At 32.9% G+C, this 63,566-nt stretch overlaps 4 protein-coding genes across 4 annotated transcripts; 1 reads left to right on the top strand and 3 right to left on the bottom strand.

Annotated features, from left to right (window-relative positions):
• Positions 1-4,608: 4,608 nt before the first annotated feature.
• Positions 4,609-6,053, bottom strand: LOC110997568 (acyl-coenzyme A thioesterase 13). The gene is made up of 3 exons (XM_022265802.2): positions 5,848-6,053; positions 5,223-5,410; positions 4,609-5,045 (listed from the first exon to the last, which is right to left on the bottom strand). Exons 1-3 carry the CDS (start codon positions 5,929-5,931, stop codon positions 4,889-4,891), a joined length of 429 nt encoding a protein of 142 aa, XP_022121494.1. The 5' UTR covers positions 5,932-6,053; the 3' UTR covers positions 4,609-4,888.
• A 15,420-nt stretch (positions 6,054-21,473) lies between these two features.
• On the top strand, positions 21,474-29,124 carry LOC110997601. The gene is made up of 3 exons (XM_022265842.2): positions 21,474-21,528; positions 26,175-26,729; positions 27,945-29,124. Exons 1-3 carry the CDS (start codon positions 21,505-21,507, stop codon positions 28,536-28,538), a joined length of 1,173 nt encoding a protein of 390 aa, XP_022121534.1. The 5' UTR covers positions 21,474-21,504; the 3' UTR covers positions 28,539-29,124.
• Positions 29,125-30,736: 1,612 nt separating this feature from the next.
• On the bottom strand, positions 30,737-57,125 carry LOC110997600 (putative fatty acyl-CoA reductase CG5065). Its single transcript, XM_022265841.2, has 8 exons — positions 57,067-57,125; positions 36,580-36,779; positions 35,551-35,859; positions 34,963-35,158; positions 34,076-34,274; positions 33,392-33,631; positions 32,085-32,342; positions 30,737-31,093 (listed from the first exon to the last, which is right to left on the bottom strand). The coding sequence occupies exons 2-8, from the start codon at positions 36,775-36,777 to the stop codon at positions 30,937-30,939; spliced, it is 1,557 nt and encodes a 518-aa protein (XP_022121533.2). The 5' UTR covers positions 36,778-36,779; positions 57,067-57,125; the 3' UTR covers positions 30,737-30,936.
• Positions 57,126-58,363: 1,238 nt separating this feature from the next.
• On the bottom strand, positions 58,364-62,095 carry LOC110997582. Its single transcript, XM_022265818.2, has 6 exons — positions 62,063-62,095; positions 60,840-61,040; positions 59,574-59,639; positions 59,337-59,471; positions 59,068-59,141; positions 58,364-58,519 (listed from the first exon to the last, which is right to left on the bottom strand). Exons 1-6 carry the CDS (start codon positions 62,087-62,089, stop codon positions 58,426-58,428), a joined length of 597 nt encoding a protein of 198 aa, XP_022121510.2. The 5' UTR covers positions 62,090-62,095; the 3' UTR covers positions 58,364-58,425.
• Between the last annotated feature and the right edge of the window lie 1,471 nt (positions 62,096-63,566).

Here is a 63,566-nt window from a genome sequence, read left to right as displayed (position 1 = left end):
GTTGATTGTTAATTTAAATTTAATTCCACTTTTTTCCACTCTCAAACTCGAAACGAAACTGTTCAAACTGTCATTATTGTCGGCAAACCACAACTTTGATGATGTTGTCCAAAGCTTCCAGAAAATCTTTGCTAGCCAACCAGTTTATTAAACAACAAAACGCTAGGGCTGATTATCTTTCAGGCCACTAGTTAAACGGCGTCATTTAGTTAAAAGGCTAGGCTGTTAATTGAACGGGTAAGCCAGTTAGCTGCGACATTTGCATGATATTCTTTTTAAGACAGCATCTCATTGTCATTTCTGAAATTTACAAAATTAGTACATCAAAATGTTTCTATATTTTTTTAGATACAATATACACCACAACACATGTTTCTCATATATTTAATGTTCATATGTACCTTGTAAATTAGAAAAAACCAATGGCTTTCAACAGGTCTGAACATAAAAATGTTAATTAGTGTGCTTCAAAACAATAAGGTATTATTAATCAGTTACTAAAAACATAAAATAATTAAATCTCTTTACCTCTCAAAATGAAATTCAATACATATTTCATAACATCTATGATCTAGAATGATACCAAATATAACTTGTATGTCTAGCAATACGCGGTTCACGCAAGGCAGGAATGCCATGATTATTTCGCAAGGCGCGCTCGTTGTAAACTATGTATACTTTACAGTAGATTAAATGTAGGTTATTGTATTTCCCAACACAGTAAAATGTAATAGATGGTCTTAATTTCACATTCAACGTAAAAAATGTATTTATCACATATTAATGTTTATTTTATCTATCTACTGTTATTATAGTTACTAAAGTTTGCGATAAAAATTTAATGGCGAAGGCATTGTAAGAATACAATCTGCCAGAGAACGAAGTTCAGAGAGACAACTATGTAGCCATCTTTCATTGTGCAATACTCTTGTATTTATAGATTTAAATAAAATATTTTTGCTCTTTTTTAATAATTTAAAATAAACATAGTTATGTTATATCAAAAATGTACCATTTTAATGGATTGAATACAATATTCTTGAAACCTATCTAGAAGTTTTTAAGTCAATTAACAGAAACACAGATCTTTCTTTTTTTTATAATTTGCGTTTAGGTAACTCCACGTGAGTTGAAAAAATTGTATACTTAACAAGAACGAATGATCTCTGAACAACGGTATATCGTGGCCAGTTGAAGCTTTAAGAGTTAATGTAAAATAAATAGATGAGAAATAAAACATGGTATCGTAAATATCTATTGCGAAAATATGCAAAATATAATAAAAAAATATGCGAGGGCGGTCCGATAAGTACTTAGCTTTCTTCCCCCCTTAAAAAATTCTCGTAGACACCTACTGTAAAAATGTCAGCTGAATTGAACGCATACTTTTAAATTGACCGTGTGTGGAAGCGAGTGTGTCCGTTGATTCCAGAAAATAGAAAAAGAGTAATATCGGTCGGTGTTTCGATTCATGTTTTTGGAAGGGAAATCGCGCTGCAAAATCAAAGAGCGCTTGTACACTGCGTACGACGACACTTGTCTTTCGATGGTGAACGTGAAATATTTATAACGAGTTTCATCGCGGTCGTTTTTGATGAGCCACCCTCATGTGTAACTAAAAAAATTGTCACTTAAAAAAATAATAATTGTAGGACAAGTGCCCATCGGACCATCCTCATATGTGACATTTGCTTTCGGCCTAATTTTTCATCTTGGAATGTTCAAATGTACCTTCTAAATTAGAACAAAACAATGTCTATGAACAGGTCTCACCCTTAAAAATGTTAATTAGTATACTCTAATATAATTAGGTATTAATCTGGTATTAAAACAATAAGTAATTAAATCTCTTCACCTCTCCATATGAGATTCGTAACATATTTCAATGACATGTGTAATGATACCGAATACAGCTTATAGCACTGTTGTCTAGTTATACGCGGTTCATGCGAGTTGGGAAATGCCGCGATTATTTCTCAAGGCGCAAAGAAAGTATGATTTGTGAACATTGAGTACTTATATTAGACTAGGGGTCTGTTTCACAATGTATGTATAATGATAAAGTAATAAATAGCTATGCAACACATAAATTATTTGAAAGATAAAAGTTCCAAAGTTCGCGTTTCATGACGAATAGCGCTATCTGACAGCTGTGAAACGCAAAATACACTAGTTTATACTGCAAATAAGTAATAAATAGCTAATTTGGAACTTATCCGGATATTGTGAAACAGACCCTAAATATAGGTAATTGTATCTTTCTCGACACAGAATAATGTAATAGATAGTCTTAAATTCATATCCAACGTAAAAAACGTATTTATATTTATTTTATTATCTACTGTTATTATAGTTACTAAAGTTTGCTATAAAAATTAAATGGTAAAGGCATAGTTAGAATACGATCTACCAGAGAAGGAAGTTCAGAGGGACGACCATATAGCCAAGACTATTTTATTATTACGTACAACTTTATTTGTGTAGTAGATGTATTCAATACTCATTTATCCATATGCATTATTTACATTACACTTCTGGAATCTGTACAGAAGTTTTTTTATATTTATTAATAGAAACATATCTTTCCTCTTTATAATGTTAGTTTAGAGTACAAGGATTAAAAAAATATATAACGAGAACTAATTATCTTTTATTTTTTTTATTAGATTTAAGATTCTAAAATAAATTGGAGAGAGATAAGACAGTAAACATCTATATATGTGATGTCCATTATTGGCCTTATGATACGGCTGTGTGTAGGTATAACTTGCATATGGAACGACTGAGATTTTGAAAAGTTGGAAAATAATTGTGGAATAGGACGTAGAAAGTATTAGGAACAATTATTATTTTCACTATTTCGTAGTCAATGGGACGTTTTTTTTTCTATCTGATTGGTCTGCAATTTTTATAATTTTAATTTTTCTTTTCCCATAAGTTTAATACCGCTGATAATTATATAGGATTATTTTATTGACGAAGTGTATTTTATTCTCCTCCTCTGTTTCTATACAAAAATCTACTACCAATGATGTATTCGGTATCATATTTGATATTTCACATCAATTTGGTTAAGAAATTGTGTACCTACTTGATTTAATACTGCGAGTTGAGTTTATCTACTACTTTCATGTGAGATATATATTTAATATTTTAAATTAGCGGATAAAATTGTATTAATATAACAATGAATTGGCATTTGGTTTTAAGATCACTTAGAGCTTGTATAATATTTTGTGTGGAACAAACATAAGGTAAATTAAGTTAGTCGTTGGCCGAGTTTTCCATGTTCCATAGTTTTAAATTAATTTTCACATTCGAATGTATAAATTGTACTGCAGCTCTACCATGAGCTGGATATAAATTAAAGTAATTAAAATTAAGGTGTTGAAGTCAGGATGTCAGCTTAATTTACAGCGCCTAGTTGTAAGGCGTATTATATTCATGAGAATATTTTAGATTTGTTAAAATCTCGCGGTAGAGTCGCATTACTATTTCGCCACAGCTTCGCACTCTTCATATGCCGATTTCGTATTTGAGTTAGTTTTTTAAACGCCTTTGAAAATTGAACGAGCAATTCCTATAAAACCATTAAATTTCCTTCGCCTGCTGAAATATAGAAGCATTTCATTTAAAACAATATCAGATTAATAACCCTTTGTGAATTGCATTAGTGAGTTATCGCTATATTTCTCGAAAACGTTTTGGTGTAAATGAAAAAAAAATCGACATATTGATCTTCAGTGTCGAGTCTTATCCATTTAGTTTTTAATTTGTAGTTTACGATAAAATCTTTTTCTATTTTGAAGTTGGCCGTTAAAATTATTGAGCTACTGATAAGTTGTACTATTAGAATGATTTTACTATAAGCTGTTGGCGAAAGCTGTTATCAATTTTTAAAGTTTTGTTTGAATTATTAAAATGTTTTATAACCCTTTTGATGTGAAATACAACAATAAAAAAACAGTTGTTTTATTTAATCACCTTTACGTATATGCAAAATATTTCTCTTCCAACTTTTAACATATATCGATTATCCCGGGCGGCTAACTGTAATAGCCATTTTGTGGAGAGTTTATGACTATGTCAGAACTTTCAATCTCCCAATTAGTTAAATCCAGCATTATCTTCATAAATTAAAATAAATCGCAACATATGTTGCGATCCGAAACTCAGAGAGCAGGAAGGTTTTTATGGAGAGAAAAATACAGTTTTATTTAGTAGATCAGTTTTTCTTCTGGAAAATAGAACAGCTTCTTAGGAGTAGCAAAGCAAAATGTTCCATAATAAATAATATTACAATAGGCTGTCTAGGACTAGTATCTCCCCTAAAAATTGTACTCAACTAAACCTAATTATCCTACAGTACAATTATGGTAATATAAATAATTGGCTCTCCAACACACAAACAGGTAAATTATGAAGACCTTGTGAAATCTACCAATCAATACTCTATTTTTAACTATGACAATTTTTAAAAAATTTGTAGTATTTTAAGATTTCTTTAAAGCAACTATATTGTCTAATATTTACTAACAATTACTTATATTACAAATGATAGAGGATAACCACATCTACGAAAGCAGTAGGAAATAAAATCACAGTAAGTATCATACACAAAATATTTATTTATAAATATATCTTAGTCATTGTTTTGTGTATTACTGCACTGATTGAAGACTGAACATTGTAGGAACTGTCTAGATCTAAATAAAGCTAACAATAGATTGAACTCATAAAATATTACCTAGTTTTGATACATATAAGTGACATGAGAGAGACAAGGACAAAGCAGTTATAGCTATTTCAGATTGAAAATACACATGATGACTACACAACTTCACTTTATATGTTAACTATTCTACTATATCACATTAAGTTTATTGTTTTAAACCCCAATATATTTGGTATGACGCCCTGTGGCTAATAATTGATTTTTTGTTTTATTCCTAACTTCAACTTCAAGAAATGCTATCTTTTTCCCTAATTTTTTGGTGACAGCCTCCACTTCCACATGTTCACCCTCTCTTGCAGCATTTAAATAACTGAAATGAAAATAACATTTAAGAAATAAATTTACAGGAGGATACATACATTATACGAAATTTTTTTCATTATTGCATATTATTATGAAAAAGCTTACATATACGTAATTATTAGGAAATATTAAAAATTTTAACCATTTGTTACAGATGTTCATACAACATTTATAACTATATTACCTTATACTTAAATCAACAGACACTCCTCGTGTTTCAACTGTTTCATTTGCAGTTAAAGCATATGTAGATATGGCATCAACTAAATGTGCTATAAAACCTCCATGAAGAGTTCCTCTCTGATTTAGATGTTCAGGCCCTACTTGAAATTCAGTAACTAATTTTCCATTTGTACAACATACAACTTTGACCTGAGTAGATGAAAGATTTTACATTCAATTTTAAGTGACGTGAAAAAATTTAATTTATAAACCTTTCATACACAACTTTTTTCATCAATTTTCAGTTACAGAATACGGATAAAGAATCTAAGTAGTGAAGGGAAATGTAAATGTGGGAGGCATGCCGACTTCTTCATTGTATATATTATGTTGTATATTGTTCATCCAGCTGGAAATGGTATGGTATAGTTACATATAATATGATATGTAACTATACAAAATTTGGTCAATTGGACAAATATTTGGTTGCTATGACCAACAAATAGCTTGTGTGCTCGCGAAAAGCTGGCCATATTTCAATATATTTTACTGAATATAAGTAGAGGAAATAACAAAAAGAATAATTAAGCCAATATTTCTGATAAAAAATGTTTTAAGCGCAACAGAGATTTTTTTAGCATAATTACCTTACGTAAGTTTTGATCAAAACATCTTGTTGTTGCCATGGTTTTAGTAAATAATTCTGCCACTTTTGCCGCCTTATTACTCATTATTATAAAGGTAAATTAAAATCTTATGGATTTACGGATTAAAGGTAAGGATAAAGTAAATAATTAATACAAAACAGAAGAGTTTTTTAGACAAAAAGTTTTTGTTTACATGCCATGACTGTTTTCGGGACAATTAACATCTTTTCACGAAATATACTGTCATAAGTCATGACAGTGACAACAGCTGGCCGAACAAAAACTTTTTTTCCTGCATTTTATTAAACACTAATATGTGAATTGTTATTGATACTTAACTATTCTTATATCAAGCTTTTATAAATATATAATTATAACATATAAGTTAAACTTCAAAATGATACTACTAAAAGTACTACTACTGCAACACTCGTGACAATAACTGTCAACACGCGCCATCGGTAATAGGTACTTAACAGCAAATGAAATGCAGATTTTAATGACCATACATAATATGAATAATCGTTGTTGTTTATATGTTTTTGTTAATTATAATTCACACTAGTTTCCCAAAGGGATACGCAGATCACAATCCCCGTCTTTCTACTGTTCTGACATACCTACACCTCCCACCTCATTTTTATAATATTAACTAACCTTATCTATTCTAATTAAGTTGTAGATCACATAAACATTCTCACTCATATTTAGAATTAGGATAGGCTGCTTTTAGCATTTTTATGTAAGCTGTTACCTGAATGGATTAAAAATTTACATTATTCCGATATATACTTTCCTATTACGTAACACGCAATTAAAACTGTATACATTTGTTTCTTACAAAAGATTAAAAGTGCAAGAATATTTTTTAAATTTTAGATTCAGATCTACTTCCTAAACCATTTACATAATCATTAATATTGTAGGTTATTGACCTGACAGGTTAATCTCCGCTCTCGTACAGTCAGATTTTCCTTACGTAGTTCGTATGGAACATTTCGACTGTAAATAATTGAATAGCATTATCAGATTATTTTATAAAGTTTAAAATTTTAACATGAAAAAATACAATTAGACTAAACATGAGTTTTACAAGAAGGTTCTTGTTAAAAAAACAAAACCCTTTTTATTTTTGTTTATGAACATAAAAATAAAATTAATCAGTGGTATTACAACCTTTAAGGGCTAGGCTGTTTCATGATCATTTGTTAATCAAATTAGCAATAGTGCACAGCCGGGGATCAAAGTTACGATCTCAGGGATGAGCGCCGCCCACTGAATACCAATCATCACCCATGTTAAAATGAGGACAATCAAATACTTATAAAAAAAAGTTTAAGGACGTGTAGTCTACATGAGGACTTAAGAAGGTGTAGTGGTAACCATATCCATGCAACTTCCTCACAATTGAGTATCCCGCAATATCGCACACTCCAGAAAGAACTCTTTGTATTGTATAAGTAAAAAATTTGGTTTTGTTCCAGAATTTTCTTTTCTTTTAGGATTAGGGTAAAGTTCAAAGTGAAGGCTTAGCACGAATTATGTCAAATCGAATATTTTAAGATACGGCAAAACTTAACTTGACACAATGTCCATGATCCCTAGATGGAACAGAGTGCGACCACCGTACAGAGCTTCTCTCCCGACCTCGTTCCAAGTCTTTCTTCTATGTCTTTGCCTTATCTACGAGTGCGACACCACTCAAGCAGGTTCTACTCAAGCTCGGGGAAATAATTAGTATCTCTTACGTGAGATACTTAAATGTTTACGTGTTAAGTCCTATTTTTTCATAGAACACGGGGCAAATCGCAGGATGCTCATCTGCTGTTATGTGATACCGCCGCCTATGGACACTTCATATCAGAGGGCTCGCGAGTGCTTTGCCGGCCTTTAAATTCAGAGGAAGGCTGGCGCTGCCGTTTCTATAGAAAGGACGGGCGGAATAATCAATCATCAATCTAGAATCTCCAGAAATTGCGTGACATAATACTTGAACGCTCCCTTTATTTCAAATTTATCAACATTTAGGTCTGGAACAAGCTGTAACAAGTGTACACGTGTCTTTAAAAAATCATCCACATAATTATAAATTAAAACCATTCTGATTAATTGAACATAGACAAAAATTTCCTCAAAATCACTCGAGTTAACAAGGAAACAAGATTAATATATGATACGGATAACTCAGAATTAATCCTGGAATTCAAAAAAAAAATTACAGTGCATCAAAAGTATAATAGACTCTGTGGTATTAATAAGTAGTTCCATCTGCTGTAATTCGGCTGTGGCTACAATTATGATTTGCTCTATTAAACACTCTTAATTTCCAATCACTGACTGATATTATCGATTTCTCTGATGAACCGGTTCTGACCAAAATATCGCTTTACTTTTAGTTCTCATTGTACTCTTATGCAATGAACGCAACAGCTGTAAGTAGGTAGATTCTAATCTATAACAGGATATAGAAAAATGAAGTATAACTATTTTTTTAGAGAAATGCATTACGCAGGCCCTTCTTTCCGCGGTTAGACCTTGTAGGCGAGGGTTAGGTGGAACTCTATTGTGCATACCCAAAGAACCCCACGATACTAAAGTTGTGCATTATCTTGACATCAGCCACTAGGGCCTTCGCGACGGTCAGGTTACACTAGTTAAGACCCCTTAAATTAGGTACTCATCTCTCCCTCTTAGCCTGAAATGTTTTAAAGTAAAATTGAATAGTTATTTTAAAATTGGTTTCTTTTTAAGACAAATTAACAAACATTTCTTTCTGCCCATAACCCTCACGACAAACCCTTTCAGATCACTGAAAATATTCAAAACTTTTTGAAATGGGATCTTCTTATGGGAGGAACAAAGGTAGAAAATAAGAACATGAACAGAAGAACATACATGTCTAAAAGGATAATAAATGTATTTATGTAAATAAATAAAATATAAGATGACATTTGCATGATTATTTATATGTGGCGGATTTTTGTAATTTATGAAACTAATTGTAAGACTATTCTAGCAAATAAACGATTTGATTTGATTTGAGGGTAAACCACAACGTAACGTAAAGCGTTACAGCCCTAGTCTTTCTAACTTCCCTGTCTCTCACGCATGCGGCAGCGGTAGGCAGGCTCCTACTCTCTCACTCTATCCCGCAACTCTAGCCCGTAGCCGTATTTCGGACAGACGCTTTCCCCCCTCTCCACTAAGCGTCTAAGTGTGCGTTAGACTATTACTGTTGACAGTGAGCATATAACCTGAAAGTACCTGGATGGTCGAGCTTTGCTCGGTATTTTTATTTTTTTTAAATTGTGTTTTTTGGAAATTATATTTAAGTAAGAATTACATACTAATAAAATGATGAAATATGAACAATACAGAATATATCCTATGCTGGATATATTGTATATAGCTTTAGTGTTGTTGTCTCGTTAAAACAATTAAAAAAAATAGTATTATTATTCGTTTAATAAATTCAGTTTAAATTGGGACTACTCTAGTATTATTATTCGCCGATAGATGTCAGGAAGTAACATTTTTCAGTTTAAATTCGGACTACTCAAACACCACCTTTTTGTTATTTTCTATCATTTATTCCTAGCTAGATCGATTTATCGCCCCCGAAACCCCCCGTATACTAAATTTCATGAAAATCGTTGGGCCGATCCCGAGATTCCAATTATATATATTATATACATATATACAAGAATTGCTCGTTTAAAGATATAAGATTATCAGCTTTTTTAAAGTTATTATTAAAAAATAAAGCGGAAGATTATCCTCGGAACAATACAGAATTAAATAGTTCAACAAAAAATAGAATAATTTGTCCCATTGCCCTAGACGCACACATTTATTATTCTTTTGTTAGTAAACTGCATTATTTTCAAACGTCAATCACCATTAACATATTATTTTGCCCTTAATTCGATAATTTTTCTACTTGTGTGGCGGTGTCCGGAGAGTTTATTGCCAACATTTTATAAATAACTTAAAGTCGAAGCAACTTCAGACACTAGATGACCAAGTCCATGGCTTATAAACCTAAATTTAGCGATTAAAAAGAGTGGTGGAGAGTTTATTGCCAGTTCTTCTATTCCTTTCTACGCCCTTGATTTGAGAACTGGCAGTAAATGTAAAATTAGAATCTTTTTATATTTCTTTTCTTTTTTTTGACGTTCATAAGTGTACATTATGTTACCTATATGAATAAATTATCTGTGTCTTATAAAATCTAATCTGATTGTTGAAATATTTGCACTTACTTAAACATTTGTATTATTCGGTGAAGGTCGATGAAGGTGGCTGCTGCCCTGCCCGTCGCGTCGTAGGGATTATATCAAATTACACCGAATTTACATGACAATGCAACCGACATTCACGTATTGCTTTCATTTGTATGTTTGTGATGCATAGTAGAAGAATAGAGTTGATGAACTATTTCAATACGCCTAGTCCGTGCCTCAAATATAAATTTCTCTAATACATTTATTAACAACGAGATTAAACTATTACGCCGCCCAATATACGCGCGATTGAATCCTTCAGACATCATCAGTCAAATATAAAAATTAAAATAAAATCAGTGGCGCTACATCCTTTTAGGTTCTTTAGAATCAAGAACGGACAGAAAGATAAACGTACTCTATAATAACCTATGTTGCACAACACCTAAGGACCGTTTGAATCTATTCAAAATAGATTTCTCTATCTATTCAGCTCCAAGTGTAAATACTGACTAATCACCTACATGACTTAAAAAAAAAATTCTGAGTAATGCCATATTGTATTAGCATTAGTTTAAAGAAAATTTAAAACCATTTAGGGCAAGAACTATTTGGTCGCGCCAAATCTGCCTGCGGGGAAACATTGTGACTTTGTTTAGCTGTAAGTTTTTTTTTGTCCGAACGCAATGTCTATAGAACGTAATAATGTATAAATAGTTGTAGAATAGTACCAAATACATATAGTTAAGGTATTCGTTTCTTAACCGCAGTAATCTAGAGCCTCCAGGATAAATCTATTAAATAATGCAGTGAGTGGAATAAATGACCAACCGAAATATGCAGCGTATTAAACTAGAGTTCCCCAAGACTTGTCGATGACATAAGAGTTAGAACATCCGGACTTAGCGCTCATAATTTGCGTTCGTTTCTAAATGCAACAAGTAACTTAAACAATTTGTTATTAATCTTAGATACGAGGCATTTAAGGCACTGTTACATAACGTCCATAAAAGGAGCCGATTAAACGAAATACGGCGCAATAGAATCGAAAGTTGAGTGTCATCATATGACATCATACAGGACACGTACGCAAATTGTATAATACAATGACACACTTTCGTTGACTTAGGCCAAGAACAACGAAATTAGATCGTATAATAAGGCGCTAAGTAATTATACAATTTAATCTCGGGCTCGTTTATATTATAAAATTTTTTTTCTGCGGTAATTTGCAATCAGCCCTAAGGCCTAAAGGCTATGATGGTGCTATATGTGGAGTGACTTCCCATTGGAAGCATCTACTCATCTTGAGCTACTGCCGGTCTTCTAGCTCTAGAATATGGTGACGTTTTAGTTGTCTAATATATAAGGAATGTAAGCTATATTACTTATAAAAACGATTTAATTCTTCAAAGAAACTAATGTAGGTAGCTTGGAATCCAACGTTAAATTTGTCATCTATAATGTTATAATCACACGTTATGTCATACAATTTTTTTTCGATCTAGTGCAGATTCCTGTCTTACTCTCGCAAAGTTTACTACTTGTTTTTAATCACTCTACAAACTTAAACCGTGTGTTTATAAATATTCGACGCTTATGCAATTGCTGTTTGTGATCAACCAGATTTGGCGCAATTATCCCAATTTGTTTTTTATACAATTTACCTTAAAACCTTTTTGCTAAAATCTTGTCTCTGTCTGGCAAATTGTGTGAACGCTGTAATGAAACGATCGATACGTTACTTATAATGCCATTGGCGATTTAATATTTATGAACAAGGGTATAAATCGATATGCATCCTTGAAACTATAATACGCAATGCAGGTAAAAGGCTGAAACGGTGACAAGTATTTTCACTTGGATGTCCGGATACTAATTGACCCGCGCGAAATGTGCCGTAACACGTTATGCAAGGCTTGGACAGACAGCATTTACCACAGTAGAAATACATGCATTGTTACTAATTTCTTTTATAAACACGCTGAAATTTATCTGTGGTTGCACCATAGGATTTTCTATTGTGATCTCTCTCAAACTAGCGATGTTACAAGTGTTAAAAATTTATTAAATGTTTAGAGTCGCCGATATAATAATTTCTTTATTTACAATAAACACAAATGAAATATTTAAACATGAAATAAAGTAACAAACGTAAGCAATTACTTGGAAAAAATAAGCTAAGGAATTCCATAAATAAAAAATTCACTAATTACTATTAGAATTTTTCGTCAGTCCACTTAACGGACAATTAAAAAGTTCAGTTATACGTAATTCGTTAATTAATGTAATATAACGTTTTTTTTTTGTATTGAAATAACCACAATACACAAGTTTTAATATCACAAGCACTTATAGTCGACATGACACGCACACGAAGAGACACAAATATTAATCAAAATAATTAAATTAACGAAAACTAACAGGAAAAATAATAAACTGCACCAATTCTAATATTCCATGATTTATGAATTCGTCCCTGAGACAGTAGGTTCAAACCCCGTGCCAATAGATCTTACTGTTTATATGAGTATTTATCACTCGCTCGTACAGGAAATGTAGCAGAATCGATGGTCAAGCACAGAAGGCCTACCTACTTGGCTGTTATAATGAAAGGAATAATTGTCTAAAATTATGTTCTATTAAACTATTCCCTTTTCATTTTATATAATTTAAAACAGACTACCTTTTAACTTCTTACATTAACAAATTAATCAAACATGTTTGCTGTGGCTCGGAATGTGTACATACAATTTGGAAATTCATTTTTATTTTTATAATTACACAATTGCAATTGTATTAGACAGAGGTAGCTAAACAAAACCTATATAATTTTACCGGAAGTCGAACTCAGAATCTTATAATTTATTATTTACATTAACAATATGTCGCTATGTAAATTTCTTTATATGAATAGAATATAGAATCATTAACTACTAAATTCTTTAATTAATTGATAAAAAATTTAAATTTAACTTAGGTTCACCAAAAATCGCCATATAGAACAGGTTCAAACGGGCACCCTTCACCTAATTATAACACTTCCAATAGGTTCGCAAGTATTGCCGGCTGAAAAACCACACCTCACAATTTTTCTAAGAAGAAGCACTAATGAAGATTAAAGTTAGGATTTATATATATATGTTGTGTTTCTTTCTACTTTATTACGATGTATAAATTACAGTCAACGAAGAATAATCGTTTCCGCGATACAAACAAGTGTCTAACGCTTACAATTTTCATTGATACAGGTTCTAAACCTGCCTCAAAGTTCCTATTCTAGCTTCCTCGTCGCGTATATGGCCCTAACTATGTTATGTAAGTAGGTGCGGTGCCCCGCAACAATGTTATTGAGATTATAGAATTTTGATCTAATCATATTCCTAGAAGCCTTTCAACGTTAATAGAATATAATTTGGAATATAAATTTTATCATTTAGTTAAGTTTTGGTCTGTCCACCGTTGGACATAGCCCTCCTCCATCCGGTTCCACTCGCGTCTGTCGCGGGCCAGGCGCGGCCAGGTAACCATGGCGACGGCGATCATGTCATCTGCCCAGCGTCGGCGTCCCTGCGGCTGGCGAGCGTCGACCATACCGCGCGGGTACCAGTGCAGCACTTTCTCGCTCCATAATCCTAGGTCGTTAGCATACATGACCTCTGGATGTCTTAGGTTCATATGCTTATATGTTAAGTCAGTACAAAAAGTAATTACAAATGAATTTCAAATTATAGTAGGGGAGCCCAAGAGGGGATTTCGGTATTTACTACAGATTGGCAGATTAATATACTGTGGGATACCTTGTATGGTTAAGTACCTCTACCAAATATAGTCAAGGATTAAGGATCACATGAGTAAAAAAATTAATAATCATAATCAATCGTGTACTAGATCTAAATTGATGCCATTGCCCTCTAAACCTAGTTTAAAAAGGGATGATTTAACACTCTCCTGATTTTCTTCTCGGCCACAGATTCGCCTGATTATTAGGTGTCCTATGAAAAAAAATATACACCTTTTAGATTAAATCGTAATCGTCATCGTCTTTTCTTTTGCATAAAAGAAATCTACATGGTCCACAAGCAATTGTCAATGAAAAAGCATTTAAAAACATTCAAAATTAATACTGCCACGAAATGTTTTTATGTTAAATAAAATTAATATTAATATATTTTTTTTGATGCAAATTAAACCTCAATTAGCACCTGTTCACGAGGGATCGACCTAAGGAATACCTCTTAATATAATATGTGAGATCTCTAAAGAAGTACATACTTCTTAACCCTAAAGTAAGTAGCGACAGCTAAAAACTTTTAAACAATTATTTTACAAAACCTTTCTGTAATGCCATCATTCAAGCCTTCCTTGCTTAATATATATATGCTTTACCATATCCTATTTACTATCATCACGGCTTGCCCTTGCTCTGATATGAGTTTCACCTGTGGCGGCCTCCATGCGTCGAGTTGTCTCTCTCCCTAAAATATGGCGAGGGGGCCGATGGCTGGCCATGCGTCATACTCGTGAACGAGTGCTACTTGTGGTGACTGGTCGTGCTTGAATTCGTGTATGCGGTGATATTAATTGTTCATACTACGTATTTGCGTGTTGTACTCACGAGTATGTAAGTGCGTGCTCCTATTTTACCATGCCTCCTGCTGATAGAGGACAAATCTGTGTTTTTAATTTATTTTATTATTCTTTATTACTCAAGATGTCATATGGAATATGGTGTAATGGTTGCAGCTCCTTACAACCATTGTGTAAAAAATGCGATTAAAAAGAGTACTTAGCGGAGAGTTTATTGCCAGTTCTTCTCTTCCGTTCTACGCCCTTGATTTGAGAACTGGCAGTAAATGTAAAATTAGAATCATTTTATATTTCTTTTCTTTTTTTGACGTTCATAAGTGTACATTATGTTAACTTTATGAATAAATTATTTTTGACTTTGACTTTGACGTCCTACATTTGTGAGACAGTGGATCTAATAGAACGTAAAGAAACCAACCCCAAATTCTGTATATGTTAATTACTGAAATCCTTTGCCAACTCATTGCAGCTATTAGCCGTTGCCAGCTTGATGAAGTAATTGGAGCCGAAGTCTGGAAAGTCCGAAGGCTGTTTGAGCTACAATATGCAGTTGTAACTGGTAACCAGGATCACGTGAAGGATAATTGAGATTGCAGAATTAAATGTCATAATTGTGAGCGAGTTCAAAACCCAATATCTTAATTGGATATTGAAAATGATCCGAGCGCAACCTTTTTGTGCTGCGAAGTTCTGAACACTGAAATAAAACAGTTTTATCGCATTGTTGAAATGCACCAATATATTTTCAAGTTTTAAACAACGAAAATGAATTCACATTTGATACCATTATTGTATATCGAATTCACCTTTCCCGGTTGTTGAAATAATTTCATGTAGTAAAAATTATAATCGATAGGAACCGTAGATCTTATCATGTTTTTTTTATAGAACAAAACGGGCAGGAGGCTCACCTGATGTTAAGTGGACATGGACATGGACACTCTCGATTCTAGAGAGCTCGCGAGTGCGTTGCCGGCCTTTTAAGAATTCGTACGCTCTTTTCTTGAAGGACCCTAAGTCGAATTGGTTCGGAAATACTTCAGTGTAAATGTTACAAAGGTTGAACAGTATGTAAAGGAATATATTTTATTAATTTTTGGATGAAAAAAAGAACAAAGTTTCTATCTGTTGATATAACTCTACGTATGGGATGATTGGTTTTTATTGTTATATACATGTCTAAGAATATCTTCGATATAACTAGAATTCCGCTGTATGTGACAAAAAAAAAATAATACAAAAATTTCAAAGAAGCACACGAAGAATGTTGACAAACACATATTCTTTTACTCTTTTGTGTAACTTGAGTGAGTGGCTGTACTGGCAATTATAAAATATTTAAAAACATTTGAAACATTATTCAGCATTATATAGAATTACATTCTCTATTTGAATAATGATTGAATTTCAATGGGTTATCAACATTTTATCGACAACAATCACATTGTTATCATACCTACCACTTTATTCGCCAATATTGTAATACATTTTACAGTGCAGTCATAGACATCCGCCCCATACCGGAGCCCCAACAGTTGACTTTGCTTCCTCCAGAAGTTGTACATAGCTTACGGATTATACCTGAAACTTCCTTTCGTTCAAATATAATACGTTACAATAATATAAAACACAATGAAAAATTTGTCAAATATCAATCAAATCCATCAAATAAAAGATGTCAAAATCAATCTATCGTTCATATTCATAACCGCTTTCGCAATAGAATTCAGACTCTGCTTAAAAGCTTAGGTAAACTAACGTAGGCCAGGTTTTGACTTCTTTAGATTTACAAGTTCCGGGCCCTACCTTCTAATGGGCCCGTCCTCCTAGTTGGCCCTACTTTCTAGTGGGTCCTACCTCCTAGTGGGCCCTACCTTCTAGTGGACCCTACCCTCTAGTGGACCCTACCTTCTAGTGGGTCCCAGCTACTTGGGTTACGTGCCAGAATATAACTGATTCCGAAATGTAAAATACAATATACTGAGTTTAACGAGATAACTGTATAATGTCGTCCGTATTCAAATTATTGATACTTTACATAAGCATCGATTCCTGATTTTAATTAGGCTGTATAAACAATAGCATAAAATCCGGAACGGTTTGAATAGAATTTTCCAAATAATCGCTATGTTTAATTAATCCGAACGAACGTTGACTCGATGACAGTTAATATGTTTTTCATTCGAGTTATATTTTTCTTTGCGGCTTTGATTGACACATGCTTAGCTAAGCTTATATTGATTAGGCGAGCATAATCTTTCGAGAATAAAAGATTTTTTTCTACCTAGCACAGGTTCCTCTTCTAGGACTTCTTTTGAAGTATGTAGTAGGTCGTGGTAGTACCCGGTAAGTTCTTTTATTATTTTTATCAAATGGTGAAAAATATAAAATAGTCATGGTAAAGGTAAAAGGTTCATTTGATAGGCATAGAGCTAGGAAATTGATATACTTCCGTGGTCGTTATATTTACCTAGACAACCAGTAAAACAGTACTTATCCTTAGCTGGATACATTTGGTATTGGACTCATCAATTTTAAAGAAAACATTGTTAAGTGTCTATCTCGTAACTAATCCGCTACTATGGTAGTATTTTTTTTGCCTAACAATGAGGAAAAATGTCTGGTATTTTTTTACATTCACGTAAACATTTATATTTTGCAAAATTTTCCTATATTTTAGAAAATATAGCTTGTAACATATACTTCAATATAGTGTTCTATATGATATAGTAATACCGCTATTAGTCGACTTCAAAAAGCGAAATGCCAAAATAATAATCAGTATATATATATATATTTTCTATATATATAGTATATATAAACGAAATAAAGCAGTCCTTGGCTGAAATTCAGTCTAGACTAAATTGAGAATTTTTTTTTAATTACAGAATACATAGGTTATTTACCTATTACAAGAAATACTTTAATTTTCTATTATTAATTATTAATTACTTGATAATTATGACTTCCGTGTGTCAAAATCTAATACATTTTTAACATACCAGAAACAGATTTTACTAAGTATCGTTTCTTTATCATACCTTAAGCGAAAGTTCATATCAACCGACGTACACCCACACCGGGCCCAGAAGGCACTATGGTGATCTTGTCTTAAAGAAGAAAGAAAGATTTAATAAATGCTTAAAGAAGAAATCTTTGGCTAATACAACAGCTATAGCTATACTTGATTTCTTAACAATAGTTTTCTCACTAACAATATTTTAAAACCGTTTCTTATATTTTTAAGATACAATAATGATGTAAACATTCGTTTCCGTGGATTATCAATATATCTAGTTGCGTGTGCCATTGTTTCATATACGTGCACTAAGTTTATTTAATATTACGACCTACATGTGGAAATATAATTAAATCCCGTAAGCATTCTATGGGCTATTGCTATTGTGCTACATCGAGTGGATATTTTGACCGTCCTAGATTGGGACCACATAATAAATACAGTTTACTATCGGGATTTAAACGCAGAAAATGTAATATAATGTTTCCTTAATTAATAAGTTAGTTTAAGAATAGAAGCGGTAGAAGTCACTAATAAAATATTTTATCTTTATCTTTAACATTTTAACTATTAAATTTGAAATTATATTAACTAATTTTTTATTTAAATATGACAAAAAAACAAATAATAAAATAAAAACATTTTCATAAATTAAATACACACATAACGATCCCGACATAATAGTTGCAGGATACTACAAAAGAAGACATGCAGACTATCGGAAAAGGATCATCCTCGTACACCCTCAAAGCATCGTTCATAACAGATGTATTTAAAGGAGAGATCGAACCAACGTGATTTCTGAGAACGCACAAAGGCTCAGGATATTTATTTTTAAGCGGTTTATATATATTTAGTGCAATGGCGGATAATACGTTCAATTCTGTCTGCTCAAAGGCTTTCATTCGCTTTTATTTTTCAAATTTAAATAATTCAATGTAACTTAAATATAATTTTAATTTTTGTCGATTTATGAAATATAACATTTTAGACACACTTTAGGGTATGCCCACAACATACTGTAAATACAGATATAATACCTGCAAAAACATATTTTAATAAACTATATTATGTAATTACAGATTTAATATATTTGAAACAATTGAATCGCTTTGGCCAAACAGCCTGCAGTTATTTACTGTTGTTTTGTGTTGCTCATTTCCTGAACAGTTCCTGATTTGTCGGGTGATAATCGTATCCAAGTAATTCATATACATTCATTTGGGGATGAATACATTATCAAATAGAATACACACAAATAAGCAATATAATAAAGCATTTTATGACGGTATAATATTTATGTAATACTAAACTAAAAACCTTAAATATTATTTTTATGAAAAACAAAATTTTATAAAAATTTCATTTACGTAATTTTGACAAGACACTGACCACTCATAGGGATTTTTATAAATGACCTGTGCGTTTGTATGTTCAATACTGTTATAAACAGGCGTAATATTTCCTAGTAGGCCAGAAAAACCTAACCTAAGACAATAGGTTAAAAATAATTCGAAAAACAAATATTTCTTTTATGTGATTCAATGTTATGAAGCAATTGTGTTCGTGAAGGTGATATTTTGAACAGAAACCTACCTAAGGTTTCCTTCTCAAGGGTCTTAAACATGAAAGAGAAAAATGAAATTATGGCCTTGTTAAATTAACTTCGTAAATAAGGCTAAAATTTATTTTCAGTAAAGTTCATGATCATTGGCTTTTTCCAGAAAATTAAAACTTTGAGAAAAGAAAACATATTTGGAGGCTTTTGCGGACTAGGAGCTGGTGCTTATAATTCCATAGGAATATGACTCAATATTATAAATACTCTTATACACGAAAAAATAATTCCTAACCGTTGATATATATTTCGGCTAGACATTACGACATCGATACAAATCGTGTAATCTAAATAGTCACATATATTGACATTTAAACTACGCATTTATAATGACACACGTTCAAAGCGTTTTATTAAAACGCTTCCAATATATCCATTTCCAGTGCAATGTAATAATAAATGTCATTTCAGGAAGTCCATTTATTGAAACAAGTGGAGCGAAAATTTGTTACATGAAATTAAAACTTAATTTGACTCTTGTGCATATCTACGTTTGAATGTAAACGAAATATTTGAAATTGCGTCACCATATATAATTTGGATGTTCATATTTGCAAGATTCAAATAATTTTCATAATTTATAAATGAAACCAAGGATTTATTTTTTGGCAAATATTTATGGAAAAGACGATCTTATTATTTTTAATGTAATGTTTTTAATGGCAAAGGAGCCTATGGGACGCTCTAAAAGTGGGGTCATCACAGACTATGGACACTCATTGTAGTATAGTACTAATATTTATTATGCAACCTGAAACAATTAATGTTTCAGGTTGCGCCTATAAATAACCCATTTGGTTCACAATACTGTTATCCAGTTATATAAAGTTATATATATATTCAGTTTTATTTAACGAAATTGAACAACACAGTTATTGTTTAACTACGTTATTGTAATAAAGATGTCACACGCTGATATTATAAAGCTATTGTGTACGCATAAGTACTAATAGTGTACGTATGTACGTATACGTAATGGAGTTTTCGGTATCATCCAGGCTATCGAAAGTAAACTTATTAGCTGTATCACTATATATATATATATATATATATATATATATATATATAACGTTCCAACGGTGTTTATCCATACAGGACTCGACAGATATTTGGCCAGAATCCCACCTGGTATCCAGGAGAAGCCTTTTAAAGCGCTGCTTACATGAACCCATATTACCCATAACTGTCTTGGGAAAAGGATAACTAAAAAAGATAACAATTTCTATAAATCCGTCAGAGCCTACTCGCCTCCAGTCCAAAGTTCAAAGTAGAAAACTTATTTCTTTTATATTTTAGAAATTTTGTATAAATTGCTTTTTATGGATAACGAAGCATTCTAAGGGAGAAAGATTTGCGTTGCGTAATTCTTATCGTTAGATAATGGGAGATTAAAAAAAAATTGTAAATTTAAAATTATATCAATATTAACTTTTATTAAAGAACTGGGAACCCTGACTAGGTATTTTTAATTAACAGGGTTCCCTAAACTTACACATTTGATTTTAATTTTACTATTAGTTACAAAATATAAACAGTTACTCTTTATTTCACTTCAAGTAGTTCAGGTACTGATTTAAAGTGACGAAGAATTTCTAATCTAAATTTCTTCTACGCCCCTTTAGAGCCGCGTGTAATTTTAAACATAGAACCATTTTTTCTGACGTTCATAAGTGATTTTTATTTTGAGGTTTTAATAAGAACCAATTCGACTTAGGGTTCTTCAAGAAAACTTCATCAACGCATTTGCGTACCTTCTGCCAATGTAAGTGTCCATAGACGGAGGTATTAGTTAACATGAGATGAGCATTTGCCTCGTTTACTTAAGAAGATTGCAACCAATTTTTATTATTATAAACCGTACAAAATAATACAAAATATACGCAGTAACTATCCCAGTTAAAACGAAAATAAGAGAAAATTTTTTGCTAAAATAAAATGAACAAAATCCTATTAACGCCTTTAGCGAAAAATTATGATTATAAATACTACTTAGAAACATCTTTATTAAATTTTTATCCCGTAGAACTAATTGGATTACCTTCGTTAGCAATTATACAATAACACGTGTCGAACGGAAGGATTTTCGCCCACGCTTCCTTGGAACCTTCGAAAGTTCGCCCCTCTACCAAGGGTTGGCTTTATAAAAGCGATAGCTAGCATTATTTCGCTTGAGAAGTCTCATAGTCGGCAAGAGAGTCCCCCGCATCATGCAAGGGAACTTGCGCCTAGTGGTCAGTCAGTTGTATTTTATTTTAAGTGCCATTTTGGATTTTGTGTTGTGTTTAATTAATTGTTTTGGTTTGTTTATTCTCATTCGTTGTGTTACGATTGCGATTTTTTACGCATATTTTTAACCAATTTTTGTGGGAAAACATATTTAAATTTTTTTTAAAGGGAGCTACGTCCATTTAATTACTTTAAGGAACAATAAATTTCATCGTGTCAATTATCACATATATTTATCGAACCCACAAACATGTTCATTTTGAGTACATCGTGTGAATACACAATAATTCGATGGTAATTCTATTTGGGTCCGATTAAATTTAAAAATAAAAAATTTTCGTTGCTTTGCTAAATCAAATTACGAATCAAATATTGACTCGTTATATTTACTTGCCTATTAGCAAGTATAAAATTTTATATTTGCACACAATAGCTATATTTCCAGATTACTTCTTAAAAAGCTTAGCATTGTCGAAAGATGTATTTATTTTAACTACTTTTAAATCGGTCACATACTGTGCTTTATGCGTTACACATATACAACCATATAAATATTTATACATTTAAATATTTATATATTTTTTCCCACGGTTTAACTTCTGTTGAAATTTTTAATTCGTTTCAGAATACTAGATAGCTTCATACAAATAGAACGAGAAATTTTAGTAAATCAGATCATAAATTTTAACAACTGTTGTTTAAAGATTGAATAGTTAAGGTAAAAAATCGGTTTTAATATCACGATCCATTGCGCTGGTATCGCAAACTTAGACAATCAAAGGTATAAAAAGCTGTCTTAAGTCCACACTGTTTGGAAATTGCATAACAATCTATAAGCTTTATAGGTTACGTGGGAGCTTTAAAGTTCATAAGATTAGATTAAAAATATCCTAATAGATTAGTTATGGCTTCACTCATTTGCTCAGTGTAAGGAGGCTCTTGTTTTGTTTTTCGTATCACCTCAAACTCTGTTATTTCATAGAACGAACTCTTTTTTCACCACTAAGGAACCAGGAACTTAGAATTAAACATTATAGCGTACCGATTCTTAAAAGCATTATGCCATTGTGTCATTGTTTGTCCGTATTTCAAAACATTGCTTATAGCCTTTAATTATAGATGAAAATAATCCCAGTAATACCTTTGTAGTGCTTCCTTGAATCGTGAAGGAGGAAGAGTATTATTCAAATAAATACACGCCAAGACTCTTCAGAATCGCGCTTCTTATGAAAATTACTTAACATAGAGAAAGTTGGCAAGTCTTAAAAGGTTCGATTCACGTTTTAGAATATGGGGCTTACTGACAGGCGTAACTTGCATAATCAATTTGCGGAAATATTGTATTTTTTAATACTGTGTTATAACAGATTATTTGTGTAATAATAGAACGTGATAGAACGAGAAGTCAAAATAATAAGTGACGCTTATAAATATAAATTACTTAACGTATTGTTAATATCAAAAGCGATGTGATGTTCAACTTAAACTAAAAAAAATAGTTTTTTTTTGTTGTTTTCTAAACGGCAAATCTCAGTCGGTATTACATTCAAATACTTTGTATCTTCGTATTATATCTGTCAACATATTGATAGTTTTGTTTAACCAACTGATTTTTTTAAATTCTAACAAACCCAACTAGTTCATCCCGGCACAAAAGTTTCATATAATCGAAATGGATGGGCGTTTGCATCGTTTTGTGAGCCCCTTAGCAATATTGAGCTTTTCTCTGAGCGTGCGCCACTGAACCACATACACAATTAAGTCCAACCAAAATGGTTGGAAAAAATAATAGATACTTCCGATGCACAAACAAAATTAAAAAAAAATACGGATACAAAATCTCAGAGCCAGTAGTAGGGGAAGCGGGATTACTGGATTTACTCCAGATATTTAAGCCCTAAAGAACGTGGGGATCAAAAAAAAATCGCTTGTAAACAGTATTATTTTTCAAACAAACCAAAACTGTAATTAACATGAACAATGATATTTTCACGACTAACAGTAAATTTATGTGTTCTAGTGCAGTTTTGAACTAAGCGAACGCATATTAACATTTGTTCATACAAAATTTGCAAATGATAAATATAATATGATTTACAACGGTCAATATTATAATTCTTTAACTCCCAATGGTGTTCTCTTCTAACAGTTTAGGTGTAACGTATTAAAAGCAATGATAGATTTTCCTGGTACAGAGACCGAATAATGTTTATTCAGCCATCTTTTAACAAAAAATTATATCTCACAAAATAATAATACAATAGTCGTCAAATTTATTTTTAATAGGCCTGGAGGTGTCGAGGCAAGTGTCAATGGGCAGTAGAAACGCTTAATATCTGGTGAGACTCCTGCCCATTTATATTAACTCTCCCCGTTCTATAATAAAAAAGTCTCTTTTGAAGGTTAGACCTAACTTAATCTCAACCGAATTTATAATTAGTAGCGCCATTTATGTGTCAGCTTACGAACTATTTTGCCTATCTATTATACATTCATGTTGAGTTTTTACCGCAATCCCAAGGCTTTATTGGCTATACGTATAATGAAAAAAATCCATGCAAAACGTCACATTCGGCATCTGGGAGTTAAGAGTTCCAGCGGGGACAGTTTTATTAGTTTAGTATTTTATAATCGATCACGTAAACCTGTTACATAATAAGTTTAGCGGAGGACTTGGGTTCACAATTACTGTTAATATTATAGCATTCGTAACATGCAAACGGCGCTAATAAATGTGCACACACTTTCTAATTTTCCACTTTATATAACATTGTAAAATTGGTCACATTTATTTTACTGCGGGTCAGAGTACACATAGTCAATTTTTTTTCATGTATCGTTATTCTGTTTTCCGTTTTAATAACAAATACTAATTGACAGTTAATCAGCAGGAATATTGGGATGTCTGTGGCAGTTAAAACTCTAAATTCTGCTATCTATGCTTATGACTTGTAAAGAAATACATATTCAATTCCAATCAAATCGTTTATTTAATAATAAAAAGTCTGTATTCATTTTAAGTATCATAATGTCATATAATATAATATATAAACCGAGAGGTTTTTTTATGCCGGCTTTTTCTCTCGGCCTACGCCCTCTGTCTTCTTTGCCGATGAGTTGGGATGCCTACAGGTTCAATTTTTTTATTTTAATACAAAAATAATACGCAAGTTAAGTTAGGTATTTACAATCTGTGTCCAACTTATAATCTAGATCTTCCTTCGCGCTTAAAAACAAAGTTACGTAAGCACACCGCGCAACTTACTAGAATTTACTAGAACTTACTAGAACTATACTTCTGAGAAACTTACAAGAAAAGCATAATACTAATTACATACAGAGGTTTCCGCATCAAATTGTGTGATAAGACTGTCTTCTATGAAACAGCTGGAGCAAAAACAGCGACAGTTTTACGTAAATACTGTTATATCAGTTAAATTAATATATCGATCAGTTTACTAGATTACTTCCATTAGTTAGGTTTAGTGCAAATCGTTTACGATTTCGTCAGCATTGTCTTTAATGTTAATTAAAATATATAAAAGTTTTAAATATTTATTAATTTCTTTCTTTCAGCACATATTCATTTAAAATTACTGAATTATTTAATACATCTGGGGGACATCCCTGTATCGTCGGTCCCAGATAAACTAATGTGGTATAAAGTTTGAACAATACAAAACAATTAATAACAAATGTATATTAATGATTGTCATATAAACAAAACTTTTAAATTTAGACTTCAAAACTATTTTAAATATACGGAAATGTGAAAAAAAAATTATATTATATTAAAAAAAAATAAAATCAGGGGAGCCGTCTTGTTCATTGTCTATTTAATCAAAACAATTAAATCTAATTTTACAGATTGCCTTATACCACTTAACCTCTGACGAACCGGCATCAGATATATTTACATCCGATTATAGATCATTGAATAACTCGCCCATCACAATGTTTTGTTTATGATAATGAGTTAATTAAACCGACGACTTTCGCCATGGTTGCCTTAACGGTGCAAACGTGTGCGAACATAACTTCCTACTGTGAAGTGAACTCGTTCTTATTTCTTACTTTCCTTTTGTTATTGTTACATAACGATAAAAATCTTTCGAATTTATCAAGAAACGTGTAAGTGAAACCTCTCTGCGAAAGAGTTTTTAAGTTAATTGGAGGATCATAGGATTTCTAAAATCATAGGATTTCTATAAAAAAAACTATTTTTTTATTTCTCTTCTTTTCAGTAGTACAGTCTTAATGGTTCTAATACAGCTGCATTTCTTTCATAGACATTCTTTTATCAGTTATTTATATTTTGAAGCTCTGTATAAACTTATAATCGTCACCGTGACCACGCACAGAGTAGCGCACGCGAAACGTCGGAAATAAAAATATGTTAAATAATTTTAGGTTTATAAATAATACATAGCTTCAATCCGGTGTTTTCATATGTGTAATCCAGTGTTTAAATATTTATATTTTTTATATTAATAGGCCTTTTGTGCCATGATATCTTATGATACTGATCGTACCTTTTGTACGAATAAGCCTATTAAGACAACCACAATGAACAGCCTGAAAGCACATCTGACTCGCAACACTTTCTTACTGATTAGGTCTCTTTTTCCCTTATGCTTTCTTCTATTTCCAGGTTACCCTAGCGGTAATCATTCTGGTGTCTTCGGTGTCTGGGAAGGCGATACCAAAAGATCAACAACCAGAGCAGCAACTTAACCAAAACCATAAGAATGTCGCGCAAAATCGAGCTGGTTACGAGTATCCAGCACCAAGTGACAGTTTAGAAGCACACGATGATCTACATCCCCCCGAGCCGGAGGTTGCGCATGATCACGAACATCACATAGAGGAACATATTCCAGATGAACATCACGATCACCACGACCACCAGGATCCGGGCTACTGGAAAAAGAAATTAATTTGGAAAGAGGGCGTTAAAAAAATTTGGAAAAACTCTAAGGAGCTCGCTTACAAGCCAGGATGGAAAAAAATTTATAAACCTGTTTGGCATGACATTAAAGTACCCGTTTGGAAGGAAACAAAAGTGGTCGATTACAAGAAAATTTATAAGCCAGAATGGAAGCCTATTAAAGTAAAAGTTTTAAAGGATATAAAAGTCCCTGATTACCGGAAAGTGACGGTACCAGTTTGGAAGGACATTTTTGTGCCAGGGTGGAAGGATATTCAGGTATTTCATGTTTAAGTAATATACATAAGTGGATACAACAATGATATTGTTGTTATTATTTTTTAAATCTAGGTGCTAAAATCCTAAGTGAGTCCTGTCCTCAGATTGCATTGCATGGGTCAGCCTTCTGTGAAGAACGTGTTAAAATAAAATAAAATTCGTTCATTTTGTAACATATTAAGATCATCAAGGTATCACTTATTCCACGTTATTAAATTCGAGGCTGTAGGCATCCCTACTCATCTGCAAAGAAGACAGAAGGTGTAGGCCGAGAAAAAAAGCCGGCGTAAAAAACTCTCGGTACTCTTTAAAAAGCCTTTTTACACAGCTTTCCTTTAATACATTTCTTAAATTTATTAATAGGCAGAGAAAAGAGCCTCTGGGATTTTATTAAACAAGAGTATCCCTTTTCCCAAAAAATATTTACTAACTTTAGATAGTCTAGTATAAGGAAATTGCAGCCAGCGTTTGTTCCGAGTCTTGACATTGTGCGTATGTTCTATTCTAGTATACTTATCACTTATTTTTGTACACATACATTATATTTTCATAAATATATACCTAAATACCTCAGTCAACTATAGGGTTGAGTCAATGGTTTTAAATATTCTAACTATATCGTCGGCACCAAGGGGTCGGATGGTGAAACTGATCTTGCACTCGATTATATTATCTTTGTTGAGCAGCGATTCAGCGAGGGTGGGAGATGATTGAAGAGACTTAGTAGTCGAAATTGGAATGTCAGAAAAGTACTTATCAAACATAATCACTATCACTTCGTTAGATTTGATTATAGTGTTATCGACACATAGTTCAATATCTCGATTGCGATCTTTGACTCTTCCAGTTTCACTATCTTCCAAGACATTTTAGTTTTATTCGTACTATTTTCAATCTTTTTTTGATATAAAAGGACTTGGCCGCGTTGTTGTCGATTTTTGGGTCTAAGTTGATGGTCGCCTTCACCGAATGGGCCCGTTAGATACACAGGCTTAAATAAAAACCGATTACGGTTCCTCAGGGTTTAGAGACGCAGGCTTAAGCCATTAAGACAATTTACATGTCGTCTGTAGTGTAAAGACAGTGAAATTATGTTTTTAAAGTTTGCAAAGATTTACAATATTTTTGTATATTTTGTTAACTGGAACTAAAAACAAATTTTTCACTAGATAATTCCTAGACACTTTTTTTGATACAATTTTAAATTATTTACAGGTTCCCGCGTATAAAAAGCTTTGGAAGCCCAAATGGGTTAAGGTGGGTGTACCTGGCGAAAAATACTTAGGCAAAGATCACGATGGCTGGGAGTACACTTCACATGACCTTTGGAAGAAGCGGCTGGTCTGGGAAGCTTATTGGCAAAAGTACTTTAAACCATCCAAAACCAAAATTTGGATTCCAGACAAGAAGCTGGTATGGAATGATAAATGGGTCAAAATCTGGCGCCCTGCCACCAAAGAGATCTGGATTGATGATAAGAAACTTGTTTGGAAGGAGGCTTGGCAAAAGTACTGGAAGCCATCGAAAAAGCTGGTCTACGTGTGGGACAAAAAATTGGAGTGGCAAGAGTCCTACAAGCAGATATTTATACCGTACTGGAAGGATATCGTTGTTCCTGGAATCAAGAAAATTTGGAAGCCCGTCTGGATTTCAGAGTGGTTCCCTTCGCCCGATCACCACGACCACCATCATGACCACGAATCTCACGGTTGGGATCGAAAGGATGTCTCATCCGGAAACGAAGTAACTGGTACACCAGTCACTACAACGCCATCACCTATTTCAACTTTGTGGAAATTTCCAAAATAATTTTGTATATGCTATAATTGCATTATAATTAGCTAGTGGATATTTGCCATACTGGAGGTAGGTTCTGAAGTCGGGAGCCAATACATCACGCGTCGCAAATAGGTAACTAATTTATCGTCTGTATTTATTTGCGTGGCGAACTGTATGTTATGCAATGCGATGTTCTTGCGGTGCCAAAAAATAGATATAAAAACCAAAAGCTCGAGGGCCCAACGATATATTATATGCGCAAGTTTTAATTCAACTTCGTGTTACTTATAAGACTTTTGTTCATAGGACAACCATACATTAATTATTTAAAATAACTTAATCATATTAAAAAGTTTTAATCGATTTTGAAGATGTCATTCTCAGGTATTGTTTAAGTTATTACACTGAATAAGCCGCCTATTAGGCGCGTCCACACAGAGCGAGCAGCCTCGCCGGGCATTTATTGTGTGGACGCGCCTATTGACGAACGCTTTGAGATTTCAAACTTGAATTTGTGCCTCTGTTTTTGTTGTTGATTTATTATTAAGTTTAGTTTTAAAGTTATTAAGCGAAACCAAAATAGATGTTATATGTTTAATAAATGTTCCGTTTCGAATATTTGTTTTATTATCGATTAATTTTATATTTTCAATCCTAATTATACTATAGTAACTACCTAAATATGGTGCTGATGCAGTTGTGTCACTTAAACAATATATGGAACTCATTAGATTTCCTCCTAAGTAAATAATAATTAAAATACCTTGGGACCTCCAAGTAGCACTATCAGTGGAATCTTGGAGGTTGAATTGGGAGTAAGTAAATACTATGAACGTGTAACGTTTCAATATACGATCTGCATATCCTAATTCTGCAAACCGATGTATAACAACGCTACTGCAATTTTTTCTATGAAGATTTCCATATGTAATTTGGAAGATGGGTTTGCACACTTCCGTATCGAATAACTAGGAATAAAGAGCTGTCGGTCCTGCAATTGACCATAGTGTCCCATATTCATTCCAAGTTGCGAATCATTGTCTAAAACTCATGTGCAGAGTTCATGTGCACTTTTTTGTTTTGATATATAGTTTTAATTACCGTTTAATAACAATGAAATCAACTTTCTTTTGTGCGTGTTATATACACGTGTGAAAATGACATGAGAAATGAAGATCCGTGATCCATGCAACTTCCTTACATTCGAGCAGCCCGAAGCACTGAACTCCCAAGGCTATTTATATCGAAGAAGTGGTATGGGCCCGTCTAATGTGTTAGGTATATGCCAAAAATCAGATGAGGCACTGGAGTCATAGTGCCCGCTAAATCTTGCCTCTGAATTTTAGCCTGGGTACACTTAAAATAAACACATACAAAGTAAAATATATGTAATAAAATAACATAGTAATACAATTGTCTTGTAAAATCAAGAATAGCGGTATGAGCTAAATGAGGTTTTTGATTGTATACTTATTATGTACCTATACCGAATGTTTCTATGCGTTTACCACTAACTAATACAAAAAATAGCACCGTCCATAGTGGTTTTTAAAGTATAGTAAAACCCATACACATGTTTGGTTGTAATAAAATGTCATAAACAGATTTACTGTGTACCTTACAATTTATATATTGATAAAGTTTAGGACACTTAAAATGTTTTTTTCACCTTCTCGATTTATAAACATTCATGTCAATAGAAGATATTTAGCAAGGATTTAAGAATTAAAGTAGAAATATATATTGTACTCCCGCAGATGTAATGATAAAAATACTAATACTAACAGTTTTACCAGTAAAACAATTCATAACAAGAATAAATTCAATTAATAACAAGAATATTCGGTAATTTAATACTATAATTTAGGGAGGCATCCTATACCGATACCGATATATCGGCAATACTTTGGGTTTTCCGTTATATCGATATCGGCGATATTTTAAATGCCGATACAACGACACTTTTCAAATTTCATCTTGTTTGATCTAGTGCGTTGCAAACAAGACACGGAATACTATCATTGTCCCTCTCAGCAACTTTGTCCCCGCGTATTCCATTTCGCTAGTCACTTTTAATTGCTATCACGCGTAGTATTTTTTCGATACCAAGTATAATACACAATTACAAAAATCTTATGTATGTTAATTTCAGTTATTACCAGTATTTTTTTTTATTTTAGTTTAATTATTCTTAATTCTAAATTTTAATAACTAAACCTATAATCTTATTTAAAAATTGTGAGTGTTAATATTTTATAAAAAACATTTAAAACTTTAACCAAACTTGATATATTTTACCTTAGTTAAATTTTAATTCAATAAGCGTTGGCATCGGTATCGGTATCGGCGATATTTCTATAACAGTATCGACATCGGTATCGTATCGAAAAAGGTGTATCGATGCATACCTAATTTTTTTACACTATGATTATTTATCAAATACTGCAGACCCCAAGAATGGTAGACGTTTCACTACGGGTTCCCCCAAGCTGAACACATCTTTGACAGGCTCGAACCATTTTGCCAAGAACGATAAAATCAGTAACGAAAAGAGAATCTTCACTATCCAATCCAAAACGTAGAGGCTGAAAATACACAATATAATAAATACAAAATTTAAAATTATACTCTTAACTAGAAAGCTCCTAAAATATTAAAAAGTTGTTCTTGCATTGTTGTTAGTGGTGTCAGACACGGAACTGAGAGATCTTAGATACAGTATTAATAAAAGTATTATTGTAAGACAAATGTTTGTTTAATCCGATTGTCATTGTTACTGCCACACTTTTATTTTTATGATCTTAGATGCCCATTTATATTTTGGTGGATTTTGCCCATTTTATTGTTATTATTTATATAGTATTTCAATGTAATACTACTTATATATAAATAATAACAATAAAATGTTAAACTTTAAACTAAAACAAGCGCATAAAATACTAGCTTCTGCATACACCTTACGCAGACTTGGAGACGTAACATATTATTATAGCGTATTGTATACACTAGAATGTAAATACTATATTGTGTAGTATTTTTTTATTTTTAATGGGTTGTGATTTATAACAATAATATTATTGATTCGTACGCTCACTCGTTCACTTCCATGCACCCACAAACTCACTCCTTCACTCATATTATTGATTCGTACGCTCACTCATTCACTCACATTCACTCACCCACTCACTCGTTTCTCACATGGAGCCAAACAATCATACACTCGCGCGTTACACGTCGAGTATGCTGTTAAAATTTAGGAGAACAATTTGTTGTAAACAGATAAAAACATTAAAGTTGTAATATTAAAAATAATAAAGATATTAACTTATCTATGGAAGAGACACCGGTACTTTATACTTTAATGAAAAAAGAATTCCTAAATCCTACATTGTAATGCATTTATAATGAAAAACACATTATTTCTTTTTATGTAAATTGTAATATTATCTAATAATATCTGTCTAAAATGAGAATAAATTACCTACTCTGTACTCTCCTTTTACCGTAAAATAGGGCAAAGTTATGTGATGAATTATATATATTATACAACAAAAATTATGAGTTAAGTTTACTTACAAATTATGATACATTCTATTCAAATGTATTTTAGTGGGATCCTCCTTTAAACAATACAAGCGACCGCCTTCCACACAATTCTGGATGTATTTCTCTTTCTCAACATTGCTAAGGTCGGTGCTAAAGGTTTTTTTATCGTCGTCATGAAGTTTCGACTCAATCGCATCAAAATTCGGGCATGGGAAGGTCCATGGCCGCATTGTGAAATATTGTAGTACTTGTAGGCCTTGGCTTATCCTTTCTTGGACTCGGAGCATACTGAAAAGAGATTAAATAAACTGTTCTGGATATAAACACATCTGGATATACATATATGTTATCATAAATGAATTCAGGAGGAAGGTTCTAACCGGCGTTTTAAAACCGTTATATTTTTAGAAGAATTTTCGTTCCTTAGTATTTCGTATGCTCCCAGCATTCAAGATTCTAAAATTTCTTGAAATTGATATCTCCTAACACGTTTACAGGCGGAGAAGATTCCACCGATTGTTTTTTTAAATAATATATATTTTAAATCTCTTTTTGATCTTAAAATAAGTATAATAAAAATAATATACAAGATGCAAAATTTTTAAAATTTATTAGCAAAATGAAAACGCCTTGTTGAAAATTCGTGCCACACGACGCTATATTCATTTACAAATATATAGGGAATTATTTACTAACGTAGTTCATTAGGCCTTTTGATATGTACATATATAGTTTAATGTAAGGGATTATTTGTTATTACAATGCAGGATATTTGTATTGCAATAAATCAATAGCATGGACTGTATCCGTTGATTCAAGACCCGACAGCGGGTAACCGCAGATCCTTGATTTCATATCAACACACTATATATGTTTAGATTATAACCTAATTTCGCAAAGGATAATGATAATTATATAAAAGTAATTTTAATATATTGGTGAAATTCAGTCCCTTCTGTAAATAGAAAGGTTAGCCCGAAGAAAACTTTACATAAGACACAATTTACGTTTTCACATGAAATTACGTTTTAATAACTTAAAAATCTATAATTCCTGAACCCAATATATTAAAAAAAATTAACTTTTAGCCGTCAATCGATAAGGTCAATCACAATCATTTCTCTCTTAAAAACATGTAAATATTATAGAACGATCGTAATATACATAACTTCCATTAGACGGATATATTTATTTTTTAATGAAGTCATTGCCATATAAATTAAATGAAATCCAATGAGGTTTAGCGTTTTTCATTAAAAAAGTCCGTTGTGTTATAAGCACAAGATATATTCCGGATTGAATTTGTAACTCATATAGATAGATAGAAATATACATACAATCGTTTTTGTCCAGTGATGAACAGCAAAAAGTCTATGCAATACGCTGGAAGTAGGTGGTAGAATATCCTTTTGAACTCGTGTAACGCATAGTTTGTTGTTATATCACCATTTGGGTACCAGAGTGGCCACGCCAGAGGATACTTTCTGCCGTAGTCCTTTCCTATCATTAAAACATCGCCCCAGGTGGTTGGCTTTTGGTGTCCAGTGTTAATATTATAAATTGGTATTACATCTGGCCTAAAAATATTTTACTTATATAAACATGGGACACGTCTCGAGGAGAACAAATACATAAATTTTGTAAAAGCTTCATAGGAAAACTTATAGCTTAAAGGTAATTTCTATTTAAGCTCTTTTTAATTTTTGCTGTTTGTTCAATTCATCACTGTCGTCGTTTTAAATATAAGACTTTAAAATTATGAACAGTGAATTATTTTACTATTGTATATATGTATTTTACTATCATAGAAAAATGTATTGGTCAAGCCGGGTTTCGAACGCACGACCTTAGAAGTGCCTGTGACTGGTGTTGAATAGCACACACAATGTGCAACAAAGAATATCCTGATAAATCAAATGAAGTCCCAAATTTGTGAGAGCTCGCAAAGATTTATCATAATAATAATAATAATTGAGGCCGCAAACTCAAAATTCACGCAATATATATGACAATTATCATACTTCTCCTTCCGTAGTCCTTCAATCATACCAATCGCTATGATTGCATTAATGGCCGTATCCACAGGGATTACTTGAGCAAAAAGGGATCCATCGCAGAGCATAGTTCGGATAGCGCCTTTTCCAGCACCCAGCATGAGTCCTACGGGGCCATTTAGATTGTCTACCCACCCGGGAAGTGGCTCCGATAAAGCAGGACAAACTGGAATAAGAAATTAATTAATTTTCAATTTATGCACAGAATATATAAATGAGGATTTAATTGATAATTCTCTGAAATTCTTAGACAGCAGAATCTGCTAATGCTAATGCATAACTATTAAGAAATCACAAAACGTATAATAATATATCGTTTAGCGGTTTTGAGACACATCAATATATACTTGGACGCTTTTATTGTATACATTATAGTGTTAAAAAGTTTTAATGTTACCTGGCTTGACAATTTTTCATAATACTCATACATAACATAACGGTACAAAAGCCTCAAATAGCTATATAATGTTTTGTTATTAACTTGTGTCACATCACAAATAAATAAAAGGTTTCTATTTCTGAGGAAAGTGCAAGACCTCTTCTACAAATTATTCACGCTTTCACGTGACACGGCTTATCGCGAAACACCTTGAAAGCTAATGGCCATTAATATACAGTTCAAAGGAAATAATCTCTGGCAAGACAGCACTGATTTTGTACTTTTTATGTACTCCAATGGATAGGAATCTCATTATAAGTCGGTATGCAGGCGTATATTCCAGTCTGCTCCCATTTAAAATGTACACATGCGGACCGCATATCGCTTTTATACTATGTTAGCTTTAGAAATCGATTTTAGATTTTGTTCGTGACCTCTGAAGGAAAATTATCCAAACCAACCAGTTACGCCTTACCTATACTAGGGCGAGCAATGACAACGGGCATTCCTTCAAATGCATTCGCAACTATGGATTCTGCTAATCTCTTGGAATAGGTATAACAGTTAGGATGTGCTCCCAGCAACGAAGGTGTAAGTAGGGCTAGCTGTTCGTCGTCCAACCATTCTATAAGCCGCATTATATCCGATGGCAACACTGTAGGCGGGTGTATCTGGAATAAGAAATAAACTTTCTTAGTCTGCCTAAACATCACATGGAAAAAAAGAAAGGTGAACCTTGTTGGTGTAGGTAATAGCCTTTTTAGAGATAATTTATAACTGGCTAGTTGGTAATCGATATTTTAAAGCTAATGCCATGGGGAAAGCCAAAGCCCAAACACTTCATATTGGACTGACGTCCTGAAGAATATTGGATATCAAAGGGTCAGTATAGTCATTCACCTGTAGAATTAGTAACTCTAATTCTAGGAAGCCATGGTAATCGACATTCTAATCCTATTGCGATTTGGAAAGCCAAAGACTTCATATTGGAAGGACTTCCTGAAGAATATTGGATATCAAAGAGTCAGTATAATTATTCAAATTATAATATACAATAACTTACCTTTTCCTCGAGAACCTTGTAATCCGGGTAGCAGAAAGCGGTCGAAAGATGAACAAAGACTTCTAATTTTTTAAATCTTTTCGCGACATTCAAGGTTCTTTGGGTCCCGCATGTGTTCATATTGACGTTGTCTTTAAGTGGCGCCTCTAGTCTGAGAGTTGCGGCAAAATGGAATACCAAAGCTATCTCTTCAGACAATTTCTCTACATCCATATCTGACAGACCGAAGTTCTCGAACAAGACGTCGCCTTGTAGGACCTTAACCTTTTTGAAGGCTGATGGACGTTCATTTCTGATGCGGTCGAAGAGCTGAAAACATATGAAGTTTCGTAATCCACTAGACTTGAATTGTTCGTTTAGAACAGACTAGGACAAGGAGCCTTCCAGTTGTAACACCTGCAACTATGCCGCTGGAAGCCGACATTTGAGGAGGAGTACGCACTATTGAACCTTCTTTTGGCCTGGCAAAATCTTGAGTACTACTCAAAGTTTCCAACCATACTTGGGTTCCGGACCGATTTGCATTTTTCGGTAGCGAAAATCAAGGCAATTAAAATAATTTTATTTTATAAAGGAGGATTTAAAGAGGTAAAAGTTAAGAGGCTCGTCTTATGTAATTTTGTCCCCACTTAAAAACTGAAGATTTAGTTTTATATATCTTCATTTACTAAGTAAAGACTCTTTTTTAAACATTTAAAAAGTTCTAAGTTACAAGAGGTTAAGTGATGTGGGCTTATAAGGCGGCAATGTAAGTAAAGAGACCTTTTCACTGGAAGTTGAATTTTCAATAACGTTTCTGCTTGCCAAGCGGAATGATTACATCCCTTCACGGTGATTACTTTTACCTGCTTTTCGAAATTTTACTGTATTTAGTTCAGTAAATTGTAGGTAGATAATGCGTATTTTAGACAAAATGTATTGGTTTTTGTGGGTACTCTGACTAGGATAGGTATTATCCCTGTATAGTTTGTAGTGTATACCAGATTCCACTTATCTGTATTAAATATTAAATAAGGCACCAGTACTCACAGGTAATCGTTGCATTTCCTCTATTCGTTGATTGACAGACTTTCCCCTCTTGGGACGCATGAGAATATAAATGTTGCCAATGTCTGGAACACTGTACAGGAGTTTCTCGACTAACACTTTGCCCATAAAGCCCGAGCCACCCGTTAGTAGGACACCCTTGCCCCTGTAGTAATCATTTATTGACATTCCAGCTGACATGCCTGAAATTGAGAAAACCAGTTTTGTGAAATCTCGAGTAAAAGCACTAGGTACTGATTGGTTTTTCTGGTTTCTTTATAGACACACGCTATTTTAATTCTAAGGTATGTTTAGACTACGACAATATACAGCGAATACTCGTCGAGTTTATGTATTATGGCTATCTTTTATTGTGTTCTACTAAAGGTTGGCTGGTATCATACGCTAGTCTAAATAGTTTCTCGGCGGATTTGCCAGTCCACTTTCGTAGGTTCCACAACGACGACTACTTTCTTCAACCAGCCCCTTTCTTGCTTGGTTTTTATCCTTCATTATGAGCTACGTCGTAACTATGATGACGCAAAATGTATCCGAGATGCGAGACTTTATTGTGATATAACAAATTAATTTCAATAAACTTCCTAACTATGGTACCATTACACATAATTACCGGGGACAACAAACTATTAATCAAACGAATCTGCTAAAACAAATGAACAGCAAACTCTACAATATCATTATGTAAGCCCAAAAGACCTTTAGTGGCAAACTTGGGTCCTTACTGTAACTTCCAATAGCGATACCGATCTTAATTATGATTTTTTGTTCTGCACGATTCTAATTTGCGACATTAGCCCTATGGAAATTGAGATAACAAGATCGAACTTGCATAAAAAACGTTGGAATCGGTATCGTAGTCGCGTTAGAGAGCGAGAGAGAATTTTTTTTTTTAGGTTAGAGTAAGGGTACGTACAAGTACTCGTAATATCCATAAGGAAATATAGGCGTGTTACCTGGTAATACGCCTAAAGCGTATTCTTTCTCTGTCTCACTATGCCTACTGCTAAAAGATTTAACAATCAACGATAATTTTATTATGATAACTGCTTCATAACGTGAAGAACATAAACGTTGGCGATTAATACGGAGGGTTTGTTGCCATTCCTCGTACGTTCTGCGTATCTACACTAATATTATAAAGAGGAAAACTTTGTTTGTTTGTTTGATTGTTATGAATAGACTCATAAACTATTGGACCGATTTTAAAAATTCTTTCACCATTCGAAAGCTACATTATCCACGAGTAATATAGGCTATATTATTATTATATTATATAATTTTGAACAAAAATAGGGTTCCGTAAGATATTAGGGTTTTTCCGACACAAGGTGTAAAAAATCAACCAAAAAATTAAAAAAGGGGGTAGCATAGCAAAATGTTCCATGTTGGCATGTACTAAAAAGGTAGGCTAGGCATTAAGAAGAAACGAAGTTCGCGGAAGCAGCTAGTAATAAATAAATCAGAAAAGGTACTGTTATTTATACATTACATTTGGCAGTAATAGCTATTTAAAGCAAAGACTCGCTTGAAGATAATTGGTAAACGGTAGAGCGAGTACAAAATAAAAATCGAAAGGCTGGCAATTAAAGATCGTTTTAACAAAGCTGTTAAACGCTTCGATGGTAATTGATGAAAAAAATATAGAAGTACTGTGATTTTAATCAATTATTTTTCCATAATTCAGTCAACCAATTTGGACGGCCAGAAATGAATCCTGTATGTCTAGATGCGTGTGCGTTATTGTGAATGAGTGCATAGCATTTATGCTAATAATATTAAGACGAAAGTTTCGTGTGTTGATTGTTGATTTATTAAAAAAATTAACTTTAATTCAGACTTCGATATTTAATTTAATTTAATGTTTTCAACTATAACGGTTGTCGTTATTCTAAGATATTTACAAAAATATTATAGATATTTGTTTCTTTAGGGTAGAGATAGGGATTATTCAGGGTGGATTTCTTTTAATAAAAATCTGAATCCAAAAACAACGGCTATATTAGGCTCTTAGTATAGAAACACATTTGTTAATGTGTTCCTTTAATATTTATTTACTTCTTGGTTGTATATGTTGTAAACTTGTCTACGCGATATTAAGTCTGTAAATTTAAACATAAGCTATATCTACAGTGGAGGACTAAAAAATAAAAATATAATTCTTACTTGACGCGCTGTTTGATGGTGCCTTTAATGCATTTGAAATAACTTAGTTGAAATCACGTGGTCAGCCACGTTTGACCGTCCATGACTCCGTTATTCGTCCGAGTGCCGACTCCGAGTCATTAGTACCTACCACTAAAAAGATTTAAATACCGAAGCTTGAATTTGGTTTTAATTCTTGTAAAACAAGTCAATTTAAAAAACCAATATATGTATTCTAATTTCTTTTAAAATTTATTGATATTCATCATACTCATTACCCCTTTACAAATTAAACAATTTTTTAAAATTTGTTTTCACCGGAAAATCGAATTTTAACATTATACCATTAAAACAACAAAATTTATTAAAACTAAAACAATTTAGAACCCCAATGGAAGACCAAGTAGCGGAACAGTTTAATTCGTTTAGTTAAGATTACTTTAGTTATTTTAAATTAGACGTCACATATAATGCAGTGGATGTCTGAGAAAATTATTATGTGAGACAATTTAAATGTGTTTTTAATTTTTTATAGGTTGAGGAAGAGATATGCAGAAATAAACGTTGTTTATGGGTAAGGTAGCATTGCATCACTAACTTTTGGTTAGTTTGTTTTCGTTAGGTTTTTTAACACGATTAGCTACTGATTTATGATTTGGTTAGGCTTAAAGAAAAAAAGCTAGGCTCAATAAACTTACTTAGGACAAAGATGTCACAATTGGCGTTAACATTTTGGCGAGAACATCAACAACATTGTAATAATACAGAGATATAAATAGTTCTAAAATGAAAGAGACAGTGATATAAAATCGGTGATAAATTATAATATTTTAAGTAATTTTAAAGATTCCGTCTCCGTCTTATTTTATCAGATTTATTGTATTTATATATATTTATTGCCCTTTGGCACAACAATCAAAAGCCTTACTGTCTCTGATCTCTCTTTTCAACTCGGCGTAAACACAATGTAACAAAAAGAGACTTATTTTTTTAATTATTTATATAATATAACATATAACACAATAAAATAAATATATTTAAATAAAATAAATAATTTATTTACATTAAATTTAACTGATACATTTTACTTTAGCGAAAGCATTTGTATTTTTTTTTATTCAAAATACTTATTCCTTCCTTATAAGTCCGAGTAGAACACAAATATATTGTATAGGTGATCTCGATACTAATACACATTTGGGATCTTTTTATTATTAATTATGGTACATAAAAGCAATATATGTAATAGATTTTAATTAATAAACATAGTTAGTTAGATAGATTGATACATAACCAAAGTTATAGTACCTGTTATCACAATAGCTAAAAAGTATATTTTCTACTCTCCGTTGAATTTGTCCATCTATGCCATGGGTATAGTTGCGTCATAAAAGGTATTTTTGAGGGCCATGTTAAGTGAGTGGTCGGTGTGATTATATTTCACTAGTCTCTGTTACTTAAGCTTCTAGAAATATTTGGAACTATACGAGTTTTTGACCAACATTCACACGAGCGATTAAAAACAATTAAAATATAAGTTAAGTTCTTGAATAATTAAAAAATAAATGTATAATTAATTTCTTGTGTCTTTGGAGTAGCGTCAAAGGTTTTTGTGTGTGTGTTTTAAAAAAAGTGTATTTTTCGCAAAGTTTAATATCTTTTAGGAACCAGTTGTTTAACACACCTTTTATTTACAAAAGATATTATTCGTGTACCAAAGATATAAGTTTCTGCCCCGGTCTCAGTCCAAAAGTATTCTATAGATTGTTTGTATCATTAAATTAACAATGCAAAAATACTATATAATATACTGTTTATTTATTACAACTTTCTTGCATTACAATATAAAAATTGAACATAATTAAATGAAAAGGATGGCAACTGGCAACCACTGTGAGTAAAAAAAGTGTATAAAATTACATAAGATTCGCAAGAAGTGGCAAAAACATATAACATGTAGTCTTAAGAAGGGACAAAAACTAAACAGGAACAAAAAATAAATTATTAATTAATAATAAAAAGATTTCAAGGATATTTCAAGGAAGAGCGTAAGCTATAGTTACTATTGTAACAGTACTCATAATAATAATAATTATAATAGTAATAAGAAACACTAATATATAATATTAATAATAAACACTACTTACTAGATTAAATTAAATTTTTCCCAAGATTAATAAATATAAAGTTATATTTTTGTTTATGTTGTTGAAGCTGAAGCTACTCAAATCAAATAACTTATGAACGTAAATATTTATTTAGAAAAACCTTTAAACTCAACTATAATAAATAATATTTGTGAGTGTAACTGAAGCTAAAATTGGCTTGATTAAGGCTCTGTACGGATAAGTTCTACATTAGTTACAAATAACCTATTTATTACTATTGGTAGAATAAACTCTTGTACGTTTCACGACAGCGCTATTCGTCATGAAACAGACTCTTAAAATACTCATAAACTGTCAATAAAAATTATTTAAAGAATTTATTCTGTTTTTACAATCATATAGCAAAAAACTTGAATGATTTTTGAAGTTATACTTCTTTTGGCGCGATAGAGAAAAATGATGACAGTGAATTTTTACGATGTGCGCGCACTAACAACTAAATTCGACATAGTAAAGTTAGGTCTAGGTGGCATGGAAATTGATAACTATGTTCAAGTTGTATATTCTAGTATTTTTATACTTAGAACACGTGTTTCGTAACAGTATAATTAAACAGTGGGAACAAATAAATATTATTTTGGTGTTTTTAAATCAATTTCATATACGATGGTGTTAACATTTACTAATAATTTATTTATTTAAAATCTTTTTGAATTATTTTAATATTTATCGTTATTCACTAAGGCATTTCAGTTATTTTTTTCCAAACGCCAAAGAAGTATAACTTAAACGCGTGTACGTACACACACACACACACTTTTTTTTTTAATAACAAGAAATTTAACTTCAATTACAGAAATAGAAAATAATAAATCTGTGGCGCTATTCTATACTCTTTATAGCCTTTCAGATCTGGGGCTCAGGTTCTGTCAATATTTCCTGATCATTTGCTTTTCCAATGAGTAGATTATACTGTTATTTTAAGCCTACCTAGATCGAACCTACGCTCTAAGGGATGACAGTCGCCCGACAAAACTAGGCCGACAAAGTCATATTGTGTAATATATTTTTTGTTGTCTATTGTTAATGACTATATTAGACAATTATATTCTCGAGAATAATAAATGTCAAATGCCTTGAACCGTTTGATGATCACATAATAATAATAATGAATAAATAATATTCTATTTACAATGTCTAAGTTATCATGTTCAAGAGTTCTAAAATTGGAATTTAAAAAAGTTTTCATTAGCAATGTTTCTAACTAGCCAGTTCTAAACAGTTCTAACAAATTTTAAAAATCAACTACATTGTACATATATTATATACTTGATTTTTAAATTTAATAATAATTACTTAACTTGTTAGGTGACATAACTTTCGACAAAAGCTTTTTTAATAACCTTCCAGCTAGCCTTTAATATTTTCTCTAGAATATTCCAAAATCGACAAGCGACTGCGCAAAAACGCCCGCTATTTTTACCAATAACAATTATTACTTTGTAACTAATCTGCTCCGTGTCATAACGTGATCACAGGCTACAAAAACATGGCCTTATCTGATTAGAATGTTGACCTATAACTTCATTGTCGTTTTTACTTTTTGCTCGAAAACTCATTTTGTATTACGTTCGTGTATATTACATATTATATTATGTGACAGCTTAATAGAATATGCAAATTAATGTTCAATATATAAATAGTTTTAGTATATTTATAAGAAATCTTTTGTATTTTAATAATACAAGAGTAATGCCCAGAAAACTTCAATCTTCAACAAGTAGGTAGGTAATCCGCCTTTTGGACCTGACATATTACGAATATATCTCACACATTAGGGTCTCATCAGACCGATCTTTTTCTCTGTATTGTGACTTGTGCACATCTATTAGTTTAGTGTTCACCGCTAGAGTTTGAACCCACGCAACCAGGTTGTGTGATAGACATTTAATCTTATCTATAGTACTGGCATAAAGAAGAGCAGTGCTGGCTTAATGTCTTCAGCGTGCGATTCCATCTCTGAGATGGTAGTTAAGCTCCCCGGCTATGTACTAATGGACTGTGGAATGTGCACAGTCATAATTCGCTCGAAAGATAAAGAAAACATCGCGAAGAAACCGGCTTGCTTCCGACCCAAAAAATCGACGACGCATCGGCACAGGAGGCTGATCATCTACTTTTCCATTAGATTGGCAAATGATCATGAATTAGATACAAAACTCTCCTCAAAAGGAACTTCATTCTTGAAATCAAATTAATATATATTAACATTATTCCCATGTCAAGCACTCGTCAACAATATTTACCTATCTCTAAGCTAGCAATTTTGCTATAATAGTATTGTATATAAATTGTATGGTATGGTATGAACAGCTTTGGCCCAAAAGTGCGTGCAACTCTAATTCCTGAGGTCGTAAGTTCCATCCTCTGTTGTGCAATAATGGACGTTCTGTCTATATACGCACAACACTCCATCAGTCGGTGAAGTATAATATCGTGATAAAACCGACATGCCTTAGACCTACACATTGACGGTATTTATCAGAAGGCTCATCACCTACTTATCTCTTAAATAAAAATGGTAAAGGTAATTCTTGTGATCTGAGGCCAAGACCATGGTCTTGTTAAATGGTTGATAATACGGACAATTTTGAAATGACTTTTCGTATCCGCCTTTATGAGCAAACAGACGACCTCTAAACTGTAGTGGATTTGCTGATAGCAAAGGACAGGCAGCAAGGCTGCTGCCGTCATCCATCTTTCCTAGCGGCGATTAAATAGGCATTTTCTGCATTGGCTAGCCCCCAATCAACCAACCAACATCAGGTGGTTTTGTGGCCAAACGTCTGTATAAGAAAAGCGTAGTCATGCTGACTGGCCTAAAGAGCATATTTATAAAGGTTTGGTTTGGTTAAATTAGCGAGAGACCAAACCAAATACTAAACATTATAATTACTTTATGTCCTTATGAAGTCAAATTTGTATTAGAAATATTTTTAATTAATAAAAATATGTAAGTGCAAGTGCACTGATATTATACAATACAGTATTACAATTCCGACATTAGTTGAAAAAGTATGCAGCATAAATTACAGAGTATAAATCGCAGTTGGAATGGAAATTTACCCAGACCCAACTAGTTTTAGTGAACACCGCTCACCACATTCTATGATCAAAACAGTTTTTAAGCGTTACTTAAGAGTTACAACGAGTCATTACGAATGTTAATTTTAGGTTTTGTATCTTTCGGCATTCTCGATTGTGAGTCGAAATAATGTAGTAATCATAACAATCAAATACACAGTATTTACAATTTTCTCAACCTACTTTATCTAATTTAATTATATTTTAATATCTCTTGGGCCGAGGGGGGGAGGGGGGCTGCAAGCGTTAAAGGCACACTGCCGCGGATCAAACTTCTTACTATTACTATGTTGTAGGCTAAGAAAATTGTAGATACTATATATTTCATTGTAATGATCAAAAATTGAATTTTGTTATAGTCTGTTACTTATCTTCCAGTTGCCTCTGTCTGTCTAATAAGAGCGCAATAAAATCTAAAATTCCTGAGGAATGTTTAAGTATTTAAAAGAACATACATATATTGCAAAATTATAATAAGGTCACGCAAGTCTCGACTTATTTTATATTATCTCCAAACGCCTATTTTCGAAAGAAATACTACACGCATAAATCCACTTGGCACCTGATTTGGCCATAATGATCGGCGCTAGATACCTAGTTAATTTCTGCGTGTAGTAAGCAAAAAGCACACATATACAAACCCATACATTACAGACACACCTTAGCAAGCAAATTATTCGTAGTAAATCTTACCTAGTTTGATCCGTTTTGGTTATGTCTTTAATTAAAAGATCGTAAATATTATCTGTTTAAAAAAGGCTGGGATTACAAAAACTAATTCTTTTCTTAAAATTTTGTGAACTGCTTTCTGTGCCTGACATACACTGCAGACTATTTAATTTCCTAGTGATGTGTCCCTTTACCATACGAGAGAATGTTAAAAGCTGTCATAGACAGAAATTCCATTGTTTTTTTTATAGAATAGGGGGTAAACGGGCACTCACCTGATGTTAAGTGATACCGCCGCCCATGGACACTCTCAATGCCAAAGGGCTCGCGAGTGCGTTGCCTTTTAGGAATTGGTACGCTCTTTTCTTGAAGTACCCTAAGTGGAATTGGTTCGGAAATACTTCAGTGGGCAGCTGGTACCACAAAGTGGTGGTTTGGTTTTGCATCGTCGGGATTTGAACCTACGACTCCTGAGCGAAGAATCGCATGCCGGAGCCACTAATACAACACAGCTCTGCTTCTGCTTTTCTCTTCGAGGTCCACAGAAGATTTACAAGAATACAGATGTTTTGTAAGCGAAATTTATGACGTAAATACTATTATTATAAGTTCAGAGGTCTCCATAGCTTTCCATGCGTTGTATCCAGTATATCTTGTTCAACGAGTTGCCTTATAAATTCAAAACGGTCCTTTAACTTTCGATGACCTCACATGGTATCTGTTTGTTTGAGCAATTTCTTTGAAGCAAGTGTCTTACTGTGCTTGAGGCCTTTCGTAGATTTTTGGATTCTAATAAGTATCCTTGCTTACCATCATCGTACAATAAATTCCCGGGTTTTTGTGTGTATATTTCCCGGGTGCGTGAGTATGACGCACTTATTGTTTTGCCATGTAAGCAATGTATCTGTTCTCAAACTATAAAATAATAATAATAAAGCCCGTTTACATATGTTTTTTTTTTCTTGATAAGCTAATATATATAATAATAATAATATAATAATTTCTTTCAGTTCCATTGATCGGAACTCCTTCACGGGTGCTTCCAGCTTTTTCAAAATACCTCTATTCATGGCTTTCTTTCTCCATTCGCTTCTTGCAAACGCTTATATTTCTTCTATACACCGTTTCTTGCGGCGTCCTCTTCTTACCCTTGGATCTTTCCTAATAGTTGTCTCTAAAGTTCACCTTTTATCTGTGCATTTGCTATATGCCTCGCCACAGCCACTTCTGTTTTAGGTCATACACACATCTAAAAATGTATAGTCTGAACTAGAATACTAATTACCCAGACTTTTAAGCCTTACCTGGTGGAAGGTACGATACAGGTTAAAGTGTCATGACTGTAAAAAAAATGCCCAGAAAACATATGGATATTACACTCGTCAGCGTTATCTCACATAAACATTCCGGTTCAATGATACTTTCTTTCTCAAAGAATTACATTCACTTAAAAATTATTCACGAGAAAATTTAGAGTATGTTAGAGTTGGTTCTGTACATCGTGTTTAAATTAGTTGAAAATAAAAATATCAGTCTCTAACAATATGTATGTATAATATTTATATTGTATTTTAATACTTTTTATTTTTATATCAAAATTCAAATAACTAAAAAACCTAAGTAGTCTAGTTAGGTTACTAGGCATATGTTATAGTTATAAAAGCACCTACCTACATAACTATAACACATCAGATATCCTTAAAAACTAATGTGATATATCTGTCATATGTCTACCAATCTAATAGAGTGACAATTCATTATTATACAACCAACCATTCTATATCGATATCAAGAGTAAAGTGACTAATGACACGTTAATGTGGTTCAAGTTTAAAAGTTAGCAGTAGTAGAGTAGGAGAAGGAGAATAGAAGTAGGCAGTACGTATTCATGACCATCTTCTTAATACAAAACTCTCAAATATGAAAAGCAGGAAGCAGGCGCAATAAGGAGATAGTACTTAATATTAAAACAAATAGTGTGGTTTTTAACAAAGGCTGTGCATTAATTGTGATATAAATCTACTGAAATATGACGACGCCAAAATATACGATATCCCGGAGGCGCCTCGAGCGGAGGTTGATTTACTTATCGTATTTCATTACGTATGTTAAAAAAATATTATGCAATATTAATAGTTAATTACTATGCCTTTTTAAATAGTGTTAATTTTGCAACGGCAATGCGGTATGACATATAGGGTTCCTTATAATATACTCGTCGATAATTACATTCGACATTTATATACACTTTTCCAAAGAGCTTTTCGTTCAAGAATGTATATTTACTCTTGTAAGGTATCGATTTTTCCCGCTGAGACCTTGTTTTTTGAAGTGGATTCTATCAGCCATATTTTGTCTATCAGCCACGTTATAATTTTTGAAGGTTTCAGATAAACCTTGCTTTATTTATAATAACTTCATTATCTTCCTTGGACATACATAAGTCGAGCGGGCCGGATGGTATTCCTCCAATTGTGCTGCGTACTTGTGCTCCTGAGTTGGCTCCGGTCTTAACGCGCCTTTTCCGGTACCTGTACTCGCTTGGCACTGTCCCGGAGTGCTGGAAGATCGCATCGATACATCCGATCCCTAAAAAAGGCGATCGCTCCGATCCGTCCAACTATCGCCCAATAGCGATAACCTCCTTGTTCTCCAAAATAATGGAATCCATTATTAATTGCCAGCTCCTGGAGTATCTGGAGGGCCACCAGCTGATAAGTGACTCTCAGTACGGCTTTCGTCGTGGTCGTTCGGCTGGTGACCTTCTTGTATACCTTACGCATAGATGGGCGGAGGCAATTGAGTCCAAGGGGGAGGCTCTAGCGGTTAGTTTGGACATAGCGAAAGCCTTCGATCGGGTGTGGCACAGAGCACTGCTCTCGAAGCTTCCAGCCTATGGGCTTCCCGAGAAATTATGCGATTGGATCTCCAGCTTTCTGGCCGATCGGAGCATCAAGGTCGTCATCGACGGAGCATGTTCCGACCTTAAACCCGTGAACGCTGGGGTCCCACAAGGCTGTGTTTTATCCCCGACCCTGTTTCTTCTGCATATCAATGATATGTTGCAACTTAGCAACATTCACTGTTATGCGGATGACAGCACTGGGGACACTCTTTACACTGGCCGGGCAAGTATTTCTCGGGCAGATGTCGATGAGTACTGGAACAAACTTGTGTCTGAAGTAGAAACCCTACTACGTGGAGTCTCTGACTGGGGCAGACTAAACCTAGTCCAATTTAACCCCAAAAAGACACAAGTTTGCGCGTTTTCCGCTAAAAAAACACCCTTTGTCGCTACTCCTCTTTTCGAAAACACTCTCCTTAAAGCCACAGCCAGCATTGGAATACTTGGCGTTGACATATCGAACGACGTTCAGTTTCGCGGTCACTTGGAGGGAAAGGCAAAATTAGCCTCCAAAAAGCTCGGTGTGCTCAGCAGGGCGAGACGGTACTTCACTCCGGGCCACCGCTTGCAACTATATAAAGCGCAAATTCGGCCCCACATGGAGTACTGTTCCCACCTTTGGGCGGGTGCTCCCCAGTACCAGCTTCTTCCACTTGACCGTATTCAACGAAGAGCGGTTCGAATCGTTGACGACCAAAATCTCTCCAAGCGGCTTGATCCTTTGGCGTTGCGTAGAGATGTGGGGTCTCTCTGCATCTTCTACCGCATTTACCATGGAGAGTGTTCAGAGGAGTTGTTCGGATTAATACCTGCAGCTGAGTTTCATCATCGGACGTCGAGGCAGAATACGAAATTCCACCCGTATCACCTCGACGTCCGCCGTTCCACAACTGCGCGTTTTTCCAGGCAGTTTTTGCCGCGCACCACCACTCTGTGGAACCAGCTGCCAACTGAAGTATTTCCGAACCAATTCGACTTAGGGTCCTTCAAGAAAAGAGCGTACCAATTCTTAAAAGGCCGGCAACGCACTCGCGAGCCCTCTGGCATTGAGGGTGTCCATGGGCGGCGGTATCACTTAACATCAGGTGAGCCTCCTGCCCGTTTGCCCCCTGTTCTATAAAAAAAAAAAAAAAAAATAAAAAAAAATAACGTTAAAACATAATCCAAGACATATAAAACTATCTCAGATTATGAAATTTTCATTGCTTTTGTTAGTAACACAAGGCGATATCATGCGATAGAGGCCAATGTCGTAACAACTTACGTCGCACTCTTAAATTGCGATACCAAAATGCACTTGAAAAACTAAGAATCAAGAGATAAGGTCAACAATAATTTATAATAAATTATAGTACTTTCGCAATTATGGACTAAAAGTAATATTATATTATAATATACATTAATATTTTATACTTTTTAAGTGTTTTATGTTATGATCTTCATGAATGTTATAAATTATCATATTAAATAATGAAAAGTTTTTTACTCATGTTATAGTAACATGAGTAAGGAATTATACAATATAACATTTATCGAATCATACTACCTTAATATTACCCTTACTTGTCAGGAAATTATTATGAATAAGAAGTATTTATAAGTATTATTTATAAAGACCCATGTCTAATACCGTTTAAGTTATAATATTTATTTGTGTTCTATACTGTAAACAATATAGAAATATACATTGTTAACAAATGGCATTAGTAATGTCGTTGACAGTGATATGATTATAATAATTATTCATACATTAATTATTTACATTTACAGTATAATTAAATTGTATAATTATATAACTATGAATTCTACAAACTTAATTAGCTTCAGCCAGGAATGAGGCCCATTAAATTATCGATAGTCGTGTAATAAAGCTATGGTATTCACATTGCACGTGTTTCGTTTTATAATTGTTTAGTAATTAATTATATTATATCATATTATTTCATCGTAGAATTAATAAGTGCCCTAACTAAAAGCAGTTCATCATTTATGTAATTCAGGTTAGCCGTTACACAAACCAGCTGCTATCATTCTCACGATTGTTACATTATTTATTGAAGAAGTCCATCGAATATCGTAGAAAAGACCTTGAACTTCCTTTAAGCTCCATATAATTCTATTGTACGAGGTCACTGAACTCCGAACTCTTTCACTGGACCGATTTGTATGATTTTGTATGCGTTTGGATGGCGCCCTGAATAGTTTAGATCAAATCAGCCCGACACATGGCGCTGCAGTAGGTATCTAGGTTATTTATCTATAGAGCTGTTTATATAAATCTTCTGTGCTTGTGTTCGTAATTAATCTCCTTAAAAACTGAACAGATTTTGATGACATTTTTTGTGTGGTCTTGTGCAGTCGAGAATTTTTTACATTTTTCGATATTTTTTATTATTTTAGACGTGTGGACAACGCCTGTCGGATCTACTAATATAATATATAGTCGTAGTAGTAGAGCAATGTTTTAACTGGCTGAATAATGGATTTTTTATTCGTGTCCAAATATGTACTATGTACAAAGTTAGCGGCTGAACTAATTAGTAATTAGGATTTAATCAGTGATATTCAATTAATTTTGTAATGTTTTAAATTTTTGCTTTATTTTATCTTAATTTAATTATTGTTTACTGTATAAGCTTTATATAATCAGATTGTTGTATGCGCTTATAATTAGGGTAGCATTTGGCTTGTGTTTGTGTTACATGCATGTATCAGTGACTACTTTGTTGTATATATAAATAAAATAAATAAATGTATATATGTCGCAGTAAAGTAGATAAATCAGAGGGCTAATTCGATTTCTAGGCAGCTAATCAAAGATCGATAATCATTATTTATAATCTACTAAATTTATAATAATTTATTTACGTTATATGAAGTGAATACATATTAAATTTGGGTAATAGTACCTATTGTATGTAACAAAAATCTTTCCCTTTCGTTTACATTGCACTTTGCAATTATACGATGTGCACAGACTAAATTTTTTTATATATTTGCGCCTCTTAAGTGATAAAAAGCATATTGACCTTTTTAAGGTCGACGACGACGGTTAGTCGCTCTAATTAGTTAAATAAACAATAAAAAATAATATTAGTTGACAAATGTACAACATGTTTCGTAATTGCTCATTTTTATGTAAATTGCATAAGAAACTTTTAAGCGTGTAAATATTACGCAGGGATCCTCTTGATATTAAGGTCATATTTCGAAGGATTTTAGTTTTAATGTATTCAAAATATCTTTTGCGTGTGTATTAATATAAACCTGATTAAGTAAGATCAGGTATTTTTAGTGAAATATTTTTAATGTGGTTGTTGATATTGGCACTGGACAAAATCTTCACATTTTTCAAGAAAATTTTAAGAATTAGTTTCAGGCAACAGCCACACACCACTACAATGTTCTCCGCAGACTAAGGGTCTGTTTCACAATGTCTGCTGTTATGAGCCGGAGCCCCATCTTGCTGGATATGAGATTTCCTCGATCTGCATCAGGAAGATTATATTAATCTCATTTCTTAAAATCTCAAGAGAAATTATTAAAAGAGTGAGAATTTGTACACAACAGACAACAACATCGGATCACATTTTGAGCATTTGATATATTTTTTTTTAAAATAATAATGTAAAATTTTATGTTTTTAGTTTCATTTAATATGCTAGGTTATTAAGGAAAAAATAATGCTTATGAGTAGCCCTTTCAAACGCTATTATAAAATACATGTAATTTTACTGTCACATTTGGCGGGTTCGATTCCCGGTTGAGGTAGGCGATTTAAAAAAAGTTCTACTTATTATTAAAAATTAAACGATGTCTTCTTTCACTAAAATATCCTATCATTAATATTTAAGGTACTTTCCCTCCGTGTGGCATCGCCGTGGGACGCCCTGTATAGATGACTTTGGCAGCGTTATACCTGATATTAGAGAGATTAACAGGGCGCTGAAAATTACTAATTTCAGAGGCCATGACACTTTTTGGGTCACAGAGGCAGCAGAATGAGAGTATCTTTAGCTGATACTCTCATTTCCTTTGAAATGCTAATGTATATTAACATTATACTAAAGAGTATATATACAATACAAGCCAATACTGTTCACACATAGTCATTAGTGGAATTTTACAGTTGTGTTACAAATTACGAAACTTCAATTTTAATGACAATAATTAGTGTAAGATTGTGCAGCGGGTCGAAAGAGATAGAGGTATTCGAGATGTGGTGTTGGAAAAGAATTTTGCTAATTAGCTGCAAAGGAAGCACTGAGTCAATTATAAAAGAAATATCACCTCAAGACTAGATTATAATTTACAAAGAGTTGCTTAGCTACTTTTGACATATTGCCAGGAATTAACGGAATTGTCTCGACATGGAGATAATGGTAAAGAGAAGTAGAACTTGGGGTCAATCGCCTACCCGTGATCCTGCCCAAATGAAGACAAACCGAGGATCAAGTGTTGTGGAGGCAGCAAGACGTATCCGAGTTTAAGGTCTTTCGGGACAGGCACGATCGAGTAATTCAGACTACGAAAAAGAAGAAGAATCAGTAAAAGAGTAGATATTATTTACACATAACATATACATAACATGACAAATAAACAATAAGTTCTTTTAAATTTTAAAAGAACATTCATTATTGGTTTCGGAATCGCTAATGGACGTACGGCTCGCGGATGTTTGCATAGTATTTTTGTTATACCCAAATTCGAATCCCAGACCTCTAAACGTGTGAATTGTAGTATGTATCATCATTGGTAAACTCAACATCCTGAAGACAAGACTAACACAAATAGAACTTTTGTAAATATTTTTTCCGCTTGGCTGTTACCTTTAACGTGATAAATATGGCTTCGCTTTTATCAGCTGTGTTCACAGCTGTTGACTTGGTACCAAGGTGTCAGCTTTAGATTCAGAGTAAAGCTATATGTATTTCGGAAAAACTGTTATTTGTTTTCGTTTTGTTTTTATGAGTGCCCGAAACTATGTGAAATTCCTTTTTAATCGTGTCGGAGCTACCAGAGGAGGTTTCAGAGAGATATCATCTGATACACTGAGTGATTGGAGTGAGGCCCAAACATCCTTTGTGATTTTGGTGAGGCGGCACTTCCTTAACTATCGCATATATTATATATACTATAGGTACACAAAAACACAAATATTCTATCAATCTTTACATGGGAATACGGAGTATTCTATTTCCGTTTGTTTTCCTTAGCAGATTTCCAATATTCATTATTAATTTGAGGAGTGTAACGGACAGTGAAGAAAATCCTCGTGAGGAAACCGAAAGCAAGGAGTTACTTCTCTATGAAATAAAAATTATTATCAAAGAAACGGATGCAATTTGAGGCTAAGACCCAGATAGTCGTAGCGCCAATGCAATATTATAATTTTTAATATTAAAAGTATCATTATGTATGCTTTTAATTGATATAAATATACCTAAGTATTGTTAGTCTATTGACTTACAAGTGTTATCTGATTAAAACACTGTCGGGGTTTTAGAACACTTACAAGAGAACGGCTGGACCGATTTTCATAGTTTTTCATTTTTATATATTCGGACATCGAAAAAACATCAGCGACCCAACGTTTTCCGATGTTTTTTCAATAGCGTCCAGCGGCTTTTTAAAATGAACGAACAATAAAAAATTAAGATAGTAAAATCCGATACAAAATGCGCATTGCTTTCGTAACTTTCTGTCTGATAAACTCCTCATTTTTTTATCCGTTTTATCCGTATTTAAAAAATGTTTTGAATGATCTACCTAACAGTGTTCGGATAGTGGGGTATTTTAAAAATGTAATGTAGAAGAATTCTTATGTATATTGGTTATCAGATATTACTGCGAGCGTTCAGACTTCAAACGTTTTTTTTCCTTTGTGTGGATTTCTTAAAAGTAATGAAATTTTCAAATTTTCAAAAAATCATAAATAAAGTTCAGGTTATCCGTAACACAACATTCATTGTCTGTTAGGCGATGCAAAGTTCGCTTGTTCATCTAGTATATCTAAATCCCACAGACATTTTGAATAAATTTAAAAAGGGAACGATTCACACGGGGCTGGTCCAGACAAATAAAAACATTTTCTTTAATAAATGCAAAAGAAAAATCATATAAAAGTCTTCCAAGGTAGATAATAAAACAGTTCAGAGAACTTATTTTTGGTTTTATTTAATTATTATTAATTATATAATTATTGGTTAAATTAAATAATTGGTTAAAAATTATATATTTTCTTCTCCTAACACACACACATATAATGAAAAGAACTAACGATTCATAATCCAGTCTGTCCGTCTGACCTTATGTAATCAAAAATTAATAAAAACATAATAAAAATAAAATAAAATTTTCTTACTTATTTAGGAAAAACTTAATTAAGTAAAACAAAACCATAATTGACACTCGTTTTATGAAACCTTGACTCCACTTTATTTAAACTAATTGTAAAAGTTTAACTGGCGCACATATGTACCTGACTGCAAACCTTTTAAACTGTGTTGCTATATTAAACGAGTCATTAATAGTCAAAGCTAATTTAATTGAATCACTCATACGCAATTCTTTTATTGAGAATACCTGATAATCAACGGACCGGATCGAATCTATGTAGGTGAACAATAAAGTCGAAGTTTTGTAAACCGTACGGCTGACACAATTCTATATTTGGTGGTTTTGTTACCCAAAAATGTTTTCTCTTCACGGTTCTATAGAAACATGAGTTTGCATTGATGAAACAAAGTGATCGCTAAGCCAGTGGAATTATAGTTAGAGAACTTTGAATTTACATCCACGCTTATCTATGAAAGCAAAATAGAAGCAGAAACATGAACTTGTGAGGTAAGAGTAGCGGGCTTAGAGCCCATACAAATTATATTGGACGGCTATTGGAAGTTGTGAGAAAACTTTTAATATCGAACTAGCTGCTTCCGCGAACTTCGTTTCTCTTTACTGTGATTTTATTTGGCCTCTCTGTTTAGTTCATACCAACATGGAACATTTTGCTATGACTATTAGATTTTCCGTAATGAAAACTTTTCAGGTTTTTCTGTGAATTTTTCTCTATTTAAGTTTCACAGTTAAGTTTAAGTCATAAGTTTTTAATATCTTAATATATATATTTCTTGTGTGCGTGTGTATGTGACTGAACTCCTCCTAAACGACTGGACCGATTTAGACGAAATTTTTTGTCTGTTCAAGGGGATCTGAGAATGGTTTAGATTCACAATTTTGTCCGCTGGACCATGTTTTTTTAATTAATTTTTAATTTATTAGTAGTTGTTGATTTTGGAATGTTTTACATTGGATCCGACAGACGGCGCTACCATCGCAGTGTCAAATTTTAAATAATATTCGAATTTTAGTCTGTCCCGACAGTTAGCGCTGCGATCAAATTAAAAAAAAGTTTTGTTATCATTGTGTTATTGTAGACCATGGGCTGGATCGTTAGATATTGTCATAACATTTGAATTATAATTTTCATCAAAATGGTCCAGAATGTTTTAGCTTATTAAAAAAAGTTTGAAATTTTCAAATTAAAGACGTGTAGACAGGACAACGTCTGTCAGGTCCGCTAGTAATTATATAATAATAAATTAAATAAGTCATAAGTTTTTAATTAACCAATTAAAAATGAAATGAAATGGGGTTGATCGTAGGGTGAATATTAAGGTTTTTATGTATTTCCGTATCGTGTATTATATAATAATTAAAAGCTACTACTACTACATCAAAATGCAGGTAATGCTTTTAATTGTGTAAAACTGTTTCGATAGTTTTTTTTATGGCCTTTATTTGTGCCAACTGGGCACAAGGTACTGCGCCAGTGTCGTATAAATGGAGAAGGTACGAAGGAGATTGATCGGTAAAAATAATAATAATGACCCTAAAAAAACAGTTGAAATTCCATTGTTAGTTTAAAGACAGCACAGACAACACAAATATGAGTAATAACATGATTAAATACTATTCCTATTTATGAATAATTTATTACTTGCTATATATTTACATAAAAATCTGCAATATGGACTAAACACAAACATTAACATACATCTAACACTCAAAGGACGGAGGACTTTAGGGGAAGAATTCGATAGTTTTTATAATAACTTTATTAAGGCAGACATAAACAAAAATATGATATTCCGGTGCGCCCGAAATTGAGTACAAAAATGCTCTTGGCTTGTTCAAATTGGCTAATAATTAATTAGCCAATTAATTATTAGCCAAATATTAATTAATTTATTAATTAATTAATTTATTATTATTATAGTTCAAAGAACTATAATAACTAGCTATACCAAATTATATTAGTTAAGGAGAATTTTAATTCTGTGTGATTTATTATCTGTCCTTTTAATCACAACATGTAGCCGTTAATAATAACTTAACGAACTGGCTGTTTATAATTCGAAAATAATATATTTATTTCCATCACGATCTCAAAGTGAGTTTACCTTTAATTTATTATTCAATCAAATACAAATTAAAAGGCCGGCAGCGCACTCGCGAGCTGGCATTGAGAGTGTCCATGGGCGGCGGTATCACTTAACATCAGGTGAGCCTCCTGCCCGTTTGTTTCTGTTCTATAAAAAAAATTATACTAAACGTACTTGAATTTATGCACATCATCGAATCAAATTTTTTTAATAGTAAGTAAAAAAAATCTGGTGTCCCACCATTTGTGATCGATACAATTTTTCAATTATAAGAATGGGAAACGAAGCAGTGGCTCTACAACCCTTTAGATCTGATTACGTTATTATTACTTTAGCCTCTAAGCTATGCATGCTCCATATTTTATTTAAAACGGTTTCGAAACTTCAAAACACAAATTAGTCAAAGTTCCCGGTAGTATCCGGTACTTAATAACAACGTCAGCATCTGTTACGACTATCGGTTTTTACGAACAGATATGAATAGACCCTTCGATGTCCCTCTGATGAAGTGTAAAAGATTTAGGAAAATAATTGAACCACTTCTTATACCTATTGTATCTGCTTTAATAGTTTTTGTATAACAATTAAGTGAGCACTGACAGTGACGGATAAACCATGTCAGGTTTTCGTTCGCTGTAAAATGTACCTAACCCTAAGTTTTTAAATTAAATAAAAATCTTAAAAACAAAAAATATATGTTTTCTTAATAAATTTCGCGAAGATCCGCTATAGCAAATATTTTTGTACAAAAACATTAACAACAAACTTCGCAAGGATAGCAAAATACTTAAGTTTATCAAATCAACACGGTAAAATTATAAAAAAGAAATTATATAACAATCATAAATTTAAGCCACTTTTACGATAAACTAATCTTTATAATTTAAGTTAAATGATTTATTTAAAATAAAATTACTTAATTGATTTATAGCATGTATGTAATATTATTTGACGTAATTTTAGATTAATAATAAATCGTGAGTGAAAAAAAAGCCAAAAAAAATTATATAAAATAAAAAAATTTACAGGAGATTTGATAAATTTGCGTCATACTCACTTCGTTGAAGGCTTCGACGGAAAGGCGCGCGCGCTCTCTTAGGCACAACTTAAAACTGGTACAATTACCGAACGTTCTTCACCATAAATCTTATCCACTAACGCATCTTCCAAATCCCCGCCTAAACAGTAATAATCTAATTCATATGCCTCTTCTAAAACAACAAAAATGGAGTTATTGTATATGCTAATAATTATTAGCAGAATAATATTAGTGGAGTTTAAAAGATCTCGGGATTCTAGCCAAAAAATAACGTTAGATAAATATTTTTTTTAATTTCGTTTTTTTTATATGATATGACTAAATATTTATATCGATATTAATAACATCCTAACGGTTATTGGCCCTTGGACACACATAATGAGAATTTAAGCATTCTGTTTTGTAGTCAACACTATATTACAATTATTCGTAAATTATATGAGTATATTCTTCCGCTTAATATCATCCTCCGGCATTTCCGCTGTTTTATATATTGCTTACACAAATATTTCTCTGCCTCAAGCAGAAAAACTTAACAACTATTTTTTCGACGACCAATCTCTCTCCGGGCGGCTTGATCCTTTAGCGTTGCGTAGAGATGTGGGGTCACTCTGCATCTTCTACCTAATTTACTATGGAAAATGTTCAGAGGAATTGTTCGGAATAATACTACTACAGCTGAATTTCATCATCGGACGTCGAGGCAGAGTATGAAATTCCACCCGTATCACCTCGACGTCCGCCGTTCCACTTTGCGTTTTTCAGGGCAGTTTTTGCCGCGTACCACCATTTTGTGGAACCAGCTGCCCATTGAAGTATTTCCGAACCTATTCGACTTAGGGTCCTTCAAGGAAGGAGCGTACCAATTCTTAAGAGTTAACCTATAAAAAAAATATATTTGTTTTGGTAGAGTGGATGAAGGGTGGTATCAGTTCATAAAACCTAAAGAAACGATTCTTGACGAGTCGTGCCATGAGGCCGGTCCGAAGGCCGCACTAAAGGCGAGAAGTTGTATCTATCCTTAGACTTGGATTATTTCAAGCATTTCAAGATATCACTTCATTGCACTGATTTGTTACTGCAGATAATGTCCCAAGTCCCCAATGTGGCCCTTACTAATAAGAGTATGTTGTAACTAATCATATAAAGAAATAAAAATTATTTACAAAAATATATTTTAATTAAATTCGATTATCAATTCATCTGGTCTTGGCCTAGACTGGACTCTTAAAGATGTTTAATTGCGTACGCATGTTAATTTATAAAGCGGGTATTTTATTAGGTTAAGGAAAGAAATATTTAATTAAATATATTTATTTGTGAAAGGAAAAACAGCTGAATAATATTTTATATCGTTGGATCGATTTTCGTCTGCATTTACGCATGTAAGGCGATGTCTCCCAACTTATGAGCCGGCCACATACATTCGCAGCCAGCTGGTATTACCATCGTTAACGCTTCCCAACAGTGGCTAGAAGGAAAAATATATTTTTTACGTAAAACATGATGTCTATATCCTTCTCTTTTTATCACAAATAAAACTTAAAAGAAAGAGATGAATACTGTTATCACAACTCTGATTGTTCGTGCCATAGTAACTCATTATCAACCTACAATCGATTAGATATATAACATCACAGTAAGCCTTACATATCGCATTTTATGTCTAGTGGAAAAAATATTTGATGTACTCCTTTTGTGGAGTAACATCAAAGGTTAGCCTTAATTTATATATGTTGGACCACAATGCGGCGTTATTTACGATTATAAAATGACCGCACATGTAATTTAAAACCGCGTTCATCATGAGGGTTTATATCCCTGGTGGGATGAAATCGTTATATCTAAAATATCAATAGGATTTTTTTTTAAACTTATTCAATATTGGCCCCTATCATTGATAATAACATTATAATAGGTCTTTCGAATATCATTATTACATTATTGAAATAAGGAGGTGATGTAAGGGTAGGCTTTCCTAATAAGATTTTTTTAGCTGTAACATTAAAATATATCTACCTATTATAACGCTTTCGAGTCAAATGTATAGTTTTATTCCATTGAACACAAGAAAAACCAATGCTTGAACAGATCTGAAAAAGAAAATCACAAATTATACTAGAAGTAAGCACAAATTAGTGCGCCTGTTTAAATATAGCTATGTGCCGCTTAATTACTTGCTGTATTTATTTTGTCAGGCGTTATAAATTATTTATACTAAAAGTAACAATATTTTTGATTGTTGATTCATTCCCATTATCTAAATAATGGGAATAATTATGTACAACCTCATTGGAATCCCTCAGATCCTCAAAGTCGGAGTTGATACATCGGATTTCTTCGTAATATGCTGGCCTATACTCATATTCGAGAGTGTTTAATCTCTGAATCCTTCTGTCAAAATGACAAATTGGGTAATGTTTCTGAAAAGTAAATTGTTACCTTACAATATAATGTTTTAAGTATTTCTTATTAATGTGGTTCACTAACGCGAGGGTTAAAAAATAGATTTGGTCTCTATTTACCTTAGCGCTAAGTTGACGTGTGTTTCGGTCCTGACTTGGCAATGTCTCTGTGTATTCTGGCAGAATCTACAATTAAATAAAGTTTTTTTTAGTTTTTGTACCAAATGTTTAATGGTTTAAAGTTCAAAAGAAATTATTTGGTTGATATGATAGTAAATAACTTTAATTTTTTAATGGTTAAGTTGTATTATCTGCGATATAAATATTAGTCGTTAGATTAATACCTATACTTGAAAGACTGCCCGGTTTTTCAAAGGCTTTACTTGTGGTGTTGGAAAGTTTTCGCAAAACTTTCAATATTATTATTATTCAAATTAAATTTAATAATTTATTCATACGTACGCTTATGCATAAATAAGTTTACAGTTTCTAAAACATTCACAGCCAGTTCTCAAATAAAACGTACAAGAGATGTCACTGTTTTTAATCAAATTTGTTTTACAAAATTTACAGCACCGCTAATGTTACACCATGCCTTATTTGATTCCTAACATTTCATAATTGGGTAAGCTCTATCCCAAGTAAGGATTGCAATAGGAGCTCATGCACGTACAGATTATACGTGTAAATATATAGTATTACTGCGAATGACATAATACACTCATGAATTCTAGTCCATCGAGTCATCACAATTCACAAGAAGCACAAATACGGATTTTATAGCCTACTTATAGAACCCTAAGACTAACGAATATTAACTTAGTTTAAGCTAAAATCTTATTGTATAGGCTAGATTGTAATTCATGTAAAGACGCACTATTCTTTTGTAAACTTTATTGTATGAAAAAAAAGCCCACTGAAAGTAGTATATGACTTGCCAGCAATTAGACAAGAAAAGAGCGTACAAATTCTTAAAAAGCCGGCAACGCACTCGCGAGTCCTCTAGCATCGAGAGTATCCATGGGCGGCGGTATACAACACCAGGTGAGCCTCCTGCCCGATTGCCCCTGTTCTATAAAAAAAGCTATTCATTAGTATTGTAGAAAATTAAGTCAACATAATATTACTTAAAAGTCATTATTATTGTATAGACTAGATTGTAATTCATGTAAAGACACACTATTCTTTTGTAAAATTTATTGTAAGAAAAAAAAGCCCACTAAAAGTAGTATATGAATTGTCAGCAATTTTACTTTGAATACAATGCAGCGATCATATTTATTATATTATGTTTCCAAGTAATTGTTGTGCATAGCACAATTGTTGAGTATACACTCTTGCATTTTTTTATTTGTACCTCCTAATTAAAAAATAAATGTCTAATACCTGCGATGGATCATCGCAGTCCTCGTCTGTATTCCTCTGCTTGAATCTGCCCGAATGTTGGTTTCGTTCAAGTCGACCCAATATTGCGTTTATGACCTCATTAGAGTTCGGTATCCTATCCACCACATGCTCAAAATAATCTGATACCTCGTCTCTTTTTATAGCGAGAATACTTGTTATATATATCGCAACATATATGGCCTAAAATGAAATGATATTTTATTAAGATTTCCAAATTTCGCATTCGCATTTCCAAAAATCGCATTACTGGCACACGTTAGACCAAAGACAATTTAGTTAAATTGTCTTTGCTTAGTTAAAAACGTGTTAATAATATAATAATAATAAAAAGTTTTTATTTATCTTTATATAGGTATTGAACATGCCGAAATCAGATACCACTGTCTAGTTCTCTAGAAATGTAAGATACATTATATGTTCCTCAAAAATAAACATTTACTAGGCGCTTTCTTTTATATGATGCATTTAGTTATTCCAGCGCTTTCAAAATTTCGTAAGTTTAAATTTCTAGAATCTTCTTTGGGAATATACAAATTCAAATTCAAAAATCATTTATTCATGTAGGACATAATGTACACTTATGAACGTCAAAAAATACATTAAATGCTTCTAATTTTACATTTACTGCCAGTTTTCAAATCAAGGGCGTAGAACGGAAGAGAAGAAGGCAATAAACTCTCCGCCACTCTTTTTAATCGCCAAGCTTTTTCTTTTACATAACCTTAATTTATTAAAGTCACTAATAAATTCCTTGTCTTGTTACTAATATCATTATTGTGGTATATTTACCTCGGTTTTTTAGGTGGCTTTTTTTTTAATTTCGTCAAAAATAACGTTTTCTCGCAGTTTTGTTGTCGATTTTTCTTGACATTTTTTTATTTTCTTAAAATTTTATTTAATTTTTAATATTATTATATTTTCTTTCGATAGTTTAGAAGCCCTAACGTTATCAAGACAATTTTATTTATTACTTTCATTTGTTTTGTAATGACTTACGATGACATCATACAGAAATATTTTCCAACCCTTTTCATTATTTAAAATAATTAAGAATATCAATTAAATCAAACTACTTTCGCAAATATCAATCACCTGATCCTATTACTACTTGCGCAATTAGATATAAGTTTTTCCTGTGATTATTATTATATTATTTTCATCTATATCGCTCTACGGCCACAAGAAACATTTAACAAACTTACCTTAATAATAACACTTAATGAAGGCATTTCTAAAAATTCAACTAATACTGAACAATGTCCCTGGGGAAACTCTTTTATATTCAAAATTATCAATACAATTAAATGTTTTACATTTATCCGTTGTTCATAACAGCGATACGCCCTTTCATTCTAATATTTGTTTATATTTGGTTGCGTACCTGTGTTACGTGTTGCGCCATGGCTGATATCTACTCCTGCGATTATTATCGTAAACGTAGACGGAAAAAGCAGTTTTCGTAACGTTGGGCAGCGGATGGGTATTGCGACTGCAGAGGAGTTGCTGCATCTGCATCAGACATGGCACGCTTTTCGAGACTGTTAGCGAACTTCTAGTAACGTAGAAGCAACAAAAATGATGCTTACCACAGCGTGTTGGAATGAAGATCTTGCAGTATCGGGTTGATATTGGCAAATGATTTTAGCGGTGCTGAAACTTCCCCGTGCCTGATGCCACGCGCTTGGTGAAGTTGCACCTTATATAATGGTGTTGTGATGGATTTCCTTACCATCTCAGCTGAAATAGGTATCAACACGTATGTAGTCATTAAATTTATATTTACCAGCGCCTTTATTCTGAAACTATCAATATCGACGACGATCCTGACGATTTTATCAGCAATTTCAATGTTGTTTTCTAAATATACCTTGCAGCCTTGGGATCAGAATAAGATCTCTATATTTTAGGGCGAGAAGTAAGTCTCCACATTATTTACTATGTTTTCTACACGAGCCACAACTTGCACGTGACATGAAGTATATAACATCTGAAACGTTTAGCATATATCAGCAATAGAGAAATTGGAGTACGCTTTTACGCTACCTTGAGAACAACACGTTCTTCTCCGTAATGCTACTGTAAAAGTCTAGAACTCTATCTTTCTTTGCCAGTCCGAACTAATTCAGCAGATACCGAATTGGTCTGGAAGCGGGTTATTATAGGTATCGTAAAGATTTGTGGAGTTGAGCCACCTCCTGTAATGGAGACGGTTTAAAAGCATCAGCTCTGTTAAAAGTAAATTTCTAGTAATATTTTAGGGCAAGTTCATAGTAGAGACTTAGCGCTAAGTATTTTGACAAATTCGTGTGGTACCTATACGTAAAATGGCTTTGTAGATAATTACACATAAAGTTATTTCAATGAGTTTTGGTATGGACCAGCTAAATTATTTACATTTTTACCTACCATTTGGATTGCCAACGTTTTTTCTCTATTTTTATACAATACTTTTACATATCAAATGTTCTTTTTTAGTTTTGTTTTTTTTGTAATGATTTTATTAGGTTTAAAGACTTTATTTTCTAGAAACAGACAAAAATGCCACTTACATGAGGAACAATACTTCAGGTAAACATAACATTGTAAACATAAATATTTACACATAATTACAAATTGTACAAGCAAAAACCTAAAAGCAAAAGTAACCAAAGACACGAATAAAAACCAATTATAAGAAAATGAAATTAAAAGTAATTTTGTTTGACA

Source organism: Pieris rapae, chromosome Z (genome assembly GCF_905147795.1).
Source record: "Pieris rapae chromosome Z, ilPieRapa1.1, whole genome shotgun sequence".
Taxonomy (NCBI): domain Eukaryota; kingdom Metazoa; phylum Arthropoda; class Insecta; order Lepidoptera; family Pieridae; genus Pieris; species Pieris rapae.
The sequence above is the reverse complement of the archived record's forward strand: the minus strand, read 5'-3'. Positions and strand labels throughout refer to the sequence as shown.

Coding starts and splice junctions, on each gene's coding strand:
- LOC110997568 (XM_022265802.2), bottom strand. CDS start 5,931: ATGAGTAATAAGGCGGCAAAAGTGGCAGAATTATTTACTAAAACCATG. Junction 5,411..5,847: donor TTGATCAAAACTTACGTAAG/GTAATTATGCTA, acceptor TCATCTACTCAG/GTCAAAGTTGTATGTTGTAC. Junction 5,046..5,222: donor TCTGTTGATTTAAGTATAAG/GTAATATAGTTA, acceptor TTTTCATTTCAG/TTATTTAAATGCTGCAAGAG.
- LOC110997601 (XM_022265842.2), top strand. CDS start 21,505: ATGCAAGGGAACTTGCGCCTAGTG. Junction 21,529..26,174: donor AAGGGAACTTGCGCCTAGTG/GTCAGTCAGTTG, acceptor TTCTATTTCCAG/GTTACCCTAGCGGTAATCAT. Junction 26,730..27,944: donor CAGGGTGGAAGGATATTCAG/GTATTTCATGTT, acceptor AATTATTTACAG/GTTCCCGCGTATAAAAAGCT.
- LOC110997600 (XM_022265841.2), bottom strand. CDS start 36,777: ATGTCAGCTGGAATGTCAATAAATGATTACTACAGGGGCAAGGGTGTC. Junction 34,275..34,962: donor CATTGCTCGCCCTAGTATAG/GTAAGGCGTAAC, acceptor TTCTTATTCCAG/TTTGTCCTGCTTTATCGGAG. Junction 33,632..34,075: donor GAAGGACTACGGAAGGAGAA/GTATGATAATTG, acceptor AAATATTTTTAG/GCCAGATGTAATACCAATTT.
- LOC110997582 (XM_022265818.2), bottom strand. CDS start 62,089: ATGCCTTCATTAAGTGTTATTATTAAG. Junction 59,472..59,573: donor CACGTCAACTTAGCGCTAAG/GTAAATAGAGAC, acceptor TTTACTTTTCAG/AAACATTACCCAATTTGTCA. Junction 58,520..59,067: donor ACTCGAAAGCGTTATAATAG/GTAGATATATTT, acceptor TTTTCCTTCTAG/CCACTGTTGGGAAGCGTTAA.